The sequence below is a fragment of the Homo sapiens genome, assembly GCF_000001405.40.
Source record: "Homo sapiens chromosome 9 unlocalized genomic scaffold, GRCh38.p14 Primary Assembly HSCHR9_UNLOCALIZED_CTG3".
Taxonomy (NCBI): Eukaryota; Metazoa; Chordata; class Mammalia; order Primates; family Hominidae; genus Homo; species Homo sapiens.
In genome coordinates, this window is record NT_187374.1 from 49,389 (window position 1) to 121,477 (window position 72,089).

At 41.3% G+C, this 72,089-nt stretch overlaps 1 long non-coding RNA gene and 1 pseudogene across 2 annotated transcripts; one reads left to right on the forward strand and one right to left on the reverse strand.

The window, feature by feature from the left end:
- Positions 1 to 24,912: 24,912 nt before the first annotated feature.
- On the reverse strand, positions 24,913 to 40,734 carry LOC124905322 (uncharacterized). Its single transcript, XR_007068533.1, has 2 exons — positions 39,942 to 40,734; positions 24,913 to 25,737 (listed from the first exon to the last, which is right to left on the reverse strand). It is a non-coding gene; the product is annotated as an uncharacterized LOC124905322 (long non-coding RNA).
- A 2,208-nt stretch (positions 40,735 to 42,942) lies between these two features.
- On the forward strand, positions 42,943 to 56,792 carry LOC102724750 (uncharacterized protein C2orf27A-like; annotated as a pseudogene). The gene is made up of 3 exons (XR_007068534.1): positions 42,943 to 43,033; positions 46,640 to 46,957; positions 56,005 to 56,792. The product of XR_007068534.1 is annotated as an uncharacterized protein C2orf27A-like (transcript).
- Positions 56,793 to 72,089: the final 15,297 nt, after the last annotated feature.

Here is a 72,089-nt window from a genome sequence, read left to right on the forward strand (position 1 = left end):
AACTGTAACATGAATATGAAAGTAACTAACTTGTAGGTCTGTATTAAAAATTAAGTCAATTATTTTGGTAAATCAGTTGTATGCAATATAGCGTACATGAGAGAGAGAGAGAGTTTGTGTGCATGTGTTTAGAGAGAGATGGAGAGAGAGACACACATACACAGAGAAGAATCAGTATATTGTTAAGGATAACAACATCTAGAAACAAATCGACAGACAAGAAAAACAATTTAAGTAATAGAATTTTCAGACAGAAGTTAAAGAACAAAACATATGCTTAAAGATGCCCACAGGGAAATACAAATATGATCATGGTAGATTTAGAAAGGAAATACCTGCTAGAAGTAACAGAGAACTACTGGAAAATTAATGAAGTGCAGTAGGAAGAAAGAAAATAAATTATTGAAGAAAAGTTTCAAGATACAAAGGATAGAGTTAAACATTAATATATGTCTAAACTTTACCAGGAAAAGAGAGACAAAGGCAATAACTAAGGAAATAATAGAGAATGTTTTTAGTACTGATTGAAGACAGATATAAGCAGATTTAAGCAGGTCAACAAATTCTGAGTGGAGTAAGAAAAGTACAGTGAAGAAAACAAAAGACAAAGCCAAAATTCTGTAAAGCAACCTGAAAATAAGGCTTATTACCATTAAATAACAACATTTCAGTCTATAGAAACTTACATCCTAGGAGAGGGAATACTTTAAATAAAAAAGTAATGGATGAAAGGAGAAAAATTCCATCAAGTGGGATAACTGTGATCCATAAAGAAGTAGCAGGTGAGATGGGGAGTAAAAAAACAAACATATATAAATCCTCTTATTTTATATATTATAGCTCAATTTTATTCCCATCTTTGATAATCCAAAAATTATACACTGATCAATATATCTGTTCTAAATGTTAAGATTCCAACAGGTAGATCATGTCTCTCAAAATGTGTTGCACATTGCCTCAACTGGAGGTTCATGATGCATATTAAAATAAGAAAGGCTTAGAGAATTCTTACAGCAAGGAAAACAATGTAAGTTTATTTAATTTAGTGTTTTAGCTACATATTTAATAATTATTTTAGGTAGGCAGTTGTTTAAAGACAATAGAAATTACTTGGAATTTAAAGCAAGCAAAAATGAATGTGTTGGAAAAGCACAACGCAGCTCTTAGAATTGAAAAAAAAGTAGGTGAACCAGGCTCAGGCAGGAATCAGAGAGCAAGTCAGAACCAATATCAGAAAAAGGAAGTTCTGCTTTTCATGTGGCTATTGTCCTGTCAGTCATGACCGCTGGCCACTGCCAGCAAAGCATGCACAGGCATTTTCTGGAATGCTGCTGGGCTCTGCTTTAGCTTGTCACTTCCCACTTTACCATTGGATTCCAAAAATCTATCCATCCGACAGGAATAATTTCAGACTCTCTGCCTACTTCTTACCTTGCAAGGTTAAAAATGCAAGGAATGAGTGGCTATTCTTGGGTCTCTGGTTTACATTTTAGCCTCCAGGTGGTGGGAAGAGAAAAATCTACTCACAAACAGCTTCAAAACGGAAAGGTCCTATATTGGCATTCCTACATAAAAGAAAGTACTGGGGGGCTTGACAAATGGACATTTGCCTTCAAAGAACACATATTCTCCTTTAGACAAAGTTTGCACTTATATAGCACAATTAACCTACTTCTTATCAATCAATAAAATGAAGAGACAATTACAGAACAGGATAAGGTGTTTGCAAACTATGTATTCAACAAGGTTTAATATCCAGAATATATAAGGAACTCAAAAAACTCAATAGCAAAAGAAAAAGTTGATTAAAAAATGGACAAAAGAAGACATACAAATGGCCAAAAAATATATAAAGAAATGCTCAACATCATTAAGCCTCAGAAAAATGCAAAACAAACCCACAATGAGCTATTACCTTACCCCAGTTTAAATGATGGATATTATCAAGAAGACAAAATATAACAAATGGAAACGATAATGTGGAGAAAGAGGAAAGTTATACACTGTTGGTGGGAATATAAAATAGTATAGCTGTTATGAAAAGCAGCATGGAGTTTCCACAAAAAATAAAAAAGAGAACTATTATATTACCCAGCAATCCCACTACTGCGTACGTAATAAAAAAAAAATGAAATTAGTATGACAAAGAGACATCTGCACCCAGGGATATTGAAGCATCATTCAAAATAGCCGTGATATGGAATCTGCCTAAATACTCATCTAACAACAAATGGATAAAGAAAATGTGGTGTATAAATGTATATCTATCTATCTATCTATCTATCTATCTATCTATCTATCTATCATCTGTCTATTTATCATCTATCTATCCACCCCTCCAGAACAATATTCAGCCATAAAATGCTGTTATTTTTAGCAATGTGGATGAAGTTGGAGGACATTTTGTTAAGTGAAATAAGCCAGGCACAGAAAGACAAGCACTGCATGATCAAATTCATATCTGGAGTTTTAAGGATATGGAGAAAGATGTTAGGATTTTTCCTTGTGTGGACAATATTTAAAATTATTATATTTGGAGAGATAACTAGAATACTCCTGCCAACTTAACTATGGCCCATTGAATTGCTCTGAATTATAAATCAGATACTCTGAATTAGCACTTCACTACCATTTTTAAATCTACAGCATTTATGTAAATTAATAACTGCTGTAGAGCATACTACTCATGGCTGAAAAAAGTGACCTGATGATTAGAGCTATCTAAGACTCACCTGATGTCTAACAGCACTAAGGATCAAGCTATCACCTCTCCCTTAACACATCTTTCACACCAGTGTGCTAGAGCAGATAGCTGAAAAGTTTTCCCTAAGCCAGAGATCATTCTGACAAGGCATATGGAACAATAGAGATGTCAACATGCTTTCAAGACAAGTAACAGTAATCCTGGCTCTTAACTTGCTTTAATAATAATGAATTCTTTTATCAAGTCCTGAGGAATGAGGGCTTCCAGGTGCCATATTTCCAGGTGCTTATCAGAATTTTTCTTTGCTGATAAGAACAATTGTTGCAGCATGCTTTGCTATTCATATACAGAAAGACAAGAAATTTATATTCTAATAATAGAACACAAGTCCATCTCTTGCATCTGATTTAGCCAGATTAAGTCACCTTTCCACCAATATCAATCTGGAAGTGATATCATGAACTAAATGGTGTCAACCTGGGGTTTCTATTATATCTCGACAAAGGAAAAGAAGTTGCCATCATTGGCAAGGTACATACAGGATACATCTCTGTTTCGGGAGATGGGATGAGATTTCCCTGATTCTCCTACACTGCAGAGGGTAGAGGGAGGTATTTATATAATACACGGGATTTTAATTGAAGAAGCAAAGAGGAATGGATTATTGGGATTAATAGTGTTTATCCAATACAAGATGAAAAACAACATATTATTGTTTGTATTGTGATGGTTCTAGAATAAAACACATCATTTCTCTAATTTTGGTTAGATCTTTGCTGAAAGAAAAAGATAAATAAAATATCCTACAGTTTATCCATATCCATGTTCCTCTACACTAAATATTCATCTTTGATTAGTTATTTTTAACTATATTTGATTTCTTTATAAATTACCTTTTGAAACTTTAAACACATAAAGACATTGTTTCCCCTTAAAGGATTTTTCTTTTGCTTTCTTTTGTTTTTTTTTTTATCTAAAACTTTCTTTCAAAAACAATGACTTTCATAAACTTGCAACTTGTTAAATATAGTATTTTTATTAACATTCTAGTTTGTAACACAAGGCAAAACCTAAACACTTACCATTTATAAATAATGGGTAATACTGTTTCAACTTAACCTTGAGAATGTAGAAAAAAAATTGAGTCCAGTCTGATAGCAGCCAAAAGATCTCAGAAACAGTAATCTTAGTGCTAGCCTGGCAGACACAATCTGCACAGAACTTAATCAAAATAAGATTAAAAGTCCATAGCAATTTCCTTGAGTGGCCAGTCAGATATCCCCCACTACAGTCACCAACCAGCCTGCCCCTGGGGCCTATTTCAGAAATAAATTGGTTTGTAGATGAGCTGATGCAGAAGAAGGAAAAAAAAATGTTTTCTTGAGACTGTACCTAAATCTTATCAAGTAATACAAGGAAGCTTCAAAGTCTTTTTATTCTGAAATGTTATTTTATTCTGCTTTATATCATCTTAAATTTATTAGTATTATATTAAATATTAGTTTATGTAAGCTTATTATTTGACTCTGTATAGGATATAATAGATGGCATTGAATATTTAATAAGATAGCAACAGCAATAACACCTGGGAAATTGTTCAGGGAAGGATTCTATTCAGTTATTAAAAGATTTGCATACTTATTTCACTAATATTACTCAGCAATCACAAACATTGGGTAATGCTAGACAAATCTGCAAGAGGTACTGTTATTCCAGCACCTTAAAAACATTTTTCAATCTGAAAGATACTTCTAGATGTTTTTTTCCATAACAGAGCAGATGATTTCTAAGTGTTTATATCACTGAAACTTCACAGTATTAGTGGAATATGTTATCCTTTATACCAAAAGTAATCAGATTATTTTATAAAGCAATTATCAATTAAATATAGATTACTAAGAACATACTGTATAAAATGCCTTATGGGCTATTAATTCTGCATGCATTGCCACATTTGATTATCTCAAAAAACCTCCTGAAATATGTATTCTTAACACACTTTTATTGAGATTATGAGTAATAAAAGTTAAAAGATTTTCCCAAAGACGTACAAGTAAAACAGGTCCTCAAATAAAGTTGTTTTGTTCAATGATGTTTCGCTATAATGTAGATGAGAATAAATATTGATTCCTGGACAGGGCTACCATCTGTGTAGGGTCTGCATGTTCTCCCCATGCCTGCATGGGTTTTCTCCAGGAACTCCTGCTTCCTCTCACATCCCCAAGATGTGCATGTCTGGTTAATTGGCATTTCCCCACTGTGTGTCCCCATGTGAGTGAATGTGGTTGTGCCCTGCCATGGAATAGCATCCTGTGCAGGGTTTATTCCTGCATTGCATGTTGAGTAAGAATAGGCTCTTGCTACCCGAGACTCTGAACTGGAATAATTGGGTAAATAATCATCTTACTTGTTTTTATTAATCTTTTTAAAAATGTATGTATACCTCACACTTATTTCAGTGTTGAATGTTTTAAGTGTTTTAGTCTTCATTTAGAAGTACAGTGATAATATTGTGACCAGAAATATGCAGTAGGAACTTATATATTGTTTTATCAATTGGCCTATGGTAAAATTTGTTTCATTGTTCACCATTTTGCTGATAGTTGCAGTTTCCAATAATCTACTGATATTAAATGTGGACTTACTATGTAAACAATAGCAAGGATCCTAAATCCTAGGTTACATCTAAGTTTAAATGGCTTGACACCATGTCAGAATTGCCTTATCACCATGCTCTTATAAGTGTTTCATTTTTTAAAACAGTGCAAACTGAATTTTGCATGAGAATTATCATTAAAAAATTTTTTGTTACAGATAGGATCTTGCTATGTTGCCCAGGTTGACCTTGAAGTTCTGGGTTCAAATGATCCTTTTGCCTCAGCATCCAGTGTACCTGGGACTACAACTGTGTGCCACCATACCCAGGGCTGCAGGAAAAGTTGTTACGTAAAGCAGTGATTTATGAAAATAAGACTTTATTTGGGCAACATAGAAAATGTAAACAAAAAGAGTTGCTCAACATAAAACTTACTCAAGTCACAATTTACCTCTGACATGACATATTTCCATCCACTTCAGAAAAAAAATGTGTATACCTTTTTATTTCTTTTTTTCTTTTCTTTCCGTTTTTTTTTTTTTTTTTTTTTTTTTAGACGGGCTGGAGTGCAGTCACAGCTCACTGCACCTTTGAGCTCCTGGGCTAAAGTAATCTTCCTTTCTCAGCCTCTTGAGTAGTTAGAACTAAGACATGCACCACCATGTCTGGCTAATTTTTAACATTTTTTTTGTGGAGATGGAGTCTCGCTATGTTGCCCAGGCTGGTCTTGAACTTCTGGCCACATGCTATCCTCTCACCTCGACCCCCCAAAGCACTTGGATTATTGGCTCAAGTACTTAGATGTATTAACCAGGATCACAGAGAGCTTGATTTTGTAAGTTTGAGTTAGCATGTAATAACTGCAGTTGATTTTGATGCATGTATTTAATGAGAATCATTGCTTTAGACTATATGATATTTGAAACAAAAGAGCAATAGGACTGCACGGCACAATATAAAGTCTGTTATGACATAGTGACTTTAATATATTCTAATTAAAATTATAATAGTAAAAGCTAAAAATGACAAGACAATTGTTAGAAATCATATCACGACAGCATAATCATGTATCCAGAAGTGATTGATACAATAACATGAACTGACATTTTGCTACAATATTAATCAGTTAATACAGGTTTTGAGGTTTCAGTTAACTGGTTAATCATAAAATATTATATAAAATATTATCAAATTGTTGTGTAAGTCATCTCACTGTATTCTAAAATTTATGTTATTTTATATTTCTAATCTGTGTTTTGCAGAGATCATGAAAATTTTAACTGGGTAACTGAAGAAGAATTGTCCCAAGGACTTGAATAAATGTTAATGTTCATAACAGTATGTTCTAAAAAGAAATTTAAGTAAAAAAGGAAAAAACATATTTCATTTTAAAAATATCTACCCATGCACATCATTCATCTAAAAAACCCATTTACTATAATCATCTAGTTATGTAAAGATATACCCAATAGCTACTTAAAATAGAAATATTCTATTTCATTATTAGAAATTATTATTTTAAAAGGTTGTTAAAACATCAAAAATATGCTTATTTCTAGTAACCAGAGAACACAGCAGGGTTATGAAACTTTGGATTCCTGTTTGGTTTGGCAGGTAACTAGATTAACAAAAATACGAGGTTTTGAGTTTCAAAACACAATAGCATATTTAAAAAATACTTGGTGGGGGTCTGGCAATTGAGAGACCTTAGTAGCATAATCATTGGTCTTCACAATCACTGCCAGGTACTCTTTCAAACTAGCTTGAATAACTGCAAAACACATCATCAACCCAGCTTTTTTTTGCTGGACCTGGGCATATATAAACTGATTAGATTTAAAAATAAAAAAATTAGAGTTTTTTCTGTTGTGTTTGAAGAGGTGAACCCTTGGACTCAAAATCTCTCAAAAGTCCTGTCTTTCACTTCAGAATCTGGGCTAATTTGCACAGGAATATACTTCTGTGTTTTAATAAACACATGTAATTTTTCTGTTTTCATCTTGCAAGTAATGACAGCTTTGTTCTCAAACCAATTTTGTTTTTTATAGATTTTACCCTGATATATAATGAAGAGACAATTACATGATCTGTGTAGAAATTCTTCCTCTAAACTAAATTATACTACCTTAGAAATCTGACATGAAAGTACCAAAACTATGTAAATTCACTTCACCAAGAAAATTATTACATAAAACAGTGATTCATGGAAATAAGACTTGATTTGGGCAACATAGAAAGTATTAAAACTAAAAAGGAGTTGCTTGAGATAAAGTTTACCCAAGTGACAATTTTACCTGTGACAAACATATTTCCATCCACTGCAGTAACAAATGTGTTTAGTTTATTAAAGTATATGTTTAACAGCAAAAAATAAATAGAATAAATTTATTATCCCTATCCAGTGATAAACACAATTTTAAAATAAAAATAAAAACATCCTGCTTATATTTGCTATACTATTTCATGCGTTAGGCTAAGATATATGGTTATTTCCATGCTTTCAGGATGTGTTTAACAAATCTCTTATACATTTTCCTATTGTTATTTTAATATCTTGAATATAATATTAAATAAACATTTCTACAAATAATTTGAACCTCAAAGTTTCATAAGCATCTATCCTTCAATATTTAGGCCTAAAAAGTAATCTCCATTATCTATCAAATTCTAAATTTGAACTTATTATGGTTTACTCCTACTTTTTAATTATTACTTTGGTTAAAGATACTTCATGATATTATTAAGTTCCTTAGTAATAATGTATATGGTTGTATTACATTCATTTATCCATCAAGACTAACTTTGAGCTACTATGAAATATAATTCAAATCATTCATATAATATCTAATGAATGATTATTATAATACAAAGCACTATACTAGGTTTCATAAGTGATACAAAAACAAGTGCAACCGCCTCAGTAACCAACACATTTGCAGTCTAATAGAGGAAAACAAGCCCTGTTATAAGAATAATTATAGTAAAAGACTATATAAAATACAATCCATTTTGACACACACCTTCAACTCTATTTGCTAATTCTAATTTTCACTCTTCAGTTTATTTTTAGATTAAATAGTTATTTTCACAAATCAGTCTGAGGACAGAGTTTTTTGTTTTGTTTTGTTTTGTTTTGTTTTGTTTTTGTGAGTCATCAGCACTATGCAATTGCATATACCTGTCGTGTTTGGTCTACAGAGGCTAAACATCATGTAATAGTTTTTATGCATTTTGTTCATAGGTTACTGGGTGCTTTAAGGCAAAACTGAATGAGTTTCCAATAGTCCAAAACTACAAGAAATACAGACACAAAGTGCCTGGGGTTATCCTCAAATGAAGTTAGATTTGAATTGCATTCAATAACCTTTTTTACAATGTGTAGATGCTCAAAGCAAATACAATAGTTTCTCTTTGCCTCTGTGACTTGAGTTCATAGTGTTGTGTTTAAATATAACTTTTGTAATGTCTACTTCACTGAAGAAACTTTTAAAAAATTTGACTTATAATGGTTTTCTGTAACAACCTATGGTGCTTGGTTTGTAAAGTAAAACAGGAACTCAATTTAGTACCTACTGAATAATAACATTTTTTAACTGAGATTCCACTCATAAAGCACCTAAATGTTTAAAGTTAAAGCATATTATGTTGATATTAAATTTAAAAAGAACAAGTTAGAGAAGAAATAAAGAAAAAAAACTTCGGAGAATAAACTGCTTCCAAGTATACAAGTACTAAACAGGCTATACACTGGTATGCTCATTATAAATAAAAACATTCATTCATGTCATTTTATCTCATTACTACATATTTAAAATAATCTCTTATCATTATAGTAGGCCATCATTTTCCAAATAGCATCAAGAATCCTTATTTTGAAATAGTAATCAGATCATGTAGTTCTCCTGATCAGATCTCTTCACACTCTAGAATAATATGCATACCTTCATTTTAGCTTTTAGACTTTTTTCTGATCTAGCTCTAGATTATTGTTTGATCTCATTTTTACTATTCTTCTCATTGCTCATTCAATTCAATTTCAAGCATAATGATTTTTTGCTCTTTTTGGAATACACTAGCTTTTTGATTTCATTAGAGCCTGTACACTTCCCTCTTCCTGAAATGTTCTTCCCCAAATTTATGTATAGCTTATTCTCTCTTTGTTCAGGGCTCAGTGTAATTGTAGATTGTTCTCTACCTTGAATATGTCTTACCCCTCATTTGACTGGTTTTCCTTCATACCAATTATTTGTATTCTAAAATATTTTATATTTTTCCGTTGACTTGTTCACTGAGTTCCTTCCTCTAAAATGTAGCTTCATGAGGGCAGATATTTTGTTAAAATTGTATGCTACTGTATCACTAGAACTGAGAACAATGCCTGAACAGAGTAGCTACTCATGACTCATTGGCTAAAACAAGTTAATGAATGAGAACAGGCAGGTAGAAAGCCAGGAAGGAAAGGAGGCTATTATATTAAGTTGAATGAGGGATTAAATGAATATAAATCAGCTGAAAGTAGCATAGGTTATGCAATATGCTTAATAAAGTATGTTTGTCTATTTTCGTTATGTAATCCAAAACCTGGCCAACCACAAAACTTTTTACTGACTTTCTCTTTCTTCCCTGTTTAGTGCAGCATAAAATTAGTTATTGATTTTATCTCTTAACGCTCCGCCTCTATTAGTGAAAGGATCTTCTCTTATCATATTTCCAGTCCAAAGTTCAGTGGAAACTTTTTACACTCTTACAGTCTATTTGAAATCCTTATATCATAAACATACCAGCACTTATCACAGCACTATTCACAGTAGCAAAGATACTGAATCAACCTAAGTGTCCACCAATAGATGATTTGATAAAGAAAATGTGAGATGGTACCATCTCACTCCAGTTAGAATGGAGATCACTAAAAAGTCAGAAAACAACAGATACTGGAGAGAATGTGGAGCAATAGGCATGCTTTTACACTGTTGGTGGGAGTGTAAATTAGTTTAACCATTGTGGAAGACAGTGTGGCGATTCTTCAGGGATCTAGAACTAGAAATACATTTTGACCCAGCAATCCCATTACTGGGTATATACCCAAAGGATTATAAATCATCCTACTCTGAAGACACATGCACACATATGTTTATTGCAGCACTGTTCACAATAGCAAAGACTTGGAACCAACCCAAATGCCCACCAATGATAGACTGGATAAAGAAAATGTGGCACATATACATCATGGAATACTATGCAGCCATAAAAAATGATGAGTTCATGTCCTTTGCAGGGACATGAATGAAATTGGCAAACATCATTCTCAGCAAGCTAACACAAGAACAGAAAACCAAACACTGCATGCTCTCACTCATAAGTGGGAGTTGAACAATGAGAATACATGGACACAAGGAGGGGAACATCACACTCCACAGCCTGTCAGAGGGTGAGGGGCTAGGGGAGGGATAGCATTTAGAGAAAGACTTAATGTAGATGACAGGTTGATGAGTGCAGCAAACCACTATGGCACGTGTATACCTACATAACAAACCTGCAAGTTCTGCACATGTACCCCAGAACTTAAAGTATAATAAAAAAGATTTCCACCTAAAGATAAGAAAATATGATGATATACACAATGGAATACAATTCAGCCTTTAAAAATAATATACTTATGAAACATGTATTTTGGAGCAGTTTGGATGGAACTGGAGGACATTATCTTAGATGAAAGTCAGACACAGAAAGACAGATACTGCGTGTTCTCATTTATAAATGGGAGGTAATTAATATGTTCACATGGACATAGAGTGTGCAATGATAGAGACTTGGACATGAAGACTTGGAAGAGTTGGGGGAGAGTGAGAGGGGAGTAAATGATAAGAAATTATTTAATGAGTACAAGGTATGCTTTTCAGGTGATGAATATGCTGAACATCCTGACTTCACTATGCAACCTATGGATGTAACAAAATTACAGTTGCACTCCATAAATTTATAGAAATAAAATAAAATAAATTACATTTTAATAGAGACACTATCAGAGAAATACACCAAAATGACTGGACTGAATTGGAAATGGAAAAGGTAGAAATCTCATTTTCTCTTCAGAGACTATTGCAAATTTGTATGTATGTAATACACTAATCACATCAGATGCCAGTTTTAAGTACATATTTTCCTCCACTGTGTAGATTTGTTTCAATAAGGAAACATTTCAGAACATACATAATCAATACAAAGCCATTCTCAGTAATTTATTTTCATTCCATGCCATGTTACTTAGGTTTACATTTACTACCTTAGAAAACATTATGTACAAAAACTTTTCTTTCTTATAGTGAATTAAATCTCCAACTGTTTTTGTTTCTATTTTAAGAAAGTAAATATTATGACATAAATGTTTGCAATGTTTTTGTTTAAATAAAGTATTTCTAGATTTCTCTTAATTCATAGTTACGTTGGTTTCTTTATTGATGTTCAAACACAGACTTTTAAAAATTCATATTTTTTTAAAATGTGTGACTATTTACTTTCTAGTTCAATTTAAAAAGCATTTACCATAAAAATGGCAGTATCTTTTTGTACAGATGCCACCTCTGAATCAAAGCCTTTCAGCAACTGGCAACAGGAAGCTCTAATGCACTTTATCCCTAATAGTTATAAAATACGCAATCATCTGAAATCACATATTGATTTCATATTGATTTCCACTTCTTTTCTAACTACGGTTATACGTAAATATTTCACTTTCAAAAATAGATCTTTGCCTTTTTATTTAGTTTTTTTTTTCCTTGGCTTAGAAATAGTTTTTATGAAATATTCAAATATAAAAATAGTCTGTAAAAGCAAAGTATGGTTCTTTTTCAGCCAAAACACTTTCCCCTAAGCATTTCATTAGTTATATAAGTGATAAATGTTTTTCTGAATGGGAATTTACCTAAAGTGTTTCAAAATTAGGTGACCATTTGTGCTTTCCAAACCATACAGAACTTTATATTTATTCCTGGGTAAATCACCCATTTCCTTGTTCATCAAGATCAGGTGAAATGATATCCATATGAGATAATTAATTCCTCTGCTATCTATTTTATTATACTTAGTTATCCATTGAAAATAAATATCTACTATAACAAGTAAAATATATAATAGTGTAGAAGACAAAAGAGTATGTGTTTGCAGTATGTGTAATAGAGTTAAATATATCTAAATATAGTATGTCTGTATTAAGGCAATGAACATCAATTTTAGCTAATCACCCTCATTAAAGCAAAGGGCACTACCATATGTGACATAGTTATCATTGACAGTCTGATAAATCTTGTAGCTGAGGTAACGGACAGGGAAGAGTTTGTGATAGTGAAATATGTAGAACTAAGATCAAATTACCAAATACATAGGCATTATTAAACAAATTCTCACCAATTACTTCAAAAATATTGTAACTTCTATTTAATATTTCTTGTTTTTAATCTTAAAAACTCTAAATTGAGTAGAATTTGAAATAGCAGTAAATTTCAGGTTAATGGAAATAAAATCACACTTGTTATTATTGTTCAATTTTTTTTATTAAGTCTGAAGAAATATTTAATTGAATATGACATCTAAGAATGATGGACAAAAGCTTTTTTTCTTTCCACTCCTTTTTCTGAAAGCTTTGATACAAAAATCATTTGACACAAATGATTTTTTTGTGTGTGACAGGATCTTACTATGTTGCCCAGGCTGAAGTGCAGTGTGCTCATGCAATCCTCCCATCTCAGCCTCCTGAGTAGCTGGGACTACAGGCACATGCCGCCATGCCCAGCTAATTTTTGTATCTTTAGTAGAAACAAGATTTTGCCACATTGCCCAGGCTGGTCTCCAACTCGTGGGCTGAAGTGATCTGCCCACCTTGGCCTCCCAGTGTTCTGGGATTACAGGAGTGAGCCACTGTACCCGGCTGATGCAAATGATTTCTATTATTAATATCTTGCAGTTATTCTTCCATCAGATAACCATCAATGTCAAAATAAAGATTATTAATTACTGAAGGACTGAAAAATCAAAAATCAACTTCATGAGATGCTTTACAAACAAGTGATCTCTTTTAATATTTGACTCAGTAAAATTTTTTAAGAAAAGTTAAGTTTGTGTTTTTATTTGTGTATACTCTCTAGTGCTTAAATGTATCAGGATAGAACTTTTCTAAACTAGGTCAGTCTTTTTTCTATATCTATGGTTGAATACTTCAGTTAAATAAAGCAATGGTAGATAGCAAACTATGTTATAATTGGCATTTTGGGCACTTGCTGCAATTAATTGCCAAAAAAAGCATGTCTCACCACAATTGATCTCTCATTTTTCCACTCTCATTTATTTCCCTTCACTTTCTTCTTGGCTTCTGCAAAAGCATTTGTTTTTCCTTTTTCTTTCTTCTTTAAAAAAATATATTTGAAGAGATTTACTCTAAGCCAAATATGAGTCACCATGGCCAGTGACACAGCATTCAGGAGGTCCTGAGAACATGTGCCCAAGGTGGTTGGGAGGCAGCTTGCTTTTATACATTTTAGAGAGGCATGAGACATCAAGTAACTACACTTGAGAAATACATCAGTTTGATCCAGAAAGGTGGGACAACTCAAAGCAGAGGGAGTGGGGGTGGGAGGGGTTGGGGGTGGCAGGGGGGTTGGGGGATGGGAGGGTATTGGGGTTTGGGGGTTGGTTCCAGGCTATAGGTGAATTTAAACATTTTCTGGTTGATAATTGGTTGAGTTTGTTTCAAGACCTGGGATTGATAGAAAGGGAATGTTCAGGTTAAGATAAAAGATTGTGGAGACCAAGGTTCTTTTGAAGTCATAACAGTGGCTGCCGTTAGAGACAATAAATGACAACTGTTTCCTATTCAGATCTTTAAAAGGTACTAGACTTTTAGTTAATCTCTTTAGGACTGGGAGGGCCGTTTTTACATATTATAATTTATCTCCTTCATGTCTGTAACAAAGATAGGAATCGCTATAAAGTGTCTTCCCAGTTTCTGCCTAACCACATCCCTGGATTTCCTGGCCCCTGGCTTGGCATATGTTTGGGGTTAGCCTTCTCCCACTGCTAATTTGTATGCCATAAGATGGTTGTTTTGTTCCTCAGTATATTTATGTCAGATATAATTGTTACTGTAGTAAACAACTATTGTGTAAAACAATGATAAGTGAGTGTGAAAGTAAAAAAACAAATCAGAAAATGAAGCAGAATGTAAATAATTGATAAAGACAAGTTCTGAAAAAATGTCAAATTGGATTTAGGAGTCAGACACCTGTAAGAGGTTTATTTGAGGGGCTAAGCGTGCTGGTATTTACACACATATTACTTCTTGTGTCTCTTCAATTTATTGGTTCATTTAAAAAAACCAAAGCTAAAAATCATAAAATATGCATTATGTAAAAAAAAAGAATGTTCAATGAATCCATACATACATACCGAAGACCTTTGTCGGATAGTTGACAAGTATATTTGCATATATGTTTTCCAAGGTAAAAGAAAATTTGTGGCTGGGCACGGCAACTCATGCCTGCAATCCCAGCATTTCAGGAGGCCAAGGCCGGTGGATCAGCTGAAGTCAGGCATCCAAGACCAGCCTGGCCAACACGGTGAAACCCCATCTCTACTAAAAATACAAAAAAATAGCTGGGCGTGGTGGCTGGCACCTGTAATCCCAGCTACTTGGGAGGCCGAAGCAAGAGAATTGCTTGAACCCGGGAGGCAGAGTTTGCAGTAAGCTGAGATCAAGCCACTGCACTACAGCCTGGGCAACAAGAGTGAAACTCTGTCTCAAAAAAAAAAAAAAAGAAAGAAAAAGAAAAAGAAAAAAGAAAATTTGTAGGATATGGATAAGTAATTCATTTTAGAAGAATTTTTTTTTGTAGAATGATTTGTGCTAAAGCAATACATCTCTTTCTATCATATACTGATATCTTGAAAATTTTATAACGTTTCTTGTCACATTCAGTATTTTAAAAATAGGATTGATTCTAAGTTTTGAGTTTATGGTGCATTTGAATATTAGAGATATTATCTCATACATTTCAAAGCTTTGCTGCATTCTAAACTCAGTCCTGCCTTAGCCTTAGTAATGGCAATGAAGTGCGGGGATAGAATGTTCACTATTTTTTTATGTGCTGTTAAAATTTCATACCTCCTGTTCTATCTTGAAGTCTTACAGTTTTGGAATGGTGAGTGGGGGAAACAAGCATAAAACTATTACATAATTCATGTAGTTTTCACTGGGCAACAGTATCTATCCTCTGAATGGTGAAATGGCTACTTTTCATTTATTTATTTTTTTCTTTCCTGGGGTAAAATGCTTGAAAACTGCACCACTGGGAAATTGCAGCTATAGTCCATGTTTCAACATAGTCCATGCTTCTTTGAGTTGGCCACTTAATGTTTACTCTCATCTCCTTAGGTTTAGCAGTAAAGACCAGTAAGATTTCTTCTGTTAGGATCATCTAGCCATTCCAAGCATTTCTCTTAGATTTGATTCTTTCAAGACAAATCAACCCAATAAAAAGCTCATAAATAACAGTGATCTAGCTACCACATTTGATGTTCTCATCTGACCAAACCAAATTTTATGTATACATTCAATTCTCAATCCAACCTAGTCTGTTTGCCTAAACCATTCCAGACAAACTTCCACTTCGAAGGTTTTAAATGCATAAGTCAGATAGCAATCCTTCAGTTGCCCCAGAGGCACATCACGTTCTTTGAATGCTTCATTATAGTCCTCTTCATTTAGCAATCAGTGAGGCAATACACTGGCATCATGATCCCTTTTTTTAGGAACTCTGTACAAAATTCCCTTTGAAAATATAAATTTTGGAAATGAGTGATGAGCAAAGGGGTTTCATTAACATTATCACAATCTCTTGATATATCTGCTTGATAATGTAGCACCTATTATTTGGGGCCATTAGGACCTTGGCTGAAATTCTGGTAAATGTAAAGAAACCACATTTAACATCCAGTTAATTTAATTTTTGTTTGTTTGTTTGTTTTGTTTTTGTTTTTGTTTTTGAGACGTTGTCTTACTATGTCACCCAGGCTAGAGTGCAGTGGTGTGATCTCGACTCACTGCAACCTCCACCTCCACCTTCTGGGTTCAAGCAATTATCTTCCTCAGCCTGGGATTACAGGAACCCACCACCATGCCCACCTAATTTTGTATTTTTAGTAAAGACGGGGTTTCACTATCTTGGTCAGGCTAGTCTTGAAGGCCTGACCTCGTGATCCACCTGCCTCGACCTCCCAAAGTGCTGGAATTACAGGCATGAGCCACCTTGCCTGGCCTCAATATTGTTTTTAATAATTTCTGCTTTACTTGCAGTTAATCCTATCAGGCCTTCTACCATACCCAGTTGTGTCAGCAAGATCTGTACAATGATAAGTAACACATGGCTCCCAGGGCTAAACATATTCCTAACACTTATATAAACACTTTTTCAGAAATTTGACAATATTTTATAATTAAACAATATCTTATTTTACAAGAAAAGATATGGTATCACAATACTCTGAGCAAAGAGTTAATTTGCTTCTCAAATTTCCTAGATAATGAAGTAGTCCTAAAATATTTAACTCAGTATTGGTAATAGTTTCAATTTGAGGAAGTGTTCTGAATAGCCTTTTTAATGCTGATGTCATAAGATTGTGTTACAAACACACTTTCATTTAAAGACACTTTATTTTTAATTTTGTTCTAAAAAATAAAATTATATATAAATACACATGCATCCTAAACTATATATGTATAATATACATATATGTATATATATACACACAGAGAGAGAGAGAGAGAAGGAGAGAGAAACAGAGACAAAGAGAGCCATAAATCCTGAATTTGTTGTTGTCAGTGGTGTTTGATAGCATCACTTTGTAACTCAATAGGATGTATCTGCACAAAGCTAAAATTAATTTATTTTTGCCATACAAGGCAAGTGTATCTTGTTGATGTCTATAGAGAAAATAAATCACCCTCTAAAGAACGGTTTATAAATAAATAATTGATATCTGAAAATTCAGAAAAAAATACCACTATCATTTTACTTACCATATTGCATTGAAATTATATGTTTATGCTTCTCTTGCTTCTACCTCTCTGTGAATTCAAGGTTAGAAAAGGAGAAATTTTTATCTTAGCATTCCCAGGACCAATCACAATATCTAATACTTAGAGCATGCAATAAATGTTGGTTGAACTAAAATAAATCTGATATAAAAACAAATAATGCTTTAGGGAAGTGATTTTTCATTTGAGATTATTTTCTCAGAAAAATTAACATGACCAGGTTGTCATCCTATGCAAACATTAGTATGCCTTATTGATTTTTCACTAAGTTATATAGCTTATATTATAAGACTTTTTTATGGGTGTCTCTACCTATAGATTCCAGGCACTAACAAACATGTAGAAACTCATAAATTTAATGCATTTTATCAAGTTGATTAATATAGCATGAACATTTTTCAACTGGCTTCACAAATCATTTATTTTTAAATGTCATTCTTATACCTGTATTAGAGAGAAAAAAGCCAGAGGTGGCAAGGTGATATACAGATCAACTGGAAATCCACAAGTTTTGGTTTGGAACTCTTTGGAAAATTGAATAAAGAGTCACACCTTGCTCAAAACTGAATCAGTAAAAGTGATGTACATATCAATAAACAAACTTCTCTAATAAAAAAGCATTAAAAATATAGTCAGCATATATTTTTTGGAATATAAAATTGAGGAACTAGAATAATTCAACTTGAATAAGTGTAACTAATTCATTTTCTGCAAAATATTACCCAGAGATTGAGTATTTTTCTATTTATTCTATTGGAAAAAAATGATATACCACTGTACTGGAAATATTCAGAAAAGTTTGTCTATTTTTTAAAATTGTACTTATTATACCTTTATAACCGTGAGATAATATATTTATTATTTGAATGAGAATAAATGTTTATGATTTATACAAAAATGCCTGACACAGACTACTATGCCCACAAAAGTTGAATGGTTGTTTTTAGCTTATATATACCTATACAGGTTAATAGATATATCTTTACTTCTTTTTTCTTTTTTTTTGAGACAGAGTCTCACTCTGCAGCCCAGGTTGGAGTGCAGTGACATGATCTCGGCTCACTGCAACTCCGCCTCCCAAGTTCACGCTATCCTCCTACCTCAGCCTCCTGAATAGCTGGGACTACAGGTGCCCGCCACCACGCCCGTCTTATTTTTTGTATTTTTAGTAGCGATGGGGTTTCACCGTGTTAGCCAGGATGGTCTCAATCTCCTGACATTGTGATCCGCCTGCCTCAGCCTCCCAAAGTGCTGGGATTATAGGCGCGAGCCACCGCACCCGGCCAATATATCTTTACTTCTTATAAGAAATGAGTAACTTTATTAATTCTACCAACAGATAACATTCTTCCTCTCAGAGAGTAATATGCAATCATTTCCTAACCTTATTTTATTGCGCTATATTTTAAATATAATAAACGTGTCAAAAATGTGGTTTCGTACTTTTTATAAATTGATATATTTACCTAATTACACTAAATCTAGAAAATACTATTGTGCTTATTCAAACTTCTCTTCTCTTCTTCAGAGGCAAACCTGTATAATTTCTTTGGTTTGTTTGTTTTAAGACGTAGTCTTACTCTGTTACCCAGGCTAGAGTGCAGTGGTACAATGTGAGGTCACTGCAACCTCCGCCTCCCGGGTTCAAGCGATTCTCCGGCTTCAGCATCCCAATTAACTCGGATTAAACCCTTATAATTTCTATCATGATTGATTAATTTTGTTCATCTTCAAATTCCAATAATTAGAATTCCTACAGGATGTGTGTGTGAGTGTGTATCTGGTTTATTTTCTTTAGCATAAATAAATATTTGAGATTTAGCCAAATATTTGTGCGTATCATTTGTTTATTTTTCCTCATATTTCTGAGTTGCCTATGTATTTGTCAGAGTTTGCTTATTCATTAGTCTGTTAGTGAATATTCAGATTGCTTTCAGAATTAGCTTTTACAAATAAAGGACTTAGGTACATTCTCAAACAGGTTTTTGTGTAAATATATGCTTTTATTTTTGTTGGATAAATTTCTAGAATTGAAATTGCTGTGCTATAGGGTAGATATATGTTGGCCTTATTTAGAAGCGAATTATTTTTCAAAGCGGTTGTTCCGCTTTTTTTTTTTTTTTTTTTTTTTTTTTTTTTTTTTTTGAGACACAGTCTCGCGCTGTCGCCCGGGCTGGAGTGCACTGGCGTGATCTGGGCTCACCGCAAGCTCCACTTCTCAGGTTCACGCCATTCTCCTGCCTCAGCTTCCTGATTAGTTGGGACTACAGGCGCCCGCCACCACACCCGTCTAATTTTTTTTTTTTTTTTGTATTTTTAGTAGAGACGGGGTTTCACCATGTTAGCCAGGATAGTCTCGATCTCATGACCCCGTGATCCACCCGCCTCGGCCCCCCAAAGTGCTGTGATTACAGGCATGAGCCACCGCGCCCAGCCGGTTGTTCTATTTTACACTCTCACAAGAAATAGACATGACTTCTAGTTTCCCCACATATTTGCCAATATTAGTATTATCATTTTAAATGGTAGTCTTTCCAGTTTCAATGCATTTTGGTTGCATTTCCCCTTATCTAATAATATTGAGCATCTTTTCACATTCCTATAAGCCACTTGTATCTCTTGTTTTGTGAAATACCTGTTCAAGATTCTTATAACTATTTAGTGGATCTCAGGAGTACTCTGTGCGTTTTGAACACGCAATTTTTTTCTCATACATATATGGAATAATTTATCACAGTCTATGGCTTAAAATTATATTTTCTTACATTTTGCAGTTTTATTAGGATACATTTTTAATTAATATCTACAATTTATCAATTTTTACTCTTATGATAGTGCTTTCTCTGTTCAGAAATATTTTTCCTATTATAATAGCTCACAGATATTGTTTAATTTTTTTCTTTTAAAAGCTTTCTGAATTTTGCTTTTTCATTTTTATGCCTACATTAAAAATATCGGATTAGTTTTGTGTATACAAAGGACTGATGCATGTATTTTTTTAATATGAGAATGCATTTATTTCAAAAGCCTTTGTTAAAGACTTACTTTCCCCACTGAATTATCTACATGCCCTTATAAACATTTAATTTACTGCATAGGTGGAGGTCTAATTTTGAACCCATCTTTATCCTTATTATTTTTGTGTTATGATGCTTTGATACTGCAGCTTTCTTAGATGTCTGAAAATTGGCTCTATTTTTTTCTCAAAATTCTAGGTCCTATGAATTTTCCAAACAAATTTTGGAAACAGCTTGTGAATTTCTCTCAAAATGTTTGCCACAATTTACTACAGAGTTGTAGTAAATAGATATAGAATTCATTGTAGTCAATAAATTACAAACTATAGATTGCATTGATGCTTTTTTTTTTTTTTTGAGACAGAATCTCACCTTGTCACCCAGGTTGGAGTGCAGTGGCACAATCTCGGCTCACTGCAACCTCAGCCTCCCAGATTCAAGCAATTATCCTGCCTCAGCCTCCTGAGTAGCTGGGACTACAGGCCCGTGCCACCATGCCTGGCTAATTTTTTTGTATTTTTTTTTAGTAGAGACAGGGTTTTATCATGTTAGCCAGTATAGTCTTGATGTCCTGACCTTGTGATCCACCCACCTTGGCCTCCCAAAGTGCTGGGATTACAGGCATGAGCAACCGCGCCCAGCCCCTACTGCATTGATTCTAAAGATTAACTTCCAGAGAATTCACATCAAACAATGTTGCATCTTCAAATCTATGAATATGGTAGTTCTTTACATTTATTTAGGTCTTCTGTAATGTTTCTCTACAAGAAATTTTAAAAAGTTTTAGTGTGAAAGATTTTTAAAGGTTTCACTTAAATTATTCTTAACTATTTTTATACCATTAAAATTTTACTTTTAAATGTATTCTCAATTGTTTATTTCTAGTATTTAGAAATTCCATTAATTTTACATATTGTATTTTATGTATTGACCTTGCATTCTACACATTCTGCACCATTATTGAATTTGATTCTTATTATTCACAGCTTTTTAAATAAATGTATTAGGATTTTCTTCATACACAATATACATACATAAGTTCTGTGAATAAAAATATTTTTTCTTTTCACTTTTCAATTTTTATGCTTTTCATTTCTTGACCCCATGCAAATCTGAAATCCAGAGGGGCAGCCAAATCTTAAAGCTCCAAAATGATCTCCTTTGACTCCATGTCTCACATCCTGATCATGCAGATGCAAGAGGTGGGTTCCCATGGTATTGGGCAGCTCTGCCCCTGTGGCTTTGCGGGATATAGCCTGCCTTCTGGCTGCTTTTGTGGGCTGGTGTTGAGTGTCTGTGGCTTTCCCAGGCACATGGTGTTGTTGGTGGATCTAACATTCTGAGGTCTGGAGGATGGTGGCCCTCTTCCCACAGGTCCACCAGGCGGTGCCCCAGTAGGGACTCTGTGTGGGGGCTCCCACCCAACATTTCCCTTCCTCACTGCCCTAGCAGAGGTTGTCAATGAGGGCCCCATCCCTGCAGCAAACTTTTGCATGGGCATCCAGGTGTTTCCATATATCTTCTGAAATCTAAGCAGATGTTCCCAAACCTCAATTCTTGATTTCTGTGCATCCACAGGCTCAACACCACATGGAAGCTGCCAAGGCTTGGGGCTTCCACCCTATGAAGCAACAGCTCAAGCTGTACTTTGGTCCCTTTTAGTCACAGCTGGAGTGGCTGGGATGCAGGGCACCAACACCCTACACTGCACACAGCATGGGGACCCTGGGCCCAGCAAAACCATTTTCCTCTAGGCCTCTGAGACTGTGATGGGAAGGGCTGCTGTGAAGACTTCTAACATGCCAGGAGACATTTTCACCATTGTCTTGGGGATTGACATTCAGTTCCTTGTTACTTATGCAAATTTCTGCAGCCAGCTTAAATTTCTCCTCAGAAAATGGGTTTTTCTCTTCTATCACATTGTCAGGCTGCAAATTTTCTGAACTTTTATGCTCTGCTTGCCTTATAAACTGAATGCCTTTAAAAGCACCCAAGTCACTTCTTCAATGCTTTGCTGTTTAGAAATTTCTTCTGTCAGATACCCTAATTCATCTGTCAAGTTCTAAGTTTCACTAATCTTTAGGGCATGGGCAAAATGCTGTCAGTCTCTTTGCTAAAACATAACAAGAGTCAACTTTGCTCTAGTTTCTAACAAGTTCCTCAACTCCATCTGAGACCACATCAGCCTGGATCTCATTGTTCACATCATTATCAGCGTTTTGGTCAAAGCCATTCAAAACGTCTCTAGGAAGTTCCAAACTTTCCTGCATTTTCCTGTCTTCTGCTGAGCCCTTCAAACTGTTCCAACCCCCGCCTGTTACGCAGTTCCAAAATTGCTTCTGCATTTTCAGGTATCTTTTCAGCAGCATCCCACTCTACTGATACCAGTTTACTGTATTAGTCTGTTTTAATGCTGCTGATAAAGACATACCCAAGACTGGGCAATTGACAAAAGAAAAAAGGTTTAATTGGACTTACAGTTTCATGTAGCTGGGGAAGCCTCACAATCATGGTGGAAAGCAAAGAGGAGCAAGTCATAACTTACATGGATGGCAGCAGGCAAAGAGAGCTTGTGCAGGAAAACTCCCCCTTATAATAACCATCAGACCTCATGAGACTTACTCACTATCAGGAAAACAGCACAGGAAAAGCCTACCTCCATGATTCAATTACCTCCCACCAGGTTCCTCCCAAAAGGTATGGGAATTCAAGATGAGATTTGGGTGGGGACACAGCCAAACCACATCAATGAAGCTCTCTGTTGTATATGTTAATGCTGATAATGTTTTTTTGTTTTGTTTTTGAGGAGATCTTAGAGACGAAAAAGGGGAAGCTCCATTAAAATTGGTAAAGGAAGAAACATAATATGAAAGGAGGGAAATAATGAGGTAAAAGATGCAGAGACTGCTTTCCAGACAAAGTAAGAATGAACTTCACTTTGGAATAACAAAGCAGTGCTTGCTTGGCAAGGTGAGTCTTAGAATCTGACTAACATCAACAGGGCAGAGTCTCAGGTAATTAACAAAACCAGGAAGGAACAGGGAGCAGCAATGCTAAAACACAAGAAACCAGGTTACTTTGTCCTACTTCATAGTTGTTATTTTCCTAATCATTGGAGATAAGCTATGATTAACAGAAAAACTACCCATGTAAAATATTGTCACCCAACTTTTAAGAAAAACAAGAAAGAAGATACAAAACTTAGCAAACAGAATAAGTAATTTCAGAGAATCAGAATTAAGACAAGAAACAAATGTAATTACAGTAAGTGTAATTCATATCTTCAGAAACATGCAAGAAGAGGTTGCATTTTAGAAAATACTGATAATAGCTCTTGGATTAAAAACTCAACAGATGTTCTGAAGAGAACAATAGACATAGTTAAATATAGATCTAGCAAGTTTGAAGTTTAAAAGTTGAATAATTTTCTCTGAATCCAATGGCTAGGATAAAATGAAGAAAGGTAAAGGGAGGTAAAGTGAAGATAAAGAATTGTTGACGTAAAGTTGTTTAAAATGCTAGAAAAAAAAGGAAAGTAAACATAAAGATGGAAATAATTAAAGAACTAATTTAAATATTTTTTAGAACTAGAAATACTGTAGACTTGAGATTTAAAGTTTTCATAGAAGTATGAACTTATATTAATGGAGAAATTCTACTGATAGACATCTCTTGAAGAAGCAATGGGATACTAACGATTAGGACAGAATCATAAAGACTTCCAGAGTAGGAGGATAGAAAGGTAATTTTCAATGGAATAAGAAGTAGATAGAAAAGAAAATTTATTCTTAAACATGTAGATGTTGTTAATAACTGGGACAAGACCATCAATGTCTGAAGAAATTCCAAAAATAAAATAATAAAATTAACAAACAGATTTTTAGAATTACATCTGGCAGTCATAGAGCACAATAGCATACTTGAAAATAAGGAAAATATGGCCATTTTAATGATATTGATTCTTCCTATCCATGAGCATAGAATGTTTTTTCATTTGTTTCATCCTCTCTGATATCTTTGGTGTTTTTAGTTCTTACAGAGATCTTTCACCTCACTAGTTAGCTGTATTCCTAGGTATTTGATTCTTTTTGCAGCAATTGTGAATCAGATTGCATTCCTGATTTGGCTCTCCGCTTGACTCTTGTTGGTGTATGGGAATGCGAGTAATTTTTGTATGTTCTTTTTGTATCCTGAGACTCTGCCAAAGGTGTTTTTCATCTTAAGGAGCTTTCGGGCCTTAAGCTTTTGGGCCTATAAAGTTTTCTACATATAGGATCATGTAATCTACAGACAAGGATAGTTTGACGTCCTTTCTTCCTATTTGGGTACCTTTATTTCTTTCTCTTGCCTAACTGTTTTGGCAAGGACTTCCAATACTATGTTGAACAGGAGTGGTGAGAGAGGGCATCCTTGTCTTGTGCACAAAATACACTAAAATAAAATTGCTTAAAACTAGTGATAAAGAAAAATTCTCAAAGCAGCCAATGACAAAAACACGGTTTGCACAGAGGAACAAAAAATGCCAGCAAACATTTTATTGGAAACAAAGAAAATTAGAAGATAATGAAGCAACATCTTTAAAGTACTGGAAGATAAACATTGTCAGCTGGAAATTGTAGACTCAGAGAAACTATCTTTCAAGATGTAGGTGAAATAAAGATTTTGTTCTGGCACTTAGAACCTGAAATAAATCATCACCAGTAAAACAGCACTATAAAAAATGTTAAAGAAAATGTTTCAGGCAGACGTAAAATAATATCAAAAGGAAATTTGGATCTACATAGAAGAATGAAAAGCACTGGAAATGGTATCAACATGGTTAAATATATAAGATCCTTTTATTTCTGTTTGAATTCAATTGATTGTTTAAACAAGGGGTCAGCAAGCTATAGCTTCATGGGTGGACTGCCTGTTTATGTGAACAAATTTTTACTGAGATACATTCATGCTCATTTGTTTATGTATTATCAATGGGTGCTATAGAATTACAAAAGCAGAATTAAGTAGTTGTAACAGAGCCTAATGGCACACAAGCCTAAAATATTTAGCTTTTAAGGAAAGCATGTCCGGTTCTGGTGGCTCATGCCTGTAATCCCAGCATTTTGGGAGGCCGAGATGTGCGGATCACGAGGTCAGGAAATTGAGACCATCCTGGGCAACATGATGAAACCCTGTGTCTACTAAAAATACAAACATTAGCTGGGTGTGGTGGCATGTGCCTGTAATCCCAGCTACTCGGGAGGCTGAGGCAGGACAATCTCTTGAACCCGGGAGGCAGAGGTTGCAGTGAGCTGAGATGGCACTACTGCACTGCAGCCTGGTACAAAGCTAGACTCTGTCTCAAAAAAAAAAAAAAAAAAAAAAAAGAGAGAGAGAGAAGAAAACAACATTATTAACCTCTAATTTAAACAAGAATAATAACAATTTATAATGAGTTTAAAACATATATAAAAATAAATCACATGACAATAACAGAACAACAGTTAGGATAAAATAATGAAAATGTTGTTATTCATGATACTGTATGTAAAGTAGTATATTATAATTTGAAGGTAGAATGTGATGAGTTAAACATGTATACTACAAACTCAAAAGCAACCATTAAAATTAACAATATAGAGAGTTTTAATTCTCAAGTAAAAAAGGAGATAAGATGAAACCGTAAAATATATTTAATTCATAGAAAAGAAGGCAAACAAGAGGGAAAATAAGCAAAAAACAGATGGGATGGTAGGGGAAGCAAAATTTTATTACCATCTTCTTAGTTTTTTTTTTTTCCTCTGCTAAGCCTGAGAATTAAATTGATATAAGACAGATCAACAGGAAAATGCATACAAATTTATTTAATACATGCATTATGTGGCATGAGAGATTCTTTAAGGAAGGAAGACTCCATGACATAATCACTTATGTTCTGAAGTAGACACAGAGTAGTAAATTGTGAAATATGACAAGACAAAGGAGCTGGAACTAGTGTAGTTAATTGGGTGAAGAGGTGATTAACAGGATAAGGGTTGGTTTAACAAGGTATGTTTGTACAGGTTTCCCTTGCCTCAACTTCTCATCCTGGGTGATGAGACTGTTACTTTCCTTCTTGTATAAAGAGGGCAACTTTCATGTAGAAATTTTACCTCCTACTTTTAAGAAAAAGGAAAATCAGAGTGCTTTAAAGGAAAATCAGAGTGCCTTAAAGGAAAATCAGAGTGCTTTAAAGGAAAGTCAGAGTGCTTTAAAGGAAAATCAGAGTGCTTTTCTTGCATCTGCTATTTTTCAAGTGTCTTTAACTCAAAAAAATCAATATGCCAAAGTGGCACGTTTCGGGGTATCTGGTTCTGAATTCCTTCAGGAAAGATAGAAAGCAAAAGCAAAATAATAGGTTTAAAACTAAAAATATCCAGGTGCGGTGGCTCACGCCTATAATCCCAGCACTTTGGGAGACTGAGGTGGGCAGATCATGAAGTCAGGAGTTCGAGACCAGCCTGGCCAACATAGTGAAACCCTGTCTCTACTAAAAATACAAAAAATTAGCCAGGCATGGTGGTGGGCACCTGTAATGCCAGCTACTCAGAAGGCTGAGGCAGGAGAATGGCTTGAACCCAGGAGGCAGAGGTTGCAGTGAGCCAAGATCATCGCATTGCACTCCAGCCTGGGCAACAGAGCCAGACTCTGTCTCAAAAAAAAAAAAAAAAAAAAAGAAAAAAATATATATATGCACACATAACCACATTACATATAAATGGTCTAAATATACCAATTTAAAAGCAGATTGGATCAATAAAACAAGATCTAAGTTATTACTGTCTAGAAGAAATTCAAGAATATCCTAATAAAAGATATCTATGTAAAAACAATAGCTGGCATCATACTTAATGAAGAAAAATCAGTTTATTTCCCCCTATTTCAGGAACAAGATGAGTCCATTAACTCTTAGCACTTTGTTTTAACATTCCACTAGACGTTCTACCAAGTAAAATAGACAAAAAACATAAACAAAAGAATTACAGATGGGAAAGGAAAATGTAGATTGGTTTTATTTATAGACGGCATGTCTATGTAGAAAGTCCACTGAAATCTACAAAAACACTGCTGGCTATAATAAGTGAGTTAGCAACATAAAAAAGAAAAAAAGCAACATATTAAACTAATATTTCCATATACCAGCAATGAACAATAAAAAATTAAAATAAAAGTACTATTAATAATATCATGAAAAATGTAGAAGAATTAGGAATTAATCTATCAAATGATGTGAGTCTGGTACACTAAAACTCAAAACACTGCAGAAAGTTAAAGAAGACTTAAATAAATGGAAAGATGTAATATGAATATGGGTTAGAAAATTCACATGGTAAAATGTGATTATCCCTAAATATAGATTCAATACAATCCCAATTAAAATATTATTAGGCATTGTTTATAGGAATTTACACACTAATTTTAAAACTTCAGTAGAAATGCAAAGAGTCTAAAATAGCCAAAATAATTCTTAAAAATAAGAATATTTTTGAAGGATTAGCACAATCTAATGCCAAAGCTTATAAGGCTACAGTAATGAAAATAGTGTGATATTGGCATAAAGATAGACAGAAATGTCATTGGAAGATAATAGAAAATTCAGAAATATATGTACAGAATTTTGGTAAATTGGTGTTCTCCAAAGATACAAAGGTAATTCAGTAAATAAAAGATAGCCCTTCAACAAATTCTGCTGGAACAATTAGATGCTCATATGCAAAAAGTAGAACTTTAACACGTAACTCATGATACAAAAATTAATTTAGTACAGATCATATGCCTAAATGTAAAATGTAAAAACAAAGTGAAAAAAAGGAAGAAAAATTACGTATAGGAGAAAATATAGAAAAGTCTTTGACCTCAATACTACTTAGACATGACACAAACACCAGGTTTCATCAAAGTAGAAATTGACAACTCGAGTTCATCAAAATGTAAAACATATGTTCCTCAGGAAACACTGTAAAACAAATAGAAATATAAGACACTACTGAGAACAATATTTGCAAAATATATGTCTGGCAAAAAAGTTGTGTCCAGAAAATATAAGAACTCTCAAAACTTGATAATAAATGTAGTAACTCTAATAAAAGTAGGCAAATGGCTTAAATGAATACTTCTTCCCTAAAGAACATATGTAGATAGAAAGTAAACACATGGAAAGATCCTCAATATCATTAGTCATTAGGGAATTGATCTGTGTCTGTCAAAAATGGGTTGGGTACAGTTGCTCAAGCATGTAATCCCAGCACTTTGGAAGGTCAAGGCAGCAGGGTTTCTTGACCCCAGGAGTTAGAGAGCAGCCTGGGCAACGTAGTGAGATCCTGTCTCTACAAAAAAGAAAAAGACATGGCATGGTGTCTCTATTTAGCTAGGCATGGTGACACATGCCTGTAGTACCGGCTACTCGGAAGCTGAGGTGGGAGAATCACTTGAGCCCAGGAGGTGGAGCCTGCAGTGAACTATGGTTGTGCCAATGCACTCCAGCCTGCGTGACAGAGCAAGAACCCATCTCAAAAAAGAAAAAAAGAGGCCAGGCACAGTGGCTCACACCTGTAATCACAGCACTCTGGGAGGTCAAGGTGGGTGGATCACCTGAGGTCAAGAGATCGAGACCAGCCTGACCAACATGGGGAAACCCCATCTCTACTAAAAATACAAAAATTAGCTGGGCATGGTGATGTGCGCCTATATCCCAGCTACTTGGGAGGCTGAGGCAGGAGAACTGTTTGAACCCAGGAGGTGTAGATTGCAGTGAGCCGAGATTGTGCCATTGCACATTGCACTCCAGCCTGGGCAACAAGAGTGAAACTTCATCTCAAAAAAAAAAAAAAAAAAAGAAAGAAAGAAAGAAAAAAGAATGGCTAAAGTTAAAAAGGCTGGCCATGCCAAGTGTTGGCAAAACTATAGAGGACAACCAACATACATGCACTGCTAATGGTAAAGGAAATTAGTACAATGACTCTGGAAAAAGCCTTGTCAGTTTTTAAAATATTTTGACGTATGCACCTATCATATGACTGCCAATCAATTTGTAGGGAAATGAAAGTATATGTACATAAAAAACTTGTACCAAAACATTCACAGCACTTTTTTATGGGAGAGAGGGGCTAATAGTGAAGAGCATGTAACAATCAAATATTCATTAACAGATAAATGAATAAGCAAGCTTTGATATATCCATATTTTGAAATACTACAAGCAATAAAAGAAATGAAACTTTCATCCATACTATAAAATAGATTAATCTCAATAAATATGCTAATTAATAGAAGCCAGATCAAAAGAGAACAGTATGATATCATTTATATAAAAAGAGGCATTAGAGCCTAGTAGTTAAGAGTGCAGCTTCTGGAAGCAAAATCCTTAGTATGATTTTGGCTCATTGTCTGCAGCATTTATTTTATGTGCGCTCTTGAGGTTTTTACAGAAACAATATGCCTCAGTTTACTCATCTATATAATGACTATATCGATAGTCATCTACTTTATAAAATATAGTATTTTATAATGTAATACTTTATAATATATATTTGATATATATTTTAAAATGTCTTTATTATATTTTATAAAGTATAAATAATATAAAATAATGTCTATAGTTGTTGACTTATAAAAATAAAGATTAAATAAACAAAAATATGTGAAGCACTAGTTTACTACCTAGAAAATGGTACATTTTAAATATTTTCATGATTGTAATAAATAAATGTATCCTTATAATGTTATTTTATTAATAATAAACAAAAATTTATTTTTAGAATAATGAATATTATAATTATTTTTATTTTTAGAATAAATAATAATGAATAATATTATTATAATAATATTATTATTCATTCTTATATACCTTTGAAAAATCATAGGGTAAGATGATTGAAATTCTGTGTATAGCATCTCAGCAGATGAGATATATAAGAAAGAACCATTGCACCCCCATTTACTTAAATCAGTTATAGTTTAAGTTGTTTGAAAAAAGTCATTTATTGGAATCACCACATGACATCAATCAAGAGCAAAGTGTGTAGAATACTGTCAAGTTTTTCTCCAAGAATTTATTTCTGTTTTCAATTTGCAACTCACTGAAGCATTGAACATTTTATGAGCTCTACAACTAACAATGCCTGGGAATTTAAATATTTTCCATGGAATCTGTTTACTTCAAATGAAAAAAAAGGAGCAGATATGATAATGAATAATTTACCATGCGTATATGGTACAAAGTAGAATCTTTAAAAATAAAGACACAAACAGCAACAACCACAAAAACCTCAATTGTTTCTGCTTTTGTTCTATTTTTAGTGAACTTAAAATTTTAAGAGAAACTCTTTCTCCTTGTTTTTAACACGTGTAGAGAGAGGTGTGGAATATTGTAAAGCTTTTTATCTGATTCGGCCTGAGTCTCAATAGATGAAGATTCATCGAGTTTAGTAGGCCGAATAGTTTTTTCTAAAAGATATGTGACGCGTTAATCCTTGGAATCTTTGAATATAATGACACGTTAAACAGTGAATATTACCTTATACGGCAATGCTTGTGATTAAGTTAAGGACTTTAAGGGAAGGGGCTTATTCTGAAATATACTCACGGGTCTCTAATTCAATGACAAATGTTCTTTTTTTTTTTGAGATGGAGTCTTGTACTTTCGCCCAGGCTGGAGGGGTGCAGTGGTGCGATCTCTGCTCACTGCCACCTCTGCCTCCCGGGTTCAAGCAATTCTCCTGCCTCAGCCTCCTGAGGAGTGGGATTACAAGCGCCTGCCATCATGCCCAGATAATTTTTGTACTTTTATTCAAGGAAGGGTTTCACCATGTTAGCCAGGCTGGTCTCAAACTCCTGACCTCAAGTTATTCGCCCTCCTCGGCCTCCCAAATTGCTGGGATTACAGGCATGAGCCACTGTGCCTGGCCTGACAAATGTTTTTTTAAGAGTGAGTCAGAGGGAGACTTGACACACAGAAGAGGAGGCAATGTGACCAGGGAGCAGAGATTGGAGTGGCGCAGCCCCCAGAAGCTGGGGAAAAGGAATGCTGGCATGAGTAAAGGAATGCTGGCAGCCCCCAGAAGCTGGAAGATCCACAGAATGGATTCTCTCTAGGGACCTCAGAGCGAGTGTGGCCCCACTGTATTTAGGACTTCTAGCCTCTAGAACTGTTTTAGAATACATTGCTGTTGTTGAAGTCATTTAGTTTGTGTCAATTTGTTGTGATAGCCTAGGGAACTAATATAATGAAGCATGGAGAGAGAGAGAGAGAGAGAGAGAGGATAAAAGGTGAAAATCATGTGCCAAAACTAAAGAAAAGAGATGCTGACATTTGTGATTAAATAGAATAATTGCACTATTTAAGATTAATCACTTGAGCCTGGGAGGTGGAGGCTGTAGTGAGTCATCATGGTGCCACTGCATTCCAGCCTGCATGACAGAGAGAGACTCTGTCTTAGGAAAAAAAAAAAATTAAGGTGGTCCAGAATGCACCCAAGGATAAAATGCAAAGATGATCTTGCCCCATGTATGTTTTAGCATACTACTTAGGTACTATTTATTTTTTAATTATCTCCTTTTTACATTTTGACAATTTTATCCCAGTGGTCAAGCCTTGTATTAGAAAAGACAGAAAGAAGGAAAAGAAAGAAGGCAGGAAGGAAGGCAAGGGGAAGGAAAGGAAGTGGAAGGGAAGGGGAAGAGAAGGGGAAGAGAAGGGGAGGGGAAGGGGAGGGGAGGGGAAACGTTGCTTTGGACAGAATAAATGGGTAAGGGTTTCTATTTTAATTAGATTAAGATTAATTAGATTAAACCTCTGAGGAAGTCTTACTTGAGCTGAGAAACTAAATATGAGAGGGAGGAGTACCACTGCATTGGTTATAGATGGGGTAGAAGTCTACAAAAGAGTTCATTGAGGAATAGAGTAGTAAATAAGTGACTTAATGAGTTTGTGGCTGGGCGCAGTGGCTCAAACGTGTAATCCCAGCACTTTGGAAGGCCGAGGCGGGCGGATCACGAGGTCAGGGGATCAAGACCATCCTGGCTAACACGGTGAAACCCCGTCTCTACTAAACAAAATACAAGAAATTAGCCGGGCATGGTGGCGGGAGCCTGCAGTCCCAGCTACTCGGGAGGCTGAGGCAGGAGAATGGCGTGAACCCGGGAGGCGGAGGTTGCAGTGAGCCAAGATCACGGCACTGCACTCCAGCCTGGGGGATAGAGCGAGACTCTGTCTCCAAAAAAAATAAAATAAAATAAAATAATAAAATAATAATAATAATAATGAGTTTGTATTGTTCTTATTTTGCAAAAGAATGCAAGATCTGGGTAGAGAAAGGGCAAGAGGGAGGACTTCCCAGACTGAATCAATAATATTAACAGTATCAATCTGCCACTAATAATTATTTAAGAAAAGTATTTTTCTGCTTTCAGTTTTATTTATTAAATAGTTTCTGCTAGCCTAATGTTAAAGTCTGCCAACTAGTTCCTTCAAGTTAATCACATTCACTTTTGGTTCCCTCTTAACACATTAAGATATTTTATAACTCTGTGAGTTTAAAATCTGATGCAAATTCATTGTGGTCAGGCAAGATGCAAGACCAGTCGGGCAAATACACTTCCCTTATTTTTTATGGGTCTGAAATATCTTTTGTCTTGGGAGATGTATTATTATACAAAAGATCTATTTGGCAATTTATAGTTTGCTTTTTATCTATTCAATTGTTCCCTGGTATTCTTAGAACAGAAAAGCGAACCTTTTAAGAATAATAACATGCAAATTACCTTTAATTACTCTCTAGCTCTTTCAGTTAAACAAAAAAAAACCTCTCATTTTAGGTTCAGTTTGTAACTGAATAGAACATTTTATATCTAAACCCTTAATGGAAAGGCTTTCCTATTTCCCACAATTTTCTTTTCTATTTAATGTATTCTCTAAATTTAACACATTATTTAAAATGCCATCCATATACCTGATCAACTTGAAAAGATGGAGAAACACACAAGTAAAGCTTATTATCTGTTCACATTTTATTCTATGTTTCCATTTTCATAATCAAATAAATGTAGACTGTAAAATACTTATTTACAAATCTGTCTGATTTATATAATAAACTCTGAGGAAACTGGAATGAAGTAGTGCTACAAGCAAGGGACAGAATAAAGTTTTGTGTATTAATTACCTGATTTATACTTTAGTCCCTTTAAGTAAAAGAATGTAACAAATAGAAGGATAGTTATTAATATATTTGGAGGAGAAAGAAGGATAAAATGAAAGATACAATGTTCTTAAAAACGGAGAGTTTTATCTTTTTTCAGAAGTTTAAAAAATATTTAAACATTTCCCTTTATGTTAGCGCATATTTATGTTATACATTTCATTTACAAGTAATTGTATGGTAAATAGTTACAAAAACAACAAGGAAAAGCTTTGAGTTAAGGAGCTCATGATTTTCAGTGTAAAATACATGTTATTTGAGTAATTTGGGAAACTGACAGAAGCTTTCTTGCAGTCAAGAATGCTGCTCAAAAATTAATTTTAAAATAAAAATAAAAGAAAAAAAATCCTGAAAGCTTATGTAGCAAAACAAGTATTGTAGTCCATTACAAAAATTAGCCTTTTCTGAAATCATGTTAAAAAGCAAAAAGATCTTAGAGCAGAATTTCATGTACAGTTCATTTTGGGATTGATCTTACTTCCTTGATAGGTGGTCTTACTTCATCCTGTTGGAGCCCATCATGGAGAGCTGTTTTACAAATATTCTTAGCTCTACTACTCACATAAAAATTCAACCTATGACTCCTGTTTCTGATAAAGTAGCTATTTAAATTCATTAAGAATGTTTCATCATTTTAGTATGCAAAATGCATTGTTAGATTATGTAAGTGACACATACTATCTTAAAAGTTAATAAATCTCCCAGAAGAAATTAGACTCAGATGCTATATTTATTATGGAGAATTAAGAAATACCTAAGGTTACTGTGATCATCACTTAGGAGTTTTGAATCAATTATATGAGAAACTAAAGAAGAAGCTTTGACTGGAAAAAAAATGAACCAAAAAGAAAAAAATTATATAAAGTCATTTTATTGGACACACATGCTAAAAATTAGAAAAACCATACATTTTACTCTATCGATCTGTTAGGAAAAACTATAGAATATGATAGTGATTGCATTGATTCTACTTAGCAAATTAAATGCAAAACTAAGATATTCACCAAATATAAAATATAGTTATTTTCTAAGAAATAAAACTCACACATTCTGGTGGCAACTGCCATTTTTAGCAGAAACCAAAACTATTTCCTGTTAACATGAAGGAAAAACCATCATTGAACACTCAAGTAATAATCAGGGGACTAGGATGGACTTTCAGTAAGATACCACTGGAATATACCTGGACTAAATCTATTCTGACAAAATTAAGTATACCAACCGAATAGTTTTGTGTGTGCATTTGTTTTTACTATATACTTTTATAATCTCAAAAGTACCTAAAAGGAGGCAAAACAAGAAAGGATTTGTCTACAGAAAGTAAAAATAAGAATGATTATAAAATATTGTTAAAGAAAAGACACTGCACAGAATAGTCATGGAGATTTCTGTACTAATCACCTTGATCATAATGAATAATCACTGAATTTCACTGGCCTATTTTCCTCCACAAGATTCTATGTTAGGTAAGCAACTTTGGGTAATTCAATAATAGGAAAGATGTTTCTTTTATAACATATCTGATTTGTACAACTATTTGAAATACATTTTATGCTATAAAATAAAAATGGTAACTCTTATTTACACAGCTATTTATTGTGAATTTGTATAAAGACAGCTCATCCTTAGAACTTAATAGACTAGGATTCTTGGTAAAGTATATATTGTATATCTGAAAAATGTAACAGTGACAATATTAAAGTATTGCCACTTAGTGCTGTGTTACCTAAAGAAATTGTCACTTTCTGTCAGTCTTATCACTGACATTTAAATTTCAGATATAGGTGAATTCAATATTGAAGTGAATAGAGCTACCGATATTTGCTTTCCTAATATTCATGGAAGTTGTTGTTGACCTCTCATAGATAAATAAGCAAATAATATCTTCAAAAATATATCTAACTTGACTCAAATACTTCTAAGTATTTTGTCATTTGAAGGGATATGAGCAAGTTGAGAAGAAGAAATGTGGAGAGAGAAATATTCATGAAAACTAAATTTATAACATTAAACTATTGCTCAATTCTTAGAAATTTAATCACTACTTATATTTTAAAGCAAAATATTTTTGAACTTATTTAGAAAAATATGACTTCATCTCTCATATGTCCATTCAAAGTTTTAAACAAAGTATAAAAGGAAATTAAACAGTGGAGGAAATGAGAAAGGTCATAGGCATTCAAGAGGTTTCAACAAATTTCTGGAGGAATGAAAGGTAATTGAAGGATGTGTTAAAATAATTTCTATTATTATCTTTATAGATTTAGTGTCCAGTAAACATTTTATAAACAATCCAACTTGCTGTTTTGTGTTCTTGAACTTTATTTAAACTGAATTATATTGTACATATCCTTTTGTGACTTAATCATACCACTGCATATTACGTTTGTGAGAGTAAGCCACATTAACATATCTAAATAAAGTTATCTATGTTTTTCTAAAGTGTAGTATTCCACTGTATGAATCTACCACATTCTACTGTTGTTTAACTTTTACATTGCTTATAGTACTTAACTGAGCCTGTAAATATTTTGGATCACATTTCTTAATGGCCAACCACGTACATACAAAATAAGGAGTGAAAGCCAATTGCTGATTAGAATATATGGTCATCTTCAATATTACTGGGTAATACAAGCCTCTTTTTAAAACGGATATAATTTCCATTTCCAGGAAAGCATATGAAATTATTATTGCTCTATATGTTTGCCAGAAGTCTTTCTTGTCAGACTGTTTTTGGTCAATCTGTTGTATAAGTAATAATGTACATATAAAACATTTTCATTTGCATTTTTGTGTTAAAAATAAGTTAAAGTGATTCTAAATATGTATGGTGGACACTTATATTTTACATTTTATAAAGCACATGTGCAAGCCATTTTCTTTGTTTTACTGTCGGGTTTTCTGTAATTTTTACCTGGGTTTACATTTAAATATTGATCACCAAGGAATTGATTGTTACATATTATATAAGGTAAAGAATCTCTTTAATTATTTTCCATATGTATAGCCAGTTTTCTCACTCTCATTTATTGGCAAATTTATTTTTCACCACTGATCTATAATACTAGCTTTCTTACATATCATGGGTTCTTATATTTTCCTTACTGTAGTCTACCTATTCCATTTCATTGATTATTTATTACTTTGTTAATACCACATTGCATTAATTAAGTCTTATAATATTTCCTGTAATATATTCTTCCTTCCTCAATAAATTATTAACTGAATTTTAATATTTTTAGAGTTTACATAAATTCTAGAATTAGCTTGTCAATATCTAAATCAAACCTTACTGGGTTTTACTTTGGATGCACTAGTTACAAAGATTAATTTTGGGGAGAAGTGATTTCATTAAAGTCTTTCAATTCAAGAATATATTTATGTCAATGTTATGTCTATGTTTATTTGAACTTTATTTAAACTGAGTTATACTGTACATATTCTTTTGTGACTTAATCATACCACTAAATATTATGTTTGTGAGAGTAAGCCACATTGACACATCTAAATAAAGTTCTCTACTTATATGAAATGCATTTCAATATTGCATAATACGTTTGTGTCAAAGCATCTTGCTAAAAGCTCATATTCATTAGTATAATGTATCTTACAATCATTTTGAATTGTCTGTGTACTTAGTGTCATCGGTAACATAGTAATCTGTTTTCTCTTTCATAATTCTTATTTTTTTAATATTTACAATCCTATCCCAGTGTCTAAGACCTGCAAAAGGATAAATAAAATTGCTTGTACCATCTATGTTTATTTTGTTCCCAATCACAAAGGAAATATTTTAACATTCCATTGTTAAGTGTTATAATTTCAATAGAACTTTTGAAAACAAATGTTATTAGTTAAACTAGATTCTCTTTTAATTTTGGGTTGTTAAAATGTATGACTTTTTAAGAAAATAAAATTAAATATGCTTATAATATTGTTAAGTTATTTGTTGTGGTGTATCATATTAATTGATACCTTTACATGAGGCCATTATTGCTTCCCAGGGTTTCTTAGAATAAACATTGGCTGTGATGTCTTACATTTTAATGCATTGCTTATTTCTGCGTGGAACTTTTTTAAGTTTTCCTTCATTATTTTCATAAATTACATTGGTGTTTAATTTACTTTCCCTTTACTATCCTTGTCAGGTTATAATATCAGAGTCATAATAGCATAATAAAATGAAATAGAGTATGTTCTTTCCTGTTTCATGCTCAGAAAGAATTGTATGTAAGACTGGAATTATTGTTTTGTTTCATCTTTGAAACAACTTGCCAGTAAAGTCATCATGGCTTGAAATTATCTTTATGATATGATTTCTGACTACTGATTACATGCATTTGTTGTAGCACAATTCAGATTTTTCTTTTCACTTTAGGTTACTTTTGGAAAAATGCTTGTTTCAAGTAATTGCACACATTTTACATATATTTCCAAATTTATTGAAGGTTTTCATACTACACTAATTTACCTTCTTGATATTTGTATTATTTATAACAAAACTCAATAAACTGTGGCAAATAAGCCAGACAGTATTTATAAATAAAGTATTACTGGAACACTGTCATGCTCATTCATTGACATACTGTCAATTTATGCCACAACAATAGAATTGATTAGTTGCAACAAACCATATAGCCCAAAAACCTAAAATATTTACCACCTGATCCTTTCCAAAAAACAAAAAAAATTCTTGACATCTGATGTATAATTATTTCCTATTTTGATTCCTGAGATTGCATACTTGTTTCTTCTCTTAATTTTATCAAGCCATTTCTCCAGAGTTTTGTTATTGTATGGCTCCTACAACAACTAACAAACTTTTGGCCATATTTCTTGACTTTTCTTTCCCTGTATTCTTAATCACTATGCATGTATTTTTTATTTCCTTTTATTTCTGTTGATATTTCTAACTTCTTCCAATAAATTCAGAACATTTTAAATATTAATTTGTTGTCCTCATAAAATAAGAATTTAAGGTTCTACATTTTCCTCTAAAATGACACATTTTATAATGTAGTATACATTTTTTAATTAAAAATATTTTATAATTTCCATTATGATTTGCTCTTGGGTGTTGAGTTACTAAGAAGTATATTTCTGAGGTTTTTCTTCAATATGACTGACTATAGATATTCGAATCTAGTTATTCTCAGAAAGAGAAAGCAAAGTTATGGATAAATAATCATTAATTCCAATATCTATATTGACGGGAGTGCTAGAGCACCACAAGAAGAAACTTGAACACAGAAAAATAAGGAAGCAAAAATCCAGCAGAGATTATACTCTGAGGGACTTGATGTTCCATGGAAAAGCATAGGTGGGGGTGTCTTTTGCTCCTCTCACCCCTGTGGCAGACTGCTTGTTTCTGAACTGTTGGAGAGCCCTCCATTCTCACAAGCCCAAGCACTGGTGTGGGCTGCAATCTTGGAACAACTTGAGGACAGAGAACAAGGCTACTATTTCCTGCAGTGCCACTTGCCCTTCACCCAGCCCCAAGATGAGGTGGTGGGCACCATACTAGATATGCCTCTGTGGTGGACCTCTATACTGCCTTTGAGTGAGAGAGAGGCTTGCCCCATCCCGTTGACAGCTTCCTTCTCCATCCCTGCGTCGAGCTATGGCTAGATTTCTCCATGAGGGCAGAGGGCGAGAGGCGTGAGAAGCATCTTCTGGAAGGTCTGCGGGCACCCTCCTGCGGGTGGACAATAAGCGCCTGGGAGGCCGTTGTCCTTGGTTGGGGAGCGGTCGTCTGGATCTAGCCTAGCAAAGAGGCTGCTCCGGATGGGGAGGGAATGAAAGCCCCTGCGGCTCCCACGCAGATGCCCACGTTGCCCAGGCCTTCACAGACCCCCAAACCGGAACCGCCGGGAAAACGATTGCCAACCGGCCACAACACCCAGGCAGGGACGCGGGGAGAGGCTGACCAGAAGAAAGGCCGACGTGCAAGAAACCCAGCCTCCGGCGCACAGGGAACATGTGTCCCAAGGCGCACGCACACACAGACGGACAGAGACAGAAAGAGAGGGCGACGGAAAGAGCGAGAAGGGAGAGAGAGAGAGAGAGAGACTTAAGAGAGAGACAGTAGTGGGCACACAGACACGCACTTGCGCGCGCGCGCACACACACAGACACACAGACGCGCACACACACCCCCATAACGCACACAGATATACAGCAGGTAACACCCACCCCCAGGCAGCCCCTGAAGCTGCCGGGTTCTGCTCTCCGCGACTACGAGCCACCGGTGAGACAGCAGCCCACGGGCACACAGCGAGACCTGTCCTCGACATCACAAGGCCGCCACTTTTGGGGAGACTCACCCGCACACCGTCCGCGCACGCCTGAGGCTGGGATCCCGCGCTGCCTCCCCGGCGATCTGTCTGAGGTTTCTTCCTCCTGGGGTTTCTTCCTGCTGGTGGACCCTCCGCGAATCCCGGCCTCCGGAGACCGTCCCGGTAACTGCCCTGGCCGGGGCTGGTCTCAGCCCCGACTCTGACGCACGATCACACAGGGCTCCCACTTCGCCAAGTCTCAGGGACCCATCCCTTGGCAACGGTGGCGGTCACTGTGACCGAAGCGGCGGCTCGGGCCTCGCGCATGAGCGCTGGCGAGGCCGACTCACCCGCCCCACCCCCCCTTACTCGGCAGTCAGGCTGCGGACCCTTTAAAAAATGGCGGCGACGCCGCGGCTGCGGGGACTGGGGTGGCGGTGCTGGAGCTTGCGGCGGCGGCTGCGGTGCAGCCCCAGGCGGTGGGTGGGAAGAGGACTACCAGAGGGGCCTGCGGGAGACCCAGGGTCGGACCCATAGGAGTCCTGTCGTCAGGACCTCCTTGATCGGTCTTCTGCTTGGGTTCCCGGTGAAGGAGGAGCTTCGGGGTGCCGGCTGGGCTGCGCGGACTCCTCTTGGGATCCGATGATGGATCCCACCCGGTGATCGGGAATGGGGTTACAATGCAGTGAGGCGGAAAGGCGCTCGCCAGGGCGCAGAAAGATCCCCAGGGCCGCAAGGCGTGCTGTCGGCTGCAAAGGCACTGACCCACGAGCCCACTGCCTCCCTCCTTCCTGGGTGGAGCAGGGGCCTGCCTTCATCTCCAAGGCCCGGGGGTTCCGGCATCTCGACGCGGCTTCCGGCGACACGGGCAAAGAGAGACAGAGGGTAGTCCGAGCCGGAGCCAGTGTGACCACACGTGGCCCTGACGTCCCCCAAGAGCACATGCAGTGAGCCCGTGTCTCTGAGGCCGTAGTGGGCGACGACGAGACGGACAGTGATGTCCAGGCCTGCGCCCGGGGGCCACTGGAGACCTGCCCCTCAAAGCGGAGGAAACTGCCAAGCGCACCTGAAAACCTGCGAGACAGGGCCTGTGCGCGAGTCCAGTACTCCTACTTCGCCAAGTCTCAGGGACCCATCCCCCAGCAACGGTGGCGGCACAGAGAGGTGCACGGCGCCGGCGCAGGTTCAGAGAGATAGGAGGCTGATGGGGGGAAGTTGAGGCACCTGGGGCAGAGAAGAAAATGCATCGCCAAGCGGTTTCTGGGTCATACACGGACGAAAATGTCTTCCCATCAGCCCTTGCGCTGGTCCCCAGGGACCCTGGCATCCGTCGTTGGCGCCCAGGGTTCGCGTCGGGCCACTAGGGGTACCCCAACTCGGACAGAAGGCCCATGAGTTGAATTTGAAGTTTGTGGGAATAGAGGTGAGGCACCAGGGGCAGAAAAAAAAACAGGAGACCTCGCCTCAGACAAGCGGGGCCTGGGTCCCCCATGGATGAAAGTGCCTTCCCATTATGCCATACGCTGGGCAGAGTGGACAGTGACGACCTTAGTTCAAGCCCATGGTGCGCTTCGGGACCGCTTGCGGTACCAGAAAGCGAACAAATGGTCCATGAGCGGAAGGTGGGCACCTGAGGCAGAGAAAGTAAAGAAACGCGCTGCCGAGAAGCAGTGCCTGGGTCCCTCACGGAGGAAATTGTCTTCTCGTCAGCCCGTTCGCTGGGCACTGACATCCCTGGCGTCTCTGGTTTGATCCCAGGGTACGCCTCGGGCCACTAGTGTTACCCCAAGGTGGGCAGAAAGCCCATAAGGGGAAGGTGAGGCACCTGGGGCAGAGAAAAAAAAAACTTCGCCGCAGAGAAGCGCGGCCTGATTCCCCACGGACGAAAGTGTCTTCTCATCAGTCCCTGCACTGGGACCTGGGGACCCTGGTGTCCCTGGTTCGAGCTCAGTGTGAGCCTCAGCCGCTAAGTGCACCCCAAGGGGAGCTTTGGGAGCACAAAGCCCATGAGGGAAGGTGAGTTTTGAGGGAGGAGTGGTGAGGCACCTGTCACAGAAAAAGAAAAAAAAAACAATCCGCGCCACGGAGAAGCAGGGCCTGGGTCCCCCACGATGAAAATGCCTTCCCATCAGCTCCTGCTCTGGGCCCTGTGGACCCTGGAGACCCTGGTTCGAGCCACGGGTGGGCCTCGGGCCCGCTAGGAATACCCCCCGTGCGCCTCTCTGCGCCTGCGCAGGCGCCGCGTGCCTTTGCGAGGGCGGAGCTGCCTTCTCCTCAGCACAGACCCGGAGAGCATTGCCAGGGCGGAGGTGAGTTCTCCTCTGCACAGACTTCGGAGATACAGCAAAGCGGATCATGTGCTCCTCAGCACAGACCCGGGCGGGCGGGCCAGGGGCACCGCGAGGGCGGAGCTGCGTTCTGCTCAGCACACACCCGGGGGACACCGCGAAGGCAGAGCAGCGTTCTCAGCACAGACCTTGGGGGCACTGCCTCGCTTTGGGACTACTCAGAGCCGCATCGATGGTGAATAAAATCCTTCCTGTTTGCAGCCCTGAATAATCAGGGTCAGAGACCAGTTAGAAGGGTTCAGTGTGGAAAACGGGAAAGCAAAAGCCCCTCTGAATCCTACCCACCGAGGTTCTCCCCAGCCAAGGCGAGGCGGCCGCAGTGCGAGATCCACACCACAGCCTCGGAAGACAAGCGAGCAGAAATCCCATGAGGGGCAGTTGAGGTTTGAGGAAGGCGAGGTGAGGCACCTGTGGCAGAAAAAAAAAAAACCGCACCACGGAGAAGCAGAGCCTGGGTCCCCAACGGACAAAAGTGTCTTCCCATTAGCCCTTGCGCTGGGCCCAGGTGACCCTGGCATTCCTGGTTCGAGACCAGGGTGCGCTTCAGGCCGCTAGGGGTACCCAAAAGCGGGCAGAAGGCCCATGAGGTGAAGGTGATGCACCTGGGGCAGAGAAAAAAAAAAAACAACCGCGCCGCGTATAAGCGGGGCCTGGCTCCCCCACAGAAGAAACTGTCCTCACATCAGCGCTTGCGTTGCGCCCCAGGGACCCTGGTATCCCTGGCTCGAGCCCAGCGTGCGCCTCGGCCTGCTAGGGGTACCCCAAGGCAGACAGAAGGCCCATGAGGGAAAGGTGAGACACCTGGGGCAGAGAAAAAAATAAAAAAACTGCGCCGCCCAGAAGTGGGGCCTGGGTCCCCCACAGACGAACGTCCCTACCCATCAGCCCTGAACTGGGCCCCGGAGACCCTAGCGTCCCTGGCTCGAAACCAGGGTGCGCTTTGGACCCGCTAGTGGTACCTCAAGGCGGGCAGAAAGCCCATGAGGGGAAGGTGAGGCACCTGGGGAAAAGCGAAAAAAACAAAAACAAAAACAAAAACGTCGCAGAGAAGCAGAGCCTGGGTCCCCGAGGAAGAAAGTGTCTTCGCATCAGCCCTTGCGCTGGGCCCCGGGGACCCTGGTGTCCCAGTTTCGAACCCAGGGTGTGCGTCTGGCCACTAGGTGTACCCCAAGGCAGACAGAAGGCCCATGAGGGGAAGGTGAGGTTTGAGGGAGGAGCGGTGAGGCACCTGTGGCAGAAAAAAAAAAAACGCGCCACGGAGAAGCAGGGCATGGGTCCCCCACGGACGAAAGTGCCTTCCCATCAGGCCCTGCGCTGAGCCCCGTGGACCCTGGCGACCTTGGCTCAAACCCAGGGTGCGCCTCGGGCGGTTAGGGGTACCCCAAGGCGGGCAGAAAGCCCATGAGGGGAAGTTGAGGTTTGAGGGAGGAGAGGTGAGGCACCTGTGGCAGGAAAAAAAAAAAAAAACCGCACCGCGGAGAAGCGGGGCTTGGGTCCGGCACGGACGAAAGTGTCTTCCCATCAGCCCTTGCGCTGCGCCCCGGGGACCCTGACGACCCTGATTCGAGCCGAGGGTGCGCCTCGGTCCACTAGGGGTACCCCAAAGCAGGCAGATGGCTCATGAGGGGAAGGTGAGGTACCTGGGGAAGCCAAAAGAAAAAAAAAACTGCGCCGCGGAGAAGCGGTGCCTGGGTCCCCCACGGACGAAAGTGTCTTCCTATCAGCCCTTGCACTGGGCCCCGGGAACCCTGGCGTCCCTGGTTCGACCTCATGGTTCGCCTTGGGCCGCTAGGGGTACCCCAAGGCGGGCAGAAGGCCCATGAGGCAAAGGTGAGGTTTGAGGGAGGAGAGGTGAGGCACCTGTGGCAGAAAAAAAAAACGCGCCACGGAGAAGGGGGGCCTGGGTCCCCCATTGACGAAAGTGCTTTACCATTAGCCCCTGCGCTTGGCCCCGTGCACCCTGGCGACCCTGGTTCGAACCCAGTGTGCGCCTCGGGCCGCTAGCCGTACCCCAAAGTGGGCAGAAGCCCATGAGGGGAAGGTGAGGCACCTGGGGCGGAGAAAAAAGGAAAAAACCTCGCCACGGAGAAGGGAGGCCTGGGTTCCCCACGAAAGAAAGTGCCTTCCCATCAGACCCGGTGCTAGGCCCCAGGGACCCTGGCATCCCTGGTTCGAGCCCAGGGTGCGCCTCGGGCCGCTGGGGGTACCCCAAGGCGGACAGAAAGCCCATGAGGGGAAGGTGAGGCACCTGTGGCAGAAAAAAAAAAAAAACCGCGCCGCAGTGAAGCTGGGCCTGGGTCCCCCACTTACGAAAGTGCCTTCCCATCAGGCCTTGCGCTGGACCTCGCGGACACTGGTGACCCTGGTTCGAGCCCAGGGTGCGCCTTGGGCCCGCTAGGGGTACCCAGAAGCGGGCAGAAGGCCCATGAGGGGTAGGTGAGGCACCTGAGGCAGAGAAAAAAAAAACTATGCCGCGGAGAAGCGGGGCCTGGGTCCCCCACGGAAGAAAGTGTCTTCCCATCAGCCCCTGAGCTGGGCCCACGGGACCCTGGCATCCCTGGTTCAAACCAGGGTGCGCTTCGGGCCTCTTGGGGTACCCCATGGTGGGCAGAAAGCCTATAAGGGGAAGGTGAGGTTTGAGGGAGGAGAGGTATGGCACCTGTGGCATAAAAGAAAAAAAAAAAAACCGCGCCACAGAGAAGCAGGGCCTGGGTCCCCCAAGGACGAAAGTGCCTTCTCATCTGCCCTTGTGCTGGGCCCCGGGGACCCTGTCGTCCCTGGCTCGAATCCAGGGTGCGCCTCTGGCCTGCTAGGGGTAACCCAAAGCGGGCAGAAGGCGCATGAGGGGAAGGTGAGTCACCTGGGGCAGAGAAAAAAAAAAAACACACAGCACTGCGGAGAAGCGGGGCCTGGGTCCCCCACGGGTGAAAGTGTCTCCCCATCAGCCCTTGCGCTGTGCCCTGGGGACCCTGGCATCCCTGGTTCGAGCCCAGGGTGCGCCTCTGGCCGCCGGGGTACCACAAGGTGGACAGAAGGCCCATGAGGGAAAGGTGAGGCACCTGGGGCAGAGAAAAAAAACTGTGCCACGGAGAAGCGGGGACTGGGTCCCCCACGGACGAAAGTGTATTCCCATGAACCCTTGCGTTGAGCCCCAGGGACCCTGGCGTCCCTGGTTCGAGTCCAGTGTGCACCTAAGGCGGCTAGGGGTACCCCAAGTCGAACAGAAGGCCCATGAGGGGAAGTGAGGTTTCAGGGAGTAGAGGTGAGGCACCTGTGGCAGGTGTCCATCTGTAAACTACTTATCCATGTGAGCCCTGATGTCCACCAGGGGCTGGATGTCCCCCTGGGGCTAGATGTTCGCCTGGAGCCTGGTGCCCACCTGGGGCCTGATATCCAGGAGAGGCTTAGTTATCCACCTATGGCCATCTGGAGCCAGATGCCCACCTGAGGTCTGGTGTACACCTAAGGCCCGATCTCTACCTGGGGCTTGGGTGTTCATGTGGGGCCTGATGTCCACCTAAGACCATGTGTTCACCTGGAGCCTGGGTGACCATCTGGGTTATGATGTTCAGCTGGGGCCCAGAGTTCAGCTAGGGACTGGGTCAACCTTCTGCTTGTTGCACACCTGGGGACTAGGTACCCACCTGGGCTCCAGTGTTCACTGGGGCCTTGTATTTACCTAGGACCAGTCCATCCATCTGGGGTCTGAGTGCCCTCATGGAGCCTGGAGTTTTCCTGGGGACTGGGGTCTGCCTTAGGCTTAAGTGTACATCTGTGGCCTCATGTCCACCTTGGGACAGATGTCCACCTGGGGACGGATATTCAGTAGGGGCCTGAGTGTCCACCTGGTTTTTGATGTCTACCTGGGGCCTGGTGTTCATCTGAGGTGTGATATCCACCTGGGGCCTGGACATTTGCCTGGAACCTGATGTACAGCTGGTGCCTGAAGTTCGTCTATGCCTGGTGTCTCCCTGGGGCCAGGTAGTCAAACACAGGGCCTGAATACCTTCTAGAGTTCAGTGTTCACCTGGGGTCCGAAGTCCACTTAGGGCTTGGGTGTCCAAATAGGGCCTGGTGTCAGCTTGAGATTTGTGTATTTACCTAGGGCCTGGTTGTCCACTTGGGGCTTGATTTTTCACTTGGTTTTTGTGTTAATCAGGGGTCTAGTGTCCACGTGGGGCCTGGGTATCCACCTAGGGACTATTGTCCAGCTGGAGACTAATGACTAACTATGGCCTGGTAATCACCTAAGGCTTTGTTTCACTTAGGTACTTGGTGCCAAACTGTTGCCTGCTGTTCACCTGGGGTATGGTGTCCACCTGGGGTCTGGATGTCAGCCTGGGGCTTGTTGTATACATGTATCTTAGATATCCAGATAAGGGTCTGTTTTCTGCTTAGGTGCAGCAGTCCATCTGGTGCTTGAGTGTCAACCTAAGGCCTGATGTCTATGTTGGACCTTGGGTTCACCTGAGGCCTGATATCCACCTGGGGCCTCAATGTCCAAATGGGGCCTGATGCCCATCTGGGTCCTGGGTGTCCACCTGCAGCATGGATGTCCACTGGTACTTTATGTCCACCAGGGGCCTAATGTCCACCTAAGACCTGGTGTTCACCTGGGGTCTGATGTTCAGCTGAAGACAGGATGTCCACCTGGAGCTGAGGAATCCACCCAGGGACTGGTGTTGAACTGGGGCCTGATGACCACCCGGGGACAAGGTACACATCAGGCTTGTTGTCCACCTGTCACCAGATGTCCACCTGAGTCCTGATGTCCATCTTGATCCTGTTTGTCCACATTAGGCCTGATGTCCAGCTGGGGCCTAGGTACCCACTGGGGGCTTCCTGTTAACCTGGGGACTGGTGTCATTCTGGGGCCTAATGACCACCTGGGTTGTATTATTCACCTAGGGCCTGGTGTCCATTTGGGGCTTGAGTGTAACCTTGGACCTGGCACCCACATAGGATTGGGTATCAAACTGGCCCCTTGGTGTCCAGTTAAGACATCATGTGAACCTGGCGCCTGAGTGTCCACATGGGTCCAAATGACTACTGGGGGCCTGAATGTCAACCTAGAATCTGAGGTTTACTAGGGGCCTAGGTATCCACCTGGGGCCCAATGTCCACCTGAGCCTGGGTGTCAACCTGGGGCCTGATGTAAACCTCTAGTTCACTATCCACCTTGGGCTTAATGTCAACCTGGAGCCCGATGTCCACCTGAGTACTGATGTTCACCTTTGACCTGATGTCCACCTGTGGACTGTTTATCCACCCATGGCCTGATGTTCACCTGGGGCTGAATGTCCAACTGTGACCTGTTGTGCACCTGGAACCTAGGCATCCACCTGCAGCCTGATGTTCAGCTGGGCTGGGACCTGGAGTTCACCTGAGGCATGATGTCCACCTGAAGCTTGATGTTCACCTGGGGGCTGGGTGTCCACTTGGGGCCCAATATCCACCTGGAGACTAGGTACCCACCTGGGATCTGGTGTTCACTCAAGATTGGTGTTCAGCTGTGGCCTAATGACCACCTGGGTCACGGTGTCTACCTTGGACTGGGTGCTCACCTGGAGCCAGTGTTCACTGGGGGCCTAGTGTGCACCTGAGACTGGGGGATGCACCTGGGGCCTGGTGTCTACCTGGTGCCTAGGTATCCACTTGGGGCCTAATGTTCATCTGGAATCTGATATCCACCTGGGGCCTTGTAATTACCTGGGTTCTGGGCATCCACCTAGGGCTTGAGTATCCTCCTGGGGCCTTGAGTTTTACTAGGGACTCGTGTCTGCCTTGGACCTGGGTGTATATCTGTTGCCTAATGTACACCTTGAGAGTGATGTCAACCTGGGGACAGATGTCCTCTTGGGGTCTGAGTGTACACCTGGTGTCTGATGTCTGCCTGGGGACTTGTGTTCACCTTAGACCTGATATTCACCTGGGGACTGGGCGTCCACGAGGGGCTGATGTTCAGCTGGACACTGGATATCCACCTGGGGCTTGGGGATCCATCCAGAAACTGATGTCAAACTGGGGCCTGATGTCTACCTGCGGACTAGGTATCCATGTGAGGCTTGATGTTCATCCACGGCCAGACGTCCATCTGATGCTTGATGTCCACCTTACTCCTGGGTGTCTACTAGAGACCTCATGTCCAACTAGAATTTAGGAACCTACTGGGGGCCTCGTGTAAACCTGGGGACTGGTATGAAGCTGGGTCCTAATGATCCCCTGGGTCATATTATTCACCTAGGGCCTCATGTCCACTTGGGGCTTCAGTGTCAAACTTAGGTCTTGTGTTCATCTTTGACCTGGTGTACACCTGGGACACCTACGGACTTGTTGTCCAATTGAGGTGTCATGACCACCTGGGGACTGAATGTCAATCTGGGGTCTGATGTAAACCTCTAGTTCAGTATCCACCTGGGCCTGGTCTTCGCTTGGGGCCTGCTGTCTACCTGGGCCTTGCTGTCAACCTAGGGCCTGATGTAAACCTCTAGTTCAGTATCCACCTGGGGTCAGATGTCTTCCTAGAGACTTATATTCACTTTTGACCTGATGTCCACCTGGGGACTTGCTATCCATCCATGGTCTGATATTCACCTGGAGACAGATGTTCAACTGTGGTCAGAAGTGCTCCTGGGGTCTGGGCTTCCACCTGGAGCCTGATGTTTAGCTGGGGCTAGAGTTCACATGGAGAATGATGTCCACCTGAAGTTTGATGTTTACCTGGGGCCTGATACCTACCTGGTGCCCAAGTATTCTCATGTGCCTAACATCCACTAGTTGGCCTGATGTTCATCTGAGGGCTTGGTGTCAACCAGTGGCTTTATGTACACCTGGATTCTAGTGTCCTCCTGGGGTCTTATGCCTACCAGGAGTCTGGTGTACCCCTGGGGTCTAGTATCCACCTGCAGTCTGGGCGTCCACCTGGAGCCTAATGTTGAGGTTAGACTGAGTGTCAGCCTGAGGCCTGATGTCTACTAGGGCATAGATATTCACCTGGGGCTTGTTGTTTACCTGGGGACTAATGTCAACCTTGAGCCTAGGTATCCACCTGGGGAATAGTGTCCAGTTGCAGCCAGATGTCCACCTATGGCCTGAAGCATGGTTGTTATCCTAAGTCCTTGTATTAGTCCATTTTCACACTGTTATAAAAAACTACCTGATATTGGGCAACTTATGAGGAAAAGAGGTTTAACTGACCCACAGTTCTTCAGGCTTAACAGGGAGCATGACTGGGCGGGCTCAGGACACTTACAATCATGATGTAAAGCCCTTTTTACCATGTGGGAGGAGGAGGGAGACAGAAGGGGGATGTGCTACACACTTTCAAATAACCAGGTCTCGTAAGAACTCTATCACGAGAACACCAAGTGGGAAGTCTGCCCCCATGATTCAATCACCATTCACCAGGCTCATTCTTCAACCCATGGGGATTACAATTCAACATGAGATTTGGGTGGAGACATAGAGCCAATATCAGGCCTGATGCCCGCCTGGAGTCATGTCTACCTGAGGCCTAATGTAGACATGAGGCCTGGGCATTCACCTAGGACCTCATGTTAAGATAGGTGCTGGAGTTCTTTTGGTGCCTAGTGTATACCTGGGGCCCAGATGTATAACTAGAACCTGATGTTTCAGATGGAAACCTGGGCCCCAGGTGCTCATCAGATCCCACGTGAAAACTCAGGCTTCAGGTGCACATCAGACTCCAAGTGGACACATAGGCCCTAGGTTGATACCAAGATTTCAGGTAGACTCTGGGTCCCAGAAAAACACCCCGCCCTAGGTGGACAGCTGAACCTGAGTAGACATCAGGCCCCGGATTGACATCTGGCCTCAGGTAGATTCCTAGGCCCAAGGTGAATACTCAGTCTCCTGCCCTAGGGGAATTCAGTCTTAGGTGATTAAGGACTGGTGTTCCTCTGGGGCCTCATGTCTACCTGGGCCCTGGGAGTGCACATGGAGCCAGATGTCTATAAAGGGCCTGAGTGTCCACTAGGGCCTGAGGTTCACCAGGAGCATAGACATCCACCTAGGACCTCGTGTCCACCTAAAACCTGGTGTTCACCTGGGGCCTGGGTGACAACCTGGGATCTGATGTTCACCTGAGGCCCAGAGTTCAGCTGGTGCCTATGTCAGCCTGGCACCTGATACACACGAGACGACTAGGTGCCCACCTGAGGACTGGTGTTCATGGGGAACTGGTGTTCAGCTGTGGCTTGATGAGCAACTGGGTCCTGGTGTCCTCCTGGCAACTGATGTCCACCTGGGACTTCATGCTTACCTAGGGCCTGGTGTTCCCCTGGGGCCTGGTGTGCCCCTGAGATCTGGGGTCCACCTGGGCCTAGTATCCACTTGGGGCCTCATATCCATCTGGAACATCATGTCCACTTGGGGCCTTGTAGTTACCTAGGGACTGGGTGTCCTTCTGGCACTTGGGTGTCCTCCTGGGGCCTGGGGTTCTCCTGGGGCCTGGGTGTACATCTCTGGCCTGATGTCCACCTTGGGTGGATGTCCACCTGGGGACAGATGTTCACTTGTGGCTTGAGTGTCCATCTCGTGTCTAATGTCTACCTGGGGCCTGGTGTTTGCCTGAGGCCTTATATCCACCTGGGGCCTGGGCATCCATTTGAGGCCTGATGTCTACCTAAGACCTGGTGTTTAACTGGGGCACAGACTTCTTCCTGGAGCCTGACGTTCATCTGGAGCCTGAAGTTCACCTGTGCTTGTTGTCTACCTGAGGCCTATGTGTCAACCTAGTGCCTGATGACCACCCTGAGTTCAGTGTTCACCTGGGGCCTGACATCTGTCTGGAGTCTGGGTGTCCACATAGGGCCTGATGTTGGCTTGGGACCAAAGTATTTACCTAGGGCCTGGGTGTCTACTTACAGCCTGACTTCTACATGGTTCATTGTGTCAACCTGGGGCCTGATGTCCACTTAGGTCCTAGGTAAGCTCCTTATGACTAAAGTCCACATGGGGGCTGAAACCATCTCAGACCTTGAACCTAGGGCTTAGTGTCGACCTGAGACCTGGTGACCCCCTGGGGTCAAGGTATCCACCTTGGGCCTGATGACCAACTGGGGTTTAAGGATCTACCTAGAGACTGGTGTCAACCTGGAACCTGATGTCCACTTGGGGTCTGGTGTACACCTTGGGCCTGATGCCCACCTTGGCACAGGTGTACACTTTGGGCCTAGTGTGCACCTGAAGCCTGGCTGTCAACCTGGGTCTTGATGCACACCTTTAGTCAAGTGTTAAACTGGGGCCTGATGAAATACTGGAGCCTGATTTACACCTGTGTACTGGGTCTCCACCTGGGGCCTGATGTCCACCTGCAGCCAGATATCCACCTGGCACCAGATGTCTTTGAGGAATCTGGGTGTCCACCTTGAAAATGATGTATTCCAAGAGACTAGGCATGCACATTGGGCCTGGGGTGCACCTAGGTCCTGATGTCTACCTGAGGCTGGTATTGAGCTGGGGCCTGTGTGTTCACTTGGAGCCTGATGTTCATTTGGAACCTGGTGTTCACCTAGGACATGGGTATCCACATGGATCCTGATTTTCAGGTGGGGAGTGGATATAGATCTGGGACCTGATGGCCACCTATGCTATAAGTAACCCAACCACCTGAGGCCTGATGTTCACCTGCAGCCTGATATCCACCTGGTACCTGTGTGTCAATCTAGTGCCTGGTGTCCAGTTGAGGACTAGGCAGACACCTGGGGCTTGGCGTTCACCAGGGGCCTGGTGTTCATCTTGCACCCAGTGTCCACCTGGACCCTGTGTATCAACCTGTGGCCTAGGTGGCCACTGTAGCTTTATGTGCACCTGGGGCCTGAGAGTTTCCTAGGATCTGATGACCACTGGGGCCCAGGTATCCACCTGGGATATCAGGCTTCAAGTGTACACCCAGGCTCCATGTGGACACCAGGCCAGGAGAATGCCAGCCCTTATCTGAACATCAGGTCCTAGATAGACGCCCAGGCTCCATATGTACATCAGGCCCCAGGTATACACTGGACTCCAGGTGGACACCACACTCAATTGGATACACACACTTAAGGTGGATACCAGGCCCCACGTGAATTCCTATACTCCAGGTGAACATCAGGTCCCAAGTGGATACCTGGACCCCAGATGAATACCAGTCTCTAAATTAATACCAGGCCTCAGATGGTCCTTAGGAACCATGTGGGCATTAGTCATCAGGAAGTTACCTAGGCCCAAAGTGGACATCAGGCCCCATGTTGACACAAGATCTAGTTGGAAGTCAGGCACCAGGTGGACACCCAGGCCCTAGGTAAATACTTAGGTCCCAAGTTGACAGCAGGCCCTATGTGAACACTCAGAACTCAGGTGGACATCAGGCCTCAGGTGGACATCTGAGTTCATCTGGAACCTCATGTTACAGGCCCCATGTAAACACCAGGCCTTAGATGGATACCCAATCTCTAGGTAGACATCAGAGCTCAGATTGACACAAAGACTCCACTAGACATAATGTACCAATGAATATCCAGGCGCCCGGTAAATACCCAGGCCCCAGATTGACACCATGGTCTATGTGGACACACAGGCCCCGGGTAGTAAACAGGCCCAAGGTGGACACTGGACTGGACATCAGGTCCTAGGTTGACAACCGTGCTCCAAGTTGACACCAGGCCCCAAGTGAACATCTGGTCCCAGCTGGACACTAGTCCCCTGGTGAATACCTGGGCTCAAGGTTGACATCAGACCCTATGTGAACACTAGACCCCAGATAAACACTTATGCCCTAAGTGGACATCAGGCCTCAGGTGGTTACCCAGTCCCAAGGTGAACATCAGGACCCCGATGGGCACCAGTTATCAAGTGGATTCCTAGGCCCCAGGTGAATATCAAGCCCTAGGTGGATACCGAGCCCCAGGTGGATACCTGGATCCTGGTAGACATCAGGTCCCAAGAGGACACTAGAACCCAGGAGTACATTAGGCCACAGGTTAACACGAAGGCCCCAGATGAATACCAGGCCAACTTGTGGACATCAGGCCTGAGAAGGGTCCTTGGGCTCCAGGGGGATATCAGGCCCCAGGTGAACATCCAGCACTCAGATGAACATTAAGCTTCAGGTAGGCATCATGCCTCAGGTGAACTCCAGGCCCCAGCTGAACATCAGGTCCCACGTGGATGCCCAGAATCCTGGTGCACATCTGGTCACAGTTGGACATTCAACCCCAGGTGACCATCAGGCCATGGGTGAATACACGGTTTCCAGGTAGACATCAGATCAAAGGGGAACATCAGTCCCCCAGTGGACATCAGGCCCAAGGTGGACACTCAACTAGAGGTTTACATCAGGCCACATGTTGACACCTAGTCCCAGGTGGACATCAGGCCCCAGGTGGATACCTAGGCTTCCAGTGAATTTCAGACACCAGGTTGACATTCAGGCCCCCAGTGGTCATCTGGCCTCATGCGAACACTCAGACCCCAGGTGCAAATGATGTCTCAACTGGATACCAAACCCCTAGTTTGATACCCAAGGCCCAGGTGGACACCAGGTCCAAGGCTGACACTCAAGCCCTAAGTGAATACCAAACTCTAGGTGAATAATTCAACCCAGGTGGTCATTAGGACCCAGCTGGATACCAGTCCCCAGGTTAACAGAAGGCCCCCGCTGGGCACCTAGGCACCAGCTGGACATCAGGCCCTATGTAAACACCCAGGTCTCAGGTGAACACCATGTCCCAGGTGGACATCAGGCCCTAGGTGGACACGGGGCCACAGGTGGACATCTAGCCCCTGGGCAACATCCAGCCCCAGGTGGACATAACCATTTCCATGGATAAACCATTCCCAGGTGGATAGCAGGCCTCAAGAGGATGGCAGTCACCAGGTAGACATCAGGCCTCAGATAGACACCAAGGTCCCAGATGTACAGCAGGCCCCAACCGAACCCCAGACTCATGTGGACATCAGGCCACAGGTAGACACCAAGCCTTAGGTAGATACCTAACTTCAGGTAGACATCAGACCCAAGGTGGACACCCAGTCCCCAGGTGGACAGTCAGGCCCCAGGCACACATCAGGCCTTAAGTGGTCACCCAGGCCCCAGGTTAATATCCAGTTCCCAGGTGATCACCAAGCCCCAGGTAGACACCAGGCCGTAGGTGAGCAACAGGATGCAGTAGGTCATCAGGCCACAGCTGGATACCAGTCCCTGGTGAACACAAGGCCCCAGTGGGACACAGATCTAAGGCAGACATTAGGCCCCAGGTGGATCTGGGTGGAATTCACCCTGAGGGGGACATTCGGCCCCAGGTACGCATCAGGCCTCAGCTGAATAACCAGTCCCCAGGTGGACATTAACCCACAGGTCAACCACAGTCCCCAGGTTGATACCTGGTCCCCAGGTGGCTACTCAATCTGCAGGGTAACATTAGGCCCCTGTAGGATCCCAGGCCCCAAGTGGATTCCTAAGCCCCTGGTGAACATCAGGTGCAGGTGTCCAAGTAGGCCCTGGGTGGACATAACTGTGTACAGGTAAGGAGTTGACCTATGGGGAGGATGAGCAGTCAGAAGCCCACTGGGGTCCTGCGTAGGTCTTCTGGAAGGGGGAGGCTGAGGGGATGGAACCTTAAAGAAGCAACCTCACTTCTTTGGCAACAGACCCTAACAGAACTTAGAATTCTGGTAACCAGGCCAGGCACGGTGGCTCACACCTGTAATCCCAGCACTTTGGGAGGCTGAGGCAGGAGGATCATGAAACCAGGAGATCGAGACCAGCCTGAACAACATGGTAAAACCACATGTCTACTAAAAATACAAAAAGCAAACAAGGTCAGGAGATCAAGACCATCCTGGCTAACACAGTGAAACCCCGTCTCTACTAAAAATACAAAAATTAGCCGGGCGTAGTGGTGGGCGCCTATAGTCCCAGCTACTCGGGGGGCTGAGGCAGGAGAAAGGCATGAACCCAGGACACGGAGCTTGCAGTGACCCAGATCACGCCACTGCACTCCATCCAGCCTGGGTGACAGAGCGAGACTCTGTCTCAAAACAGACAAACAAACAAACAAAAAACAAACACAAAAAAACTAGCCAGGTGTTGTGGTGCATGTCTTGGGCCTGTAATCCCAGCTACTCAGGAGACTGAGGCAGGAGAATTGATTGAACCCAATAGGCGGAAGTTGCAGTGAGCCGAGATCATGCCACTGCACTCCACCCTGGCCAACAGAATGAGACAATGTCTCAAAAAAAAAAAAAAAAAGAATCCCGATAACCAGGCACCCACATCCTAGAGTTAGCCCTGTAGCCAGCTCACTTGGTGGGAGATGCTCAAGAGAGCAAGACGTTCTTGTGCTGCATCCCCACATCTCAAGGCTCCTGCTTCAGGAATGGCAGGAGTGAGAGCCTTTCTTTTCCAACGATGCCCTTGTAAGCTCATCGCTCACTCCAGATGCCTCTGGCCATTTGACAGAAGGTCCCCCCAGGTACCACAGGACAGGAGTCACCAGGTAGACATCAGGCCCCAGATGGAGCTACCAGGCCAGGCCTCACCAGTGATCCCACCAGGGCCACATCTGCACATTGTCCTTGTCCAGCTGGAGCCTCTGGAGCTCATTGAGACACAGGCACATGGTGAGGTCACCTGCAGTCTGGAAGTCTTTCCAGGGACAATGTTTTCAGGCTGAAATTCCTTTAAATTCAGTGAGGTTGTTTTCATGTTTGGAAATTCCAGTGGAAAGTGAGTGATATTGGTGACCTCTCTCCTTTTGCAGCTCCTGCTTCAGGTGCAGAAACACAGCTATTTCCAGTGCCAGCTGTTGAGCCAGTGCCAGCACCAGGGGCAGAGCCCCTTCCAGGGACAGCGCTGGAGCTAGAGGAAGCTCCAGAGCCCTCCTGCCGCTGCCCTGGGACTGCACAGGACCAGCCTAGTGAGAAGCTGCCTGACTTCATGGCACCTCCTGTAGAGCCACTGGCCTCAGCCCTGGAGCTGAAAGTGTGGCTGGAGCTAGAGGTGGCAGAGAGGGGGTGACCAGCACAGCTCCAGCCAGCAGCTCCCACACTGCTCCCAGTCCTGGGCACAGTGGAAGCTATGGAGGCAGAGACCAGGGTGTGCAACCTGGGCTCCTCTGCCTCACTGGAGAGGGACTTCTCTCATTCAGCAGAGCAGCAGCCCTGCTGCTGAAGGCCCTGCCGCTACTGCTGCTGGAGGTGTTTGCCTGCCTGCAGGAGGTGCTGGAGAGCAAGAAAAGGAGCCTGTGAGCAGGGGTTCCAGCAGGTCCTCCTGCTCCCAGAGGCGACCTCCTCCTCCAGGAATGGAGGTTTGCCCTCAGCTGGGCATCTGGGCCATTTGCCTCTAATGTGCTGCCCAGGATGGCCTCTTCTTGACAGGTGGACAGGGGTTGAGGGGGCCAGGGGGCATCTCCAAAGGAAGCTCTTAAACTCAGCAGCAGCACTCCAGAATCTCCATGCCTGCACCTGCCCAAGGATTTATTCATAGCTTAACTAAGAATTTCAAATTTCTACCATAACACTGAAATAAAGTTTGACTTTTTGAAACTTCCATGACTTCTTTCACTCCCTAATATTGTAGATGGTGTTTTTGAGGTGACGTTGAAAACCTCTGATAGTTGTGTATTTTGTTGTGGTTCTTTGGGTGATTAAATTACCATCTGATCAAGTGATATTGAAAACCCTTCAGGTATGGCTTTTAGAAGACTTTGACCTATTTTTGCTTGTGTTGACTCTCCCTCCAGCTTTGTGGAAAGAGGGATCATGTAGGTTCATTTCTCAGGCAGATCAGTCACCTTTTGCTATCAAAGTTTTAGCATCCATTTCGAAAATTTGATGTACAAGTTGATATTTTGGTGTTTTTAGCTAATCTGGGGTCAAAACAGAATGCCATAGATGAGGAAGCTTATAAACAAATTTGTTTCTCTCTGTTCTGGAGATGGCAAAATTCAAGGTCAAGTGGTTAGCAGATTCCATGTCTGGTGTGGGCTTGCTTTGTGGTTCATAGACAGCCATGTTTCTACCATGTCCTCACATGACAGAAGGGATGAGGGAGCTTTCTATGGTGCCTTCAATAGGGGCTACTAATCCCACTCCTGTGGTCCCTGCCTTCATGATCTAATCATTCCCCAAGGCCCTACCTCCAAATATCATCACATAGGGAATTAGATTTCAGCACTTGAATTTGAGGGGGACAATAACATTTGGTCTGTAGCATCAGGTTACCCAGAGCCTTATGCATTCGGAGGAAATCCAAAATCTTCTATAAGTGTTTGCTGGTCCCCTCCGGGCTTAGGGGAATCTTTAATTGCAGCTCTTGATTCAGCTTGGTCCAAGCCGAAATTCTACGTTTGCCTGAGTAACTTGTTCATGGGACAGAGGGAAGTATAGAGGCAACTGACCATTTGGAGTTTAGGACAATTGATGGAAGAGGGCTTGGCATCTGGATGAGAAGTGGAGGGAGAATAGAACAAAGGCACAGAAGGAGAGAGCACAATGAGAAAGGGGAAGAGGGACATCTGGACATAAGGGCCAACTGGAGGGCAGGGAAGGTAATTTTCCTTGCATTTTAGACTCAGACCACATATCACATCAGAATCACCTGAGGGAGACGTTTTCAATGCATATTCCTGGGTTTCTTCTCTTGGAAATTTGTATTAAATCTTGAGTTGTGCTGATTTATCCATATTTATCATAAGAATTTTGGATAATTCTTACTTTGAGAGGCCCAGGCAGTGGATCACTTGAGGTCAGGAATTCAAAACCAGCCTGGCCAACATGGTGAAACCTCATCTCTACTAAAAATACAAAAATTAGCCAGGCATGGTGGTACATGCCTGTAGTCCCAGCTACTTGGGAGGCTGAGGCAGGAGAATCACTTGAATCAGGGAGGCAGAGATGACAGTGAGCTGAGATCACACCACTGCACTCCAGCCTGGGCAACAGTAAGACTCCATCTCAAAAAAAAAAAAAAAAAAGAATTGTGGATAATTCTGATGCAATTAGAAAACAAAGCAGAGCTTGACAACCACTGGGTTGGGATGTATATCAGGAAGACATTTGATTATGTAAAATAACTGCAAAGCAAACTGAAGGGGAAATATTTTAAACTGCTTGAATATAATTAGATAATTCAACTCTTCCTATGTATGTAGTTTGACCACGTATTTGATGTCTGCTATACTAAGATTGGAAATGTGTAGAAGTGTTTTTAAAAATCAGGTAGAAGCACAGAAAAAAGGAGTTGGAGAGAAAAGAAAACTAGCTATTGTCTGGTAACAAGAGAAGAGAAGGGAAACGAAGTAGCATATTTTTGTTCATTGTTTGATGGCATCTAAATTATAATCCCAAATATTTTTTTCTAAGAAATCCAATAATACAAGTATTCAGAGTGGAGTACCAACACTGATTTACTGGGAAAGAGAAGTGTAATCTGTTTTGCTGCATAATGTTGAGGGAGAAGGAAAGGAAAATTAGTTGAGTAAACAAGTAAGAGACTGGTCCTCAGGGAAGCTGTCTGCCTGAAAAATCACAACTACTGCACCTACAGATAAGCCCTGAACAGATAAGCATGCAGGGTCCAGCACCGATGCCTTCTGTTCTTTGTGTAATTGGCAAGCTCCCAGGTAAAATTTTCCTCCCCTTTTCAGGCATATACATGGCGGCCTCTGTGGGAACTTGCACAGGGAGGAGGGGGGCTTACCTAAAACAAACCCACAGTTATACAAACAGGAGAAGCCCACTTTGTGCTTGACTAGAGACATACCCACAGCTGGATATATAAAGGGAATTGTGCAGACAGTTTTATATATAGCTGAGAGGAGTTTCTTATAAAAGCTTTTTGATTCAACTGTAAAAACGGCAATCCACTTGGACGCCCTTGTCTGCTGCAGAGAGCTTCCTCCTTTTGCTTATTAAACTTTCACTCCCACCTCACCCGTGTGTCCCCGTTCCTTAATCATCTTGGTGGTGAGATGAAGAACTCAAGGTGATACCTCACAAGAGAGACTGCTACATTGTGTTGCATTGGTGAGACTGCAACTTTAAGAAGTGTGACTTTTATTGCTGCTGAATTATTTTATCTCCTACCCAGTTGAAAATAAAGGATATAAAGTGCTTAGGTTGAACACAAAGTCCTCTGCTCTAGGTAACATCTTCAGCAGCCACATTAGCAGAGGCATGGGTGGTAATGGTGGAATAGATGTCTCTTTGCTTCTGACAGGGTGTCTGCTTATGTGTTAAACAAAATAGTATGGTATATATTTCATTAAGAAATCTGCTAAAAAATGAAGTAAAAGAGGTTCATGTTCTTAAGAGGCACAGGATTTGCTACGGCAGCAAGACCAAAAGGCTTAAGTAACAAAAATGTGCATAGTAGTTACAAACATTTTCATCTAAACAAAACAATGTGAGCATCTGCATATGACAATAACTCATGCAAAAATATTTTTAACTGAGATTGAAATCATTTTATACATAACGTGTTATCACTGTATTCTCAGGTAATATATTGTTTGTATATAGATGTTATAAATAATAACTTATTTAAGTTATTCATCATTTATACAACAAATAATTCTTTGGAATCTACAAAATGCTGGTTTTGTTCTAGTCACTGAATGTACAAATTGATTTAAAATATGTGTTCTTAGAGTGTGGTAGATTAAAAAATACAAAATAGGCCGGGCACAGTGGCTCACACCTGTAATCCCAGCACTTTGGGAGGCCAAGGCAGGTGGATCACCTGAGGTCAGGAGTTCGAGACCAGCCTGACCAACATGGTGAAACCCCATCTCTACTAAAAATACAAAATTAGCCAAGGGTGGTGGCACAAGCCTGTAGTCACAGCTACTCGGGAGGCAGAGGCAGGACAATCGCTTGAACCTGAGAGGTGGAGATGGCAGTGAGCCGAGATTGCACCATTGCACTCCAACCTGGGCAACAAGAGCAAAATTCTGCCTAATATATATACATATATTGTGTATATACACACATATGCATATATTGTGTATATACACACATATGCATATATGGTGTATATACACACATATGCATATATGGTGTATATACACACATATGCATATATGGTGTATATACACACATGCATATATGGTGTATATACACAATATATGCATATATGTGTATATACACACATATGCATATATGTGTATATACACAGATATGCATATATTGTGTATATACACAGATATGCATGTGTGTATATACACCATATATGCATATGTGTGTATATACATATATGCATATGTGTGTATATATTACATATATGCATATGTGTGTATATATTACATATATACGTGTGTGTATATTACATATAGGCATGTGTGTATATATTACATATATACGTGTGTGTATGTATATTACATATATACATGTGTATGTATATACATATATACATAATATATAATGTATGCATATGTATAATATACATATATATCTGTCCAATATATATACATAAATACATATATTAAATATATATACACATATATATTGGAAGTTGTACTGCTGAAAACAAGAGCTACCAACAAAAAAATTTCAGGAAACCTAGTGTGATTATTTTTAATAGAAATCAATATTTTAATACAGGTCTCTTGTTTTTTCTTGTGGAAATAAATGACAAGATGGAATTTCTGGGTGTTTGGTGTCTGAATATTTAAGTATAGCAGGTATGGTCAGTTTTTCAAAGACATTTTACCATCTTACTTGTCCATCGGCAACTCATAAGATATGTGGAACAACGTCCTCTCCAACAACCTCTAGTATCAGTCTTTGTAAAGTTTGTCAATTAAATGGGTGTTTTTTAGTTTTTGTTTTTGTTTTTCTTTTTCAAACCGTCTCACCCTGTGACCCAGGCTGTAGTGCTGTGGCGTGATCTTAGCTCACTGCAGTCTTTGCCTTCCAGGTTCAAGTGATTCTCCTGCCTTGGCCTCTCAAGTAGCTGGGACTACAGGTGCCCCCCACCACACCCAGCTAATTTTTGTATGTTTAGTAAAGACAGGGTTTCACCATGTTGGCCAGGCTGTTCTCAATCCTGACCTCAGATGGTCCACCTGTCTCAGCCTCCTAAAGCGCTGGGATTACAGTCATGAGCCACCGCACTTGGCTGGATTTTCTTTCTCTCTCACTCTCTCTCTCTCTCTCTCTCCTTTAAGTTCTGGGATAAATGTGCAGAACATGCAGTTTTGTTACACAGGTATACATGTGTCATGGTGGTTTGCTGCAACATGGGTGTAGGTTTTGCAGGTAATTATTATATTATTAAAAGATAACAGAATACCTAGCTAAAAAAAAAATGCAAGGAGGCATTGATGGGCACATGTTTACTGAGCACATCCTGACTCCAGAATTAAAAATCCAATTTATGTCTCTGTAGTCCAATAAAATTTTTCCTTAAGAATCCAGGGATCAGACTTTCATCTCAGCAACCACTCCAATATGGTTTCTCACCTACTCATTCCAACGAGCTGCTCATATCAAAATATAAGTGCTATCCATATTGTTAAATTATAAATTGAACCATAACTTCTCGGCCTTCATCTTAATTTATATATCAGCAGCATTTCACACAGTTGATCTCCACCTTCTCTTTGTAAAACTTTTTTATAGAATTCCAGAACACTTAACTTACTTTCCCCCCACTACGTTTTTGATAATTACCCCTAGTCCTTTTTTGCAGGTTTCATCTTTACTATTTTTTAAATGTTAGAGGACCATTAGGCTCAGGACTTTGACTTCTTATCTTTCTTATCTTTGCTTTCTTACTAATTTTTGTGTCATTAATTTCCTGATATTTCATATTACACCTAAACACTGGACACTACACCCAACACTCCCTGACTTTTCCACGTGGATGTCAGTTAAGAATCTCAAAATTAATATGTCTGTATGGAGCCACTGAAACTCCCAAAATTTGCTCTTCCCCATTCTGTTTAATGGCAACTCCCATTTTATAGTTTCTCAGCTCAATATTCTTGGTGTCCCCTTTTAATTCTGTCTCTGTAGCTCTGTCACTCTCTTCCTGTATCTGTCTGATTCTCTCCCTCTCTCTCCTCTCTCTCTTGCTCACTCTCACTCTTGCTCTCTTTCCCTGCTTCACACGCACACAAACACACACAGACAGACACACACACACACACACACATTTTCAGATCTGATGTGTATGGAATTCCTGCCAGCTTTACCTTTAAAGTGTAGTAATTCCAAATGTTGTTGAAAATTCACCTTCCCACCCCCACCACTTGGTAACTATAGCGCTTTCCACACAAGGCCAAGTGCACAGATTTCTTGGGGAAATAATGAGAACTATTATACACTCTTATTTCAAGGACCCTTAAAATTATAGGATTGCCATATTTGATACTAATTTAAGCTTCTGTCATTGCCCCTTTTTCAATCCAGTCTCCACACAGCTACCACAGTGTGCAAGTAGAAGTCTCAGCCATATCACCAAACTCCTGCTTTAATGTCCCTACTCCATTGCTTCTTTTCTCCTTCAGAAGAGTTTAAGCTTAATGAAGCTGGGCAACTTTACATATTTTTCCATGAGCTGGAGATCACTTGGTGTAAGGTAAAAATGACCAGTAAATATTTTCAAATAACAGAATCTACGAATAATAGTCTTGTTTCTTTGAGAGTACATTGACTTTTAAAAATCAAGAAAATAGATTGGTCAAGAGAATTCTGCTTGTTTTGATTTTGTTATCCCTCGATTAGATTAACTGTGTTAGTATAAAAGTCAGTGTGGAAAGCTATAAGCAATTCCTAAACTTTAAAATGAAAGGCATGGAATTTAAATATCTGTTCCTTTTATTCAAGCAACCAAAAAACATAACTTTTTAAATATATTTTATGTATGTATGAAATCTAAATTTATTTTTCTCTCTTTATCCCTGAATACTTTTTAAAGTTATTCATGTCCTCATTATTTTTTAATCCACTTCAGTCACATTTTAAAATATATTTTCGACTTCATTAAGAATATCTTTGTGTTCCACTGAATAGCTTGCCAAATAATAAAACATTAGCAGTATAATTTCCTCATAAACTTTATTTAATTTGCTTGGTTAAACATAGATTTCCTACTCTCAACTCATAATTTCATTCAAGTATAATATATTCTACTTGACATTTGCAGGGTTTTCATACCATGCATTTGTCATTGAAATTGGTTTTTGATATTTGAACCACTAGTTTATAATTGTCTTGTTGGTTAGACTGGTCTGTAGAATCTTTCTTTGTTTTGATTCTGTGGTTTATTCATTATGGAATAGCTGTGCTACTGTAAATTTTGAGGTCAAAAGCTTAAAACATTTTATGTATTTTAAAACAAAGTGGATGGCATTTAAATATCTATTCCTTAAAATTTGGAAGAAAGGTTAACACCATATAAACCCAGAGCCTGTTTTTTAGATTAGTAGCATGTAGACATTTTCAATTTCTTCTAAAGTTGAAAAAAATAAACATTTTATATTCATAGAATGCTTGATGAAGGTAAATATTTAATTTTCACTTAAAAGAAATTTGGTTACATTGAAAGGAAATTTGGCTAATATAAGTGAGATACATATCTAATTAAAACAATAATTTAAGATAAATAATGCTCAAAGAACAGTGGTCGTTGCATTTATTCCAGAGAGAGGACAATTATCCTGATCTGGCTGTAATAACGTAGTAGGTAGAACTGCTGGCGTGGACACCCAAGCAAGGAAGGAAAGCTGGTGTCTCAAGGGGTCCCACTGAGATGGAAAGGGGTCAGGGCCCAGACTGTTGATGTCACCTGGACCCAACCACCACATCTTGGAAGAAGAAATGACCCTCCCTTCCTGGTGTTGCCCCAAACAAGGAGCTTAGCAGTGTTGCACACAGGATAGTCCTTGCAGGAGACATGTTTGACAAGCTGCTGAGGTGCCTGATGGGGCCAGGCTTTTTTTCATGAAATGAGTTTGCATCCTGAGGAAGCCTCTTTATTGGAAACCTGGCAGGGATCCAATTTCCCCTTTGCCTTAACCCCGTAGGAGCATAGTAGATAGGGAGGAGGTCACCCAGGTGGCTGTTCCTGCTTGGCCCCCACTTCCCAGACCATTCCAGGCAGGGAGAGCCGCTGAGATCACTCCATGGGCTGCTCACATGGGGTCTGGACCCAGCCGCCCTCCTGTGCCTGGCAGGCAGCCCCTGGGCCATCACAGGACCCACTGTGTGGTGATCAGTGGCCCACCACCTGCCCTTGTGGTGGGTGCGGTTCACAGGTGCTGCCCCAGTCCTGGCACACTGGCCTTCCCAGCCTGGCCCAGGATAGGGGATGTGAATGATCCTTGCCTGTGCCCCTTCAGACCATGTGAGGTTGGACACTCACTGCAGAAGTCCCTCCAGGTCCCTTTTCAACTGAGTTGTGGGGGACTTGCTTAGTCCTCATGCCCAGGGTCAGGGGAGGGGTGCAGAGTCTGCACCCTAAATCCCCTAGGGCCTGAGGGAGGTCTCCCAGGTTATCTCTGTCCTCTCCAGTGACATGAGTCCTCCCAGATGGCCTCAGCCCTCTCAGGTGACTTGCTTCCATGGTGACTCTGGCTCTTGCAGGAGGTGGGCTACTACAGGGACATGAGCTGCCTAACTGCCATCCTCCTCCTGTATCTGCCAGAGGAAGACACCTTCTGGGGACTGAATCAGCTGATGGCTGAGGAGAGGCACTCCCTGCAAGGTAGGCGGACAGCTACCCCCAGGGCCTCATGCAGCCAGGCCATGGGACGGCCACCCTGGCTGGGCGATCCTGACTTCCAGACAAGGCACCTTCCTTGCTTTCCAGCTTGTTAGGAGCCTTCAGGACATCCCTGCTGAGGGTCCCACAGGGGCCCAGAGCTGAACAGGGACCCTTTCACTTCAAGGCAGACACCTTTCATTCCCAACAGCAGAGGCCGCTGCAGCCTCCCCCTGGCCACCCTGTGTGTCCCAGAGCCACAGCCCTCTAGCCCTGAGTTCATGCAGGTGACTCTCACTTCCCCAAGAGTCCTCCTACCTCCCAGCTGGCCACACTCCCAGCTGCCCCCCCAGCCCACAGATGGGCCGATGAAGTCAAGATGGCAGTGTCTGCCCATCCCATGTCCCCTAGCCAGACCCCATGTCCAGGAGATGGCCATGTAGTCCCTCGGCACCCACCCGGTTCCCTCCACTGGCCACTGCCTGCCGCAGCCCTGCCTCACAGCCTCAAAGGCAGGCCTGCCCTTCTGGCACCTTTACCCAGGATGCTGCTGTGCAGTGCCTCCAGCTAGGGCCCACCTCTCTAGAGCTGAGGCCACATGGTAGGGTCACCTGATGGAAGGGAGGAAGGCCTCAGGGTCCGGGGTCCCCTGCCACTGCCCAGCTCTTCCAGCTGATGGCTCCACATCTTGGGAGTGGGCTCTGATGCATGATGGGTCAGGGGCTTCTCAGGTTTCTACAGCCCAAATACTGCCCAGCTCTGGAGGCTTCTATCCCACCAGGGACAGGTATAACACAAATCCTTCCCAAAGATCATGCGGTACCTGCTGAGTGGATGACACCCTCAACTCTTTCCCAGAGGCCCAGGGTCTCATGGGGCAGGGAAACAGGGGAAGATGGAGCTCCTCGCAGGCCTGACAAAGGGGCTGAGTCCCAAGCCAAGGCCTCACCCAAGATGAGGATTCTCCATGGGTTTGGAGTTGGGTTTCCTTTTCCTGCCCTGGAGGAGGAGGAAGAGGTACTAGGATGGGGGCTGAGCTCCAGCTGAGCAGGGTTAAGGGAAGTGTGTCCACCAGGCATCTGTGCATGGGGGAGTTGTTGGGGAAGCACTGGCCAGTGTTCTGCCCCAGGGCAGCTCAGGGGGCCCTGAGCACCTAGGGTCCAGGAAGTGCCGTGCATTGAGGTTTGTTGAGTTGGCTCCTCTGGTGTTTTGTTGATGTGGTAAGGAGACAAATGGAGACCCCAGGACAGGGACTCTCCTGTCCCACAAGTGCCCAGCTCCCCCAGGAAGACCTGGCTCACCCCAAGTCAGCAGGAAGCACAGGAAAGTTTCTGCATGGCACAGAAGCCAGGCCCTCCTCAAGAGGGGGCATCACACAGCAGGGGTCAGGATTCAGGCCCGCTGCTATTTCCACATTATTCATTTTATAAGGTGATATGGTTTGGCTGCGTTGCCACCCAAATCTCATCTTGAACTGTAATTTCCATAATCCTCATGTGTCCTGGGAGGGACCCAGTGAGAGGTAACTGAATCATGGCGGCAGTTTCCCCATGCTGTTCTCATGATAGTAAGTGAGTTCTCATGTGATCTGATGGTTTTATAAGCAGCTGGCATTTCCCTTGCTTGAGGTGATGAATGCCCCATTTACCCTGATATGTTTATTACACATTGCATGCCTGTGTCAAACTATCTCATGTACCCCATAAATATATACACCTACCATGTACTCATATAAATTAAAAATAAAAATAAAATTTTTAAAAAAGTGTGAGTTTTAAAGGTGAGGTTTGCCCTCCAGCGCTGGTGCCTGCCAGGTGTGACCTTCACATCATCTTTCCACATGGTCCAGGCCCCCATCTGCAGAGGCCAACAGTTCCCAGAGTGACCTTCCTCAGAAAACAGGGTCTTGGAGGAGACAGTCAGAGGAGGGGGCCTCGTCCTCCCCACTGCACAGCCCCTTGTGGGGATTGGAAGTGAGGGTCTCTGCCCACAAGTTATCAGTCACCCTAAGCTGTTTTGTGGGAGGAAGCATAGGGAATATAGGTCAGTGCTGGGACAGCGTTTCCTGATCCTGACTTGGAGAAGGTGTTAAAATCTTGACATTCCCGACACCTCCTTTGTGAGAGCCCCTGTCCTGCAGGTCTCACAGGGTTGTTGTGAGGGTCACCTGTGGTGATGGGTTTGGAAGTGCTTTGTGAATGACACAGTGGGCCTTCCTATTCCTGTCATTGGCCTTTCGACCTTCAATACTAATTGCCTGGGGATCTCCAGGCCTCAAGGTCTAATCCTGGAAGGGTATGAGATGTCCCTAGTGGAATATTCTACACCTCCTGGGAGGTCTCTCACTTCAACCTTCACCTGACATAACCCCTGCTCCTGTTCCCTCAACCTGGAGAGCTTGCCCAGGAGCACATGGTAGTACTGGACTGACCTCTTTGGAAAGGGTGATTACATCCTGATTTCAGCTCTCCCTCCTCCTAGCTTTCCACGTAGAAATCCAGGGCTCCATGCAGCATTTGCTGGACATGAGGGGAAAACTTTTAGGGCAGGGATCTGCCCTGGGTGGGGACAGAGGAGTATCCTGGAGTCTGAGTGTCAGGAGTGTGAGACCTGCCCAGCTGGCCAGCCCCTGTCCCCATGCTGCTCGATGCATGATGTTTCCTGCACAAGCTTTCTTTAGAGGGAAGCTTCCGGAGTGACTGCAGTGAGGTCCATGCTGTTGGGGGTGACAGAGCAGCCCTGGAGGCCCTCTGCTCTTACCCTGGCAGGAGGTGGCCAAAAAGAAGCAGGCAGAGGAAGCTTCTCCAACACGCTTGGAAAGAAATTTCCACATATCACTCACGTCACTCTTGCCACTAGAAGGAAAATTTCTACAGTGGAGTGGAAGAAAATGACTATGCTGTGAGAGAGAATGGATGCATCCAGAAGAGCAAGGCAGGAGGGAAATGTGCCCATTGCCATAATTTTGTGTCTTTTGAAGACATTTGCCAGAATTCTACTTTTGAAGGCTGCCCCTTTTGACAGTCACTTACTGAGGAAGCTGTGGGACATTTTCAAAGCCTTTTATATAGAAAAAAAAACCACAAAATATACTGCTGTGGGTCTGTGTTCAGAGACTACGAAGAGCACAGATGCCACTGTTCTGTGTCGCAGATGCTGTGGGAAGTGCCTTAACACACAGAGGTTTGCTTCATGCAACCGGGTGAGGAACATCTCTAAAACATTTTACAGTCAAGGAAATTCAGTGTTCAGGAGGTTGAATGCGTTATCCAAGATCACACATATGTCCTGACAGATTCGGGGTTCAATGAAGAATTATGTATTTTAATTAAGAATTATGTATTTTGATTAATAATTATATATTTTAATTTCACATTTTAAATTTCTGCAGTTTTCTTCCATCACTTTTCACCATGCTTTCTACACTTGGAATTACTTTTTTTGACTTCTTGATCTTCTTTACTTGTATGTTATTGATTTTCTACAAGTTTTAACATATATGATTAAAGAGTATTTCTTAATGTTTTAATAATTATCCTAGAATAAAATATATTTACTTTGATGTATGCATTGGATATTACAGTGTATTGTGTACATTTTCAAACACTTTGTGTTATACCAGAAGCATTATTCAACAGTGGTCATTTTTTTACCTGAACTATGTTCAGAAAATCTTTCCACCACAGTACAAAAAGATCGACTTCATTTTGTTAACAGATGGATGTGCCATAGTGCAATTAACTGTTTAATTATCCTGTTATCCTGTTGTGGATATTTAAGTTCAAACAATGCAGTAATAAATATGTAAGAGTGCTTTTAGACATTAAACAATGTGGCTCTAAATTAGGAACTAGTGCCTGTAATCCCAGCACTTTAGGAGGTCGAGGTGGGTGGATCACCTGAGGTCAGAAGTTTTAAGACCAGCCTGGCCAACATGGCAAATCCCCGTTTCTACAAAAAATACAAAAATTAGCTGGGTATGGTGATGCGCACTTGTAGCCCCTGCTACTCGGGAGGCTGAGGTAGGACAATTGCCTGAACCCACGAGGCAGAGGTTGCAGTGAGCTGAGATCCTGTCACTGCACTCCAGTCTGGGGGACAGAGTGAGACTCTGTCCCAATAATAAATAAATAAATAAATAATCTAGAAGTACAATTGCTTAGCCAAATTTCTTATGCATTTTGAATGATAAGAGTTACTGCCTAATTTCTGTTACAAAGGCTATGGTAATTTACACTCAAAACACAGAATAGGTTGGTTGTTGTCACATATGGAGTCTTACTGTTGCCGAGACTGGAGTGCAGTGGTGTAATCCTAGCTCGTTGTAGCCTCCAACGCCTAGGCTCAAGCAATCCTCCCACCTCAGCCTCCCTCCCAATTAACTAGGATTACAGGTGCATGCCACCACACCCGGCTAATTTTATTCTTAGATATGAGATCTTGCTATGTTGCCCAGGCTGGTCTTGAAATCCTGGCCTCAAGGTGACCTCAGCCTCCAGTGTAGCTGACATTACAGGCGTGAGACACTGTACCTGGCTGAATGAGTGCCTCTATCCTGACACTTGTGTCCCCACGGGATCCTGCAGAATTCAGGACCCTGTCCACACAGGGGAAAACTCTCTGTTGCAGTCCTGATGACTGAGAAGGGAGCTTACCCATGGCTCTCTTGGTCATTTTTATTTAATAGTGAGCACAGAACCTCACATTTTCTGGAATGTTCCCATATGATTTTGTGAGAGAAAAGAGAATAGAGACCCCAACTCCAAGCTCACTGTGTCAAAGGGAAAATTAAGCTTGGGAACTGAGTTACGCAATACTGCCTTCCTTGTTCTCAAACACATAGCCATAACTTCACAACCCTGTGTCATAGCCTCATCCATAAGCCAGGTTCCCACAGTGACAGAAGGCCACATGTCTCCTCAGATGTCCTCCCTCACAATTTGCTGTGAACCCCTAAATCTTTCAGAATGCACATCCCACCTGTAAACTATCCCTAAAAGTGAGTCGGCTCAATTTCACCCTGACAATCTCAATTACCAGCTTATTTTCATAGTTCTGGGACAAGGTCAGGACCAGAAATCATCCCTCTGCCTACCCTGAGATGAATGAATCATTGAGTTTTCCTCTACTCCACTCCCTCTATTCACATGCTTACTTTATCTTATGTAAAATGGAGATTTACTGAATGTGAGATGAACGCATAACTGTTTCCTCTGCTCCCTCCTTTCCTATGTAAAATGTAGATATCCTGATGCTAATCAGAGCCACACAAGAATGCAAGCATTTGCTTCACTGCCTACCTTCAGTCTCATGGGAGTTCTCTGGATTTCTTGTATCAGCATGTGGACCTCTTTAGCAAGATTGAGGACAGTTTCCTGAATTATATCCTCAAAAACATTTCCCAAGTTGCTCACTTTCTCTTCTTCTCTGTTAGAAATGCCAATAAGTCATCCGGGCACAGTGGCTCATGCCAGTAATCCCAGCACTTTGGGAGGCCAAGGTGGGAGGATCACCTGAGGCCAGAAGTTTGAGACCTAACTGGCCAGCATGGCGAAACCCCATCTCTACTAAAAATACAAAAATGAGCGAGGCATGCTGGCACACGCCTGTAATCTCAGATACTTGGGAGGCTGAGGCACGAGAATTGCTTGAACCCAGGAGGTGGAGGTTTCAGTGAGCCAAGATCATGCCACTGCATTACAGACTGGGTAACAGAGTGAGATTCTGTCTCAAAAAAAGAAAATTCCAATAAGTCATAGATTTTGTTCCTTTACCTAATCCTACATTTCTCAAAAGTTTGGTTCATTACTTTTAAATTCTTTTTTTATTTTTGTCTGACTGGGTTGATTCAAAGGTCTGGTCTTTGAGCTCTTAAATTATTTCTTCTATTTGGTCTAGTCTGTTGCTAAGGCTGTGAACTGTTTTTTGAAATTCCTATAGTAAATTTTTCAATGCAAGAAGCTCTGCTTGGTTCTTTCTCAAAATGGCTATGTTGTCATTCAAATCCAGGATCGTTGTTATGGGGTTGTTGTTGGATTTCAACTTTCTGTTGGATTTTGGTGATTTTTTTTTGCCACTTATATCTTGAATACTATACCTGTCATTTCAGACGTTCCATTCTGGTTAGGACTCATTGCTAGATTGCTGGTGTAATCCTTTGGAGGTGATGGAACATTCTGGCTTTTTGTATTGCCAGAGTTCTTGTGATGGTTTCTTCTCATCTGAGAGACTTGATGCTTCCTTTGTTGAATTTGCTATCATTTGGAAAGAGTTTTTTTTTTTTAATTTTTCATTCTTTCTTTCTCTTAAGGGTATGACTGTGGTGTATGTTGTATAGGATCATTTTGCTTCATTTCTGGGTACTTTCAGAGGACCAAGGCTCTGTACAAGTTCCTTGGTTGCAGATAGGCTCCTGTAGTGGCTTGGTGTGGTGATGTATTTTTGTTTGGTGGTGTAATTCAGGCTTCAGTCCAGTAGAAGGTGCTTAAGAGTAACAGCTGGCTGCAGGGTCTTCTCCTCTGTGTACTTGTCCTCGACAGGTGCAGAAGTGACGAAGTGCCAAAAGCACCCTGTCCCAGTGTGTACTAGTCTTCAGCAGGGGCAGAGCTGCTGGAGAAACCTAAGAAGCAGCCTCTTTCAGCCCACGTTCCTTGGGCCCCAACAGGATGACCACTGCTGGATCTGCAGCAGTGCACTAGGAAGGGGACAGAGGGCAAGAGATGACCACCTCTCTAAATCTGTTCCCAGGCTTTGGTGTGCCCCTTTCAGCAGCTGATATCGTGATCATGTTTCCTTTGACCCAAGGGGTGGCTTTGGCAAGCTGTATTCCTCCTTCCCTTAGGGCTGGTCCTCACCAAAGTTTAGGTCTCCTGGGGAATGGGGTTCACCTCCCTCTTGTTTCTTGGAGCTGATGGAGTACTCTCTCAACTGACCAAGGGAGCAGGCTGAGACACCCAGCAATGACACACACAGACCAGTTCCAGGTTGCAAAGCTGTTCTTGGCTGCAAGTCTCACCATCCTTGAGAAACCTCTGCTTTAGCAACTCTCTTCCCACTACAGTCCTGCAAGAGGAGAGAGCCTAATTCCAACACTTACTGCTGGGGCACTTTCCACACTTAACACTCAATTCTGGCTGTTGA